The 57,157-nt window shown below is 37.8% G+C and overlaps 2 long non-coding RNA genes across 2 annotated transcripts; both read left to right on the top strand.

The window, feature by feature from the left end:
- Positions 1-2,462: 2,462 nt before the first annotated feature.
- LOC145796546 (uncharacterized) lies at positions 2,463-4,494 on the top strand. Its single transcript, XR_014337016.1, has 3 exons — positions 2,463-2,570; positions 2,725-2,812; positions 4,146-4,494. It is a non-coding gene; the product is annotated as an uncharacterized LOC145796546 (long non-coding RNA).
- A 9,581-nt stretch (positions 4,495-14,075) lies between these two features.
- Positions 14,076-15,870, top strand: LOC145796545 (uncharacterized). Its single transcript, XR_014337015.1, has 3 exons — positions 14,076-14,751; positions 14,866-15,311; positions 15,642-15,870. It is a non-coding gene; the product is annotated as an uncharacterized LOC145796545 (long non-coding RNA).
- Positions 15,871-57,157: the final 41,287 nt, after the last annotated feature.

Here is a 57,157-nt window from a genome sequence, read left to right as displayed (position 1 = left end):
AAAGGGACCACTGGGATCGCTATACATATTATGTTGTTCGTCATTCGCACGTACGCTATCGAACCTTCCATGCTGATCAAATCAACACACAAACGTGTTCCAACCCGAACGATCGGGCAAGAGTAACAAGGTTCTGCAAATCCACATCATCTTGTAACGTAAAACTGTTTAACCCTGGAATATTGTACGACAATCCCACATTATGGGGACCTATCCCGCTGAACTTGGAACACAGAAAATCGACTAATTCGGCAAACGTGCCGTGATCCTGCAGATTGTATGCTGCGTTAATGTTTCGATAAGAACACAGCAACATCAAACTCCCTTTCATACCTACGAGCACAGACACTGACATGGGTGAAACATATGTTATACATGTAAAAAAAAAAAACAAAAAATGTACCAAACAAAATCGATACACTAATGAACTAAATAAAACTGAAACCCCCCACCCCGCACAGATGGTGGGAGGAGGGGAAAAAACACAGGTAGATACATCACCCCATAAATAACACATGTTTATGGCCACACAACAACAAACACACAAACATAACCAACCTATTAAAACCATTCAAATTTGTATTCTGATTATCACATTGTACCAAAACAACATCCACATCAACCCCCCGCAGAACCCACGATGACAACATAAGTAGAACCCCCAATGAAGGATGTACAAACGTGATCATGGACACACGTCCTCTGAAGGGAAATGGCATCTTAACTATCCAAAACATATAAACGTATGACGTACCTGCAACGATAAGCAATGTTGATGACTGCAGCAACTCTTATCACCAGCAAGAGAACAATGAAACCCTACTTGGGTAACTCACAATAATCTTTCAGCCTGACCCACCAATTTGTCACATCCCAAAACATAGGATCCAACTTACCAAACGTGACAGAGCAATGTTTCCCACAAAATATTCACTCAATCCCACAATGCATGTACATGCCAATGACAAAAAAGGGCAAATCTGTCTACCCAAACCTCACATACTCCCTCCGTCCCAAAATAATGGTCCCTTTTGGGGAATCCAACTTTTTTTGGTAGTACAATTATTGTACTTTTAAAAAGTTGGTTTTCCAAAATTACCCTTTGATAGTACACGTTTTTGAGAATATCAATGTCATAATTGTACTTTTTATATTATTTATGAATTTAAAAGAAGGGCAAAATGGGAAATTTATATTATTTTTGTACTTGATTTTTGAAGAGGGACTAATATTTTGGGACAATGAAAAATGGAATAAGGGACTAATATTATGGGACGGAGGGAGTAATTTGAAACGAGACTTGGCTATCTACCAAATATGCAAAATAGGACTTGCCAATCCAAAAGATTCAATGTGGGACCATAAAGAGTAACAGTTTGGTACATAGGACTTTCTGATAATTTCCCCAAAATAGTTTGGGTAAAAGGATAAATTTATGCAAAAAGACCAAAATACCCTTTATATATATATGACATACATCTCTCTAATCTGAGACCCAAACCCTAATCGCTGTCGTTGGCTTCTTTTTCTCTTCTCTCTTGTATATCTCTCTCTCTCTCTCTCTCACACTTGAGCTATGGTTTGTCAATCGGCGATGGTTCTCTCTCATCGTCTTTACTGCCATCGTCTCTCTCCTCTCTCCTCTCCGATAGCACCACCACAATAGTTGTTCACCCAACATCGTCGCCTTATCTCACCAATGTCACCGTCAACTGACCACCACTCCTTTGCCGCCTCTCTCTCTCTCTCTCTCTCTCTCTCTCTCTCTCTCTTCTAAACACCCACTGCAACATCTATTGTCATCGCCATCGTCAACATCCATATGCTCACTCTTCGTCACTCTTCTTCTGTTGTTCTTCCTCGTGACATTTTTCGGTGGAATCGTCATCATCGTTGACTCTACGTCACCGCAGCCTCCATGATATCCACCTAATCTATATTGTTTCGATTTGAGAAATGAGTCGATCTCGACAAAGTGGAAGATCAAATCTACGACCGCCTTTACCACATCACCTCTACCACCATCGCCCTCGCAAAGTCCAAATTTACAACTGCCGCAGTTCTAGTGTTTCTTGTGACTCTTCAAGGGGTCACGATCTCAGCTCAATCGTTCACAACACCATAGACAGGTACATTGCATTGAATCGATCTTCATTTTTTCAATTTGTTTAAGTTTGCACTACAAGAAATTAGTCTTTTAAAGACTAATATTTAAGGAGTAGTTGAATTTGGTCGCTAAAAATAATCTTTTAGAGACAAATTTAAACATATAATAATTTACTTATAAGATTGTAAAAATGACTATTAATATTCTCACTTAATATTTACATAACCTTTTGAGACTAATAAATTTGGTTGCTAATACATTATTAACCATTTAAGGACTAAATATTTTTATCATTATCAATTAAAAACATTTTTCGACCAAATATTTTAATAATTTTAACCATTAAAAAGTCGGGAAAAGTTGCAACTCTCATTCGCTCTTCAACGGGTTTGCTCTGTCTCTAGAGCTCCAATACAGATTGGAAGCATCCATGGCAGATTTGCTCAATCTTCTTCAAATTTTGGTGCCTCTCTCTCTTTCTCTCTCTCTCTCTCTCTCTCTCTCTCTCTCTCTCACTCTCCGCCTATACACATATATATGATTTACAATATTGATCCGATCATCTCTTTTTCTTTTTCTTCATCATTTTCTACATCACAATCTTCAATCAATGGAAGATTTCATCATCGATTCATTGAAGAAGAATCTCAGTTGTCAATTTACTTCTCTTCCGAGTTCTCTCTCACCTGGTATCGAAAACCCTAGGTCAGTACTCTCTAAACTGTTAAAATTATTGATATGTATGAACTTTAAAACTCTAAAACTCTGATTTCTAAATATATAGGGACCAGGTAAACTCTGATTTCTAAACTCTGTATCAGAGTTTTATATATGAAGTTTCTGATCTTAATTTCTATAAATTTTTTATATCTTTTTGTTTTTTGTGATTGTTGTTCGAGTTTCTATATATGAATTTTTCTTTAATTTTTGACCTGATGGATTTGATGAATGATTTTTTATTTTTTTTTTAACTTCCCATTCATTGACTGATTGATATTAGAAACTTCATAATATTTATATCTATTACTTTCTTTTTTCTTGATGGATTTTTATCTTGTTGGTGTTTGATTGGACTACTACAATTTTATATTTTGCTCACCATGTGTTTGACAATATGCCTAATGATGATACTATGAAAATAATGAGTGTGTTCCATAGATATGAATCACATAGTTGCTTTAATTGTTGGTGTTACACTTATTATACTGTAGTGAGAGTTATAACTTGAGTTGCTCAAGTTGGCTTGCTTGAGGTGCACCTTTTTGTGTAACTTAAGCTTCAGATACTTCTTCCTTTCGTGTTTCCTTAAAGTTCCAAAGCCTAACATAGTTTTTAAATTTCCAAGAAATAATAAACATATTGTTCTTCATTAGATGTTTCTAAACATGAAAGGATGATGTTTCAAAATTTGCTATTTTATGGTGTCACTTCTTACACATTGTCTTCCATTAAAATGCTTCTTAATAAGAAATCATGCCCTTTCCTTTCATAGGTTAATTTAAAACCAAAGGTTCTAACCAAATCTGTATATGCAGAGCATCTTGAGTTGAGAAAAGAAATATTGACATTATTGAATCTTCAGAAACCGATACTACCTAAGGTTCATCTTGAATTTGCATCTTTTTTCATTGTTCAAATATTTATATAATTTAAGTTTGCAAATGTTCTGCTGTGCTTTGACTGATATTTCAAGGTTGTGAATTTTCTTTATTTTGCTTTGCCTTTTTCTAGTTTATAGAATCCTTAAAGTAACCTTAGGTCATGTTTCGATCTTAGATTTATTGAGGGAAAGCAATATGAAATAAAAAAAGATAGGAAACGAGACTAAAGTAAAAGGAGTTAATTTTTTTTTTTTTTAATGCTTTATCTGATAGAAACAACTTCTTGAATAAACTTGCAATCTTCACATGTCCCAGCAACTTATAGCAAATTAAACTAATAAATCTCTAAATTCCGAACTTCCACAAACTTAATATCCTATGAAGTTCTTTTGTTGCCTTTTGATTTAATATCCTGTGTTTCCTTCTCTTTGTTTCAGATTTTGATTGCGGTAGCACTTAGGTTTCAAAGTTTGTCTGTTTTATTTGTTTCTAATGGCAGTATGTTAGACAATGACACATCGAATGGAATGATGAGAAATCGGCTCCTTTCTTTCTTTCTTTTCCTTTTGTTTATGTTTTTACTTGGGTCATTGTTTAGATTGAGAATCTTTTTAAAGATGAAGCTACTAAAGAAAAGGGTGAGCGAGCCAATGTTTCTAGTCACTCTCAAGTTTGCAGTCAATGTTTCTAGTGACCTTCAACAATTCGTAATATAAATCCCCTTGTTTTTAGTGCAATCCATAATTTCCTCAATGTTTAGCACAAAAAGTGTTTGCTCCATTGATTTCAGTGAGGATCCATATCGCGACCCTGGTCTTTTCCCATTTAATTATTGTATCCGGACTGTTCCGTAGATTCTGTCATTGTATAATGGTTGTTGTTGTTATTCCTTATTTTCTCATTTGGAATTATAGGATGTGTTGGGCAGGTTTGTTTCAGGTTGGTTGGGTTTAGAAACCAAGAGTTGCTGTCCAGGTTTTTGGTTCTTCGCTCGAGCGAGGAGTTGTTCGCTCGAGCGAGAGGTAGTGTTTGATTTGGACCTGTAGCTGTGCATTCTTGGCTCGAGCGAGCTTTTCTTCGCTCGAGCGAGTTAGTTCATCCTTCGCTCGAGCTATAGTTCCTTCGCTCGAGCGTGTGTCTGGGTTCAGACCTGAGGGTTTGAGTTCTTCGCTCGACCGAGCTTTCTTTCGCTCGAGCGAGCATTTGAGTTGTTGGCTCGAGCAAGGATTCCTTGGCTCGAGCGTAGTTTCTCTGTGTCTGGTCGCTCGAGCGACCAAGTCTTCGCTCGAGCGAGCCTGTCCAGTTTATATACACAGCAGTGGGATTTGATCAGTCTTTTTCATTTTGTTTTGATTCCAAACCCTAGGTCCGACTTCTCTCTCTCCCTACTCACCTTCTTTCTTAGATTTGATCCACTTAGGGTGTGTTTCTACCCTAGATCCTTCATTAAAAAGATAGAGTGAGGCAAGGGCTACCATTTAATCTGAGCATTTGGCGATTTGGAGCACTTTGGTATTTGGGCACTCATCTCTTTCTTCACCTTTTGGGTTGTTTTCTTTGAGGTAGGGATTTCCTACTCCATTTTATAGGTTATGTTCTAAGTTTTGGTATTTTAATATGTTGGGAATACTTTGGTAAATTTTGGGAAAAACCTTAGTTGAATTATTGAATTGATTTGTATAAGTAATTCATGGAATTGGGAAAAGATGGTTAAATTCATGGAATTGGGGAATTCATTGATTAAATGGCATAATTGGATAATTTGAATCATTTGTCTATTGAATTGTGGACATAGTTATTTTCAGTTTAGAAATAACTGTTTTGGGCTATCGGTGGAGGATAGTCATGATTGTTGTAGACATTGCATGTGGATTAGGAATAACTGGAACTAATCACATTGGTTAAGTCATTAATTTTGACTGTGGCATTGATACAGAAAATACGTGTATTGATTGAGCATTGCATTTGCATACATTGTTTGTGTGTGGGAGGAGATAGGGGATGTACTCCACGGTTTAGGGGAAGATAGGGGATGGACCTCTAAACCGGATTTTGTTTGGGAGGAGATAGGGGATGGACTCCATTAGCATCACTTTTATGTGTGCTTATTTATATAGAAGTGTTTTATTGATACAGCACTAAAATGTGTATCAATCTGGAAGTATGAAGTGTTTGATTTGAGCTTGAGTCTCATTTGTTTGTTGATATTGAAAGGATGTGAATATGATATATGTGATTCACTGTTGTAAGTTTGGCCAGGTTCTGAGCCATGTTGATAAAATTGGAAAGTAAAACGTATCTTAGACAATAGTGTCATGAGACTGTAAAATAAAGTAATTGATTATCTTGGTTAACCATCTGTTGAATGCTATTGCTTTATTCATTGCTTATATGTGGTTTAGTATATTTCTACTGGGCTGTGGCTCACCCTTTATGGGAACATCATTTTCAGGTCCAGGCGATAAACTACCTCCAAGGAATTAGCTTGGGAGGGTTTGGCTTCTGGATTGAAGAAGACTACTTTTAGTTAACTGTCTTAAATTATTTGTACATGTAAACATTCAAGCCTAGGGCTTTTCTTGTATTGAGTTAGAACTCATATTTTTGTATCCAAGTGTTGGCTTGGGAAGATGTAAGCCTGTAGGGCATTTTATTCGATGATACATGTAATGCTTTATTTTGTAATACTCTGATGAATGAATTAATAGATTGTCATCTTTAAATAATGAATGTCAATGATATATATAATGGGTTAATTTTGAGGGCGTTACAACTTGGTATCAGAGCGTACCGGGTTTGAATACTTTGGGTACGTGGGAAGTGATTAGTATCACATTGGGTTCGTCTCATTTGATAGAGACTTAGTGTAATGTTATATGCTTATGTGATAACGTGTTTATGTGATTATGTGGGTATGGAATGTAGTTTCTAGGATGTTGATTGGACCCTTGAGTTTCTTGTAGTCTTGTTGGAAAGGCACTTGATCACTGCTGCTTCCAACCGGAACTATAGTAACGCATTGGGACTATCATTATCCGGGAATGAAATTCGTAGGTGCTTATGTGATTATGTGCTTACGTGGAATGAATTATTGTTGTCCATTGAATTAGGACGCGAGTGTTTAGCTTCGGCACATTTATTAATGTGCTAATGTCTTTGTTTCCTTTATTAGGATGTCAGGACGAGGACGAGGACGCGGCAGGCGTGGTAGGCCGGGTAGGCAGGAGGTGCCTGTGCCAGAGGAGATTCCGGCAGTTCAAGAGGGAATTGGCCAGGCCAATGTGGCCGAGCCAGTAGGCCAGCAGGCTATGGGCGCTCTAGCCCGAGAGATAGCAGGGGCATTCAGGGAGTCAGTGGGCATTCTTAAAGCTGAGAATCAAGCTCAGGCTGGTATTGCGGATGCAGGACCTTCCTTTCTGAAGAGGGAGTTCCTCCGGTCCAATCCGGATGAATTTGTGGGTGATCCTAAAGAGCCACTTAAGGCAGATGAATGGCTCGAACAGACAACGAAGACGTTTGAGATGCTTGGCATCGAAGACGAGGGGTTGAAAGTGACCTTGGCATCTTTCCAGTTGAAGGGGGATGCGGGTCAGTGGTGGAAGTTTACTAAGGGGCGTATAGGAGGTACGTGGGAGGCTTTTGTGAATGCATTCTAGGAGAAGTTTTTATCTCCGGCAGTCAGGGAGAAGCTGCGAGACCAGTTTTGTCAGCTTAAGCAGGCGAGTTCTTCAGTGGCCGAATTTGAGGCTGCATTTACTAGTTTGTCCAGGTTTGCACCTGAGTTGGTGGCGTCTGAGGAACGCCGTTGTATTGAGTTTGAGAAGAAGTTGAGGCGTGGCCTCAAGCTGAGAGTTGGGGGAACTATGATTCGGGATTATGGGCGTATGGTTGATGCTGCAGCCCATATGGAGATCATGATGCAGGAGGAGGAGGAAGGGCAGAAGGGCTCCAAGAGGAGTCAGGATAGTCAGAGTGATGGTAGGAGACAGAAGGGTTTTAATCCCCAGCAGTCTCAGGGTAGCTTTTCGAGATCGACTTTTCCTGTACCGAGTGCTAGTTCGGGGAAAGGCAGTCAGGGAGACATTACCTGTTTCAAGTGTGGCCAGCAGGGCCACAAGTCTCCAGTTTGTCCTCAAAGGGGAGGAGTTCAGAGAGCAGCATCTTCTTCGGCTCGATCTCAGAGCCAGAGTCAGGGTAGAGGTCAGCCACTCTCGTGTTATCAGTGTGGTCAGCCAGGGCACATGAAGAGGTATTGCCCACAGTTGGGTGGCACACCTGGTGCATCTGGTTTGAGGCCGATTCAGGGTCAGCAGCCAGCTCAGTCGGGTCAGGCCTCAAAGGCCAATCAGGGGGCTTCATCGTCTCAGTCGGTGCAGCAATCTTATGCTCCTAGGGTTGAGCAGGTTGATCAGAGGTCGTCTGGGCGCGTGTACGCTGTTACCGCGCAGGATCTAGTACCGACTCCATCAGTTGTGAGAGGTACCTTCTTGTTTTGCAACTCGGTTGCTAATGTTTTGATTGATACGGGTGCATCTCATTCCTTTGTGTCTGCTGCATTTGCATCTGTTTTGGAGTTGGAGTTAGCACAGTTAGCATCTCCTATATGTGTAGTATCACCTCTTGGGGGTGAATTGATTTTGAAACAAGGCGTTAGGGGTTGTGATATAGAGGTTGATTATCATAGAATCCCATTTTCCTTTGTAGTTATGCCTATGAGAGGTTTCGATGTTATTTTGGGTATGGACTGGTTATCGTCATACCGGGCAGTTATTGATTGCTACCGCCAGAGGGTCACTTGTTGTACTGTGAGCGGAGAGTATTTTCATTTTCTGGGGGACCGGGTTGGTGATGTGCTGCCACCGGGGTATGTTCCGCGAGGACGGAGTGAGCTTAGTGGTCTACTTGCTAACCTTTCGATTAATGAGGATGTTGAGACTCAGATTGACTTGCCAATGGTGGTTTGTGAGTACTCGGACGTCTTTCCCGAGGAACTTGTTGGTTTGCCACCGCATCGAGAGACTGAGTTCTCTATTGACCTGATGCCCGGCACGGCGCCGATTTCTATGGCACCTTATCGTTTTGCCCCAGCCGAGTTAGTTGAGTTGAAGATCCAACTCCAGGAGTTACTAGACAAGGGTTTTATACGCCCTAGTGTTTCGCCGTGGGGAGCACCGGCCCTCTTTGTTAAAAAGAAAGATGGTGCTTTGAGACTTTGTATAGATTATCGGAAATTGAATCGGGCTACGGTTAAGAATAAGTATCCTATGCCTCGTATAGATGATCTGTTTGACCAGTTGAAGGGTTCCCGTTGTTTCTCTAAGATAGACTTGAGATCGGGTTACCACCAGTTGAGGGTCAGGGTAGAGGATATTCCGAAGACGGCATTCCGTACGCGGTATGGCCATTATGAGTTTTTGGTGATGCCATTCGGGCTCACCAATGCACCGGCAGTTTTTATGGATTTGATGAACCGGATCTTCCGGGAATTCTTGGATCGGTTTGTAGTCGTTTTTGTAGACGACATCCTTATCTATTCGCCTTCTGAGGAGGAGCACGAGGCACACTTGAGGATGGTGCTTGAGTTACTTAGAGCCCATAGGTTGTATGCCAAGTTTGGGAAGTGTGAGTTCTGGCTGAGGGAAGTCAAATTGTTAGGCCATGTGGTATCCGGTGAAGGAGTGTCTGTTGATACATCCAAGGTAGAGGCAGTGCAGGATTGGGCACAGCCTAAGAGTGTATTTGAGATCCGCAGTTTTCTGGGATTAGCTGGGTATTACCGTCGGTTTGTGAAAGATTTCTCCAGGTTAGCATCACCGTTGACTAGACTGACTCGGAAGGGAGTCAAATTTGTATGGAGTGAGACTTGTGAAAAGTCGTTTCAGGAGTTGAAAGTCAGACTGACTACCGCTCCAGTATTGATTATTCCAGAGAGAGGGTTGGGTTATGCAGTCTATTGTGACGCCTCACGAGAGGGTCTGGGTTGTGTGTTAATGCAAGAAGGGAAAGTAGTTGCCTATGGCTCTCGTCAGTTGAAAATTCACGAGCAGAATTACCCTACACATGATCTAGAGTTAGCAGCTGTGATATTTGCCTTGAAGATTTGGAGGCATTATCTTTATGGTGAGAAATTCGAGGTGTTCTCGGATCATAAGAGTTTGAAGTATTTATTTACACAGAAAGACTTAAACTTGAGGCAGAGGAGGTGGATGGAGTTCATAGAGGATTATGACTTTGAGTTGCATTATCATCCGGGAAAGGCCAATGTGGTGGCCGATGCCCTTAGCAGGAAACCTGTTGGTGACATAGCTAGCATAGCCATCCGAGAGTGGGAGATGTTGGGTGCACTTGGAGAGTTTGATTTACTTATGGGCGAATCCGTTGAGGCTGCGGCCTTGTTTTCTGTTATTGCACAGCCTTCACTTGTGACTCGAGTGTTAGAGGCTCAGAGAGGTGACTTTGAGGTAGAATCTCTCCGTGAGAAGATTTCCGGTGGGAAGGTTGAGAAGGGTTTGATGGTATTTTCCGACCTGAGTGTGAGATACCGTGACCGTCTGTTTGTGGCGGAGTCTTTCCGAGAGGAGGTACTCCGAGAGTTTCATCATTCACACCTTGCGGTGCATCTGGGAGGCACTAAGATGTATCGGGATTTGAGTCGCCAGTTTTGGTGGCGGGGTATGAAGAGAGATGTAGCAGCTTTCGTATCTAAGTGCCTTACTTGCCAGCAAGTGAAGGCCGAGCATCAGAGGCCAGCGGGTTTATTGCAACCCTTGCCTATTGTTGAGTGGAAGTGGGAACACGTCACTATGGACTTCGTTGTGGGTCTTCCGAGGACTCAGCGGGGTAGTGATGCTATTTGGGTGGTTGTAGATCGGTTGACTAAGTCGGCGCACTTTATTTCTATGCGTGTGAGAGATTCGGTAGATCATCTTGCCGACTTGTATATTCGGGACATAGTGAGATTGCACGGAGTCCCAGTGATGATCATCTCAGATAGAGATCCTCGTTTTACTGCCAGGTTGTGGCAGAGTTTGCAGAGTGCCTTAGGCACTAAGTTGACCTTTAGCACGGCTTATCATCCTCAGACTGATGGACAGTCCGAGCGTACTATTCAGATACTTGAGGATATGCTTCGGGGTTGTGTTCTTGACTTTAGTGGGTCGTGGGAGAGGCACTTACCGTTGGTGGAGTTTGCCTACAACAACAGTTTTCAGTCTAGTATCGGTATGGCACCATTTGAGGCCTTGTATGGCCGACCGTGTAGATCTCCTGTGTGTTGGGCCGAGGTGGGTGATGCACCTCTGTTGGGTCCAGAGTTGGTGAGGGAAACGACGGAGAAAGTTGAGCTTATCCGTAAGAGGCTTGTTACAGCACAGAGTCGTCAGAAATCGTACGCAGACCGTAGGAGGAGACCTTTGGTGTTTGAGGTGGGTGATCATGTCTTTCTGAAGATATCACCTAGACGGGGTTTGATGAGGTTTGGGAAGAGTGGGAAGTTGTCCCCTCGATTCATTGGTCCGTTTGAGATCCTTGAGAGGATTGGCGAGGCTGCTTATCGTTTAGCTTTGCCGCCGCAGTTGTCCGGAGTACATGACGTGTTTCATGTGAGTATGCTTCGGAAGTATGAGCCGGATCCATCACATGTGTTGGATTGGACCGATTTAGTAGTTGATGAGGATGTTTCATATGAGGAGAGACCGATTCGAGTCTTGGATAGGCGGGATCAAGTTTTGCGAGGCAAGACCATCCCTTTGGTCAAAGTTTTGTGGAAACACCACGGAATGGAGGAAGCCACTTGGGAACGTGAATTGGAAGTCCGCGAGAAATATCCGGACATGTTTGTTGATTTGTAATCTTATAATTAGATTCTGTTATATTGTTGAACTTAAGAGCTTTACATATGTCTTAAGTTGTAAAACATTGAGTATGTTTTGGTAAATAGGTGTATCTTGAAACTTGTTTCATTATAGAAAGATTAGTGTAACATTGTATATGTTGATTACATTGTTGGATGTGGTATATATATCATGCAGTTGAATATGATATGGAAATTGTTAACATTGAAAGGAATAATGCATAACAGTGGTGCAGGTTGAAATATATGTTGTTTTATATATATTGTGGGATGCCTCTTGATAAAGAGATAAAGTGACCAGTATTGGGTCAAGTTGTTTATTATTGTTATATACTATCTTTGGGTATTGAAAAAAAAAAAACCTGTTTTCAAATTTGTGCCTAATTTCGGGGACGAAATTCTTTGAAGGGGGGGAGGTTATAGCGACCCCGGTCTTTTCCCATTTAATTATTGTATCCGGACTGTTCCGTAGATTCTGTCATTGTATAATGGTTGTTGTTGTTATTCCTTATTTTCTCATTTGGAATTATAGGATGTGCTGGGCAGGTTTGTTTCAGGTTGGTTGGGTTTAGAAACCAAGAGTTGCTGTCCAGGTTTTTGGTTCTTCGCTCGAGCGAGGAGTTGTTCGCTCGAGCGAGAGGTAGTGTTTGATTTGGACCTGTAGCTGTGCATTCTTGGCTCGAGCGAGCTTTTCTTCGCTCGAGCGAGTTAGTTCATCCTTCGCTCGAGCTCTAGTTCCTTCGCTCGTGCGTGTGTCTGGGTTCAGACCTGAGGGTTTGAGTTCTTCGCTCGACCGAGCTTTCTTTCGCTCGAGCGAGCATTTGAGTTGTTGGCTCGAGCAAGGCTTCCTTGGCTCGAGCGTAGTTTCTCTGTGTCTGGTCGCTCGAGTGACCAAGTCTTCGCTCGAGCGAGCCTGTCCAGTTTATATACACAGCAGTGGGATTTGATCAGTCTTTTTCATTTTGTTTTGATTCCAAACCCTAGGTCCGACTTCTCTCTCTCCCTACTCACCTTCTTTCTTAGATTTGATCCACTTAGGGTGTGTTTCTACCCTAGATCCTTCATTAAAAAGATAGAGTGAGGCAAGTGCTACCATTTAATCTGAGCATTTGGAGATTTGGAGCACTTTGGTATTTGGGCACTCATCTCTTTCTTCACCTTTTGGGTTGTTTTCTTTGAGGTAGGGATTTCCTACTCCATTTTATAGGTTATGTTCTAAGTTTTGGTATTTTAATATGTTGGGAATACTTTGGTAAATTTTGGGAAAAACCTTAGTTGAATTATTGAATTGATTTGTATAAGTAATTCATGGAATTGGGAAAAGATGGTTAAATTCATGGAATTGGGGAATTCATTGATTAAATGGCATAATTGGATAATTTGAATCATTTGTCTATTGAATTGTGGACATAGTTATTTTCAGTTTAGAAATAACTGTTTTGGGCTATCGGTGGAGGATAGTCATGATTGTTGTAGACATTGCATGTGGATTAGGAATAACTGGAACTAATCACATTGGTTAAGTCATTAATTTTGACTGTGGCATTGATACAGAAAATACGTGTATTGATTGAGCATTGCATTTGCATACATTGTTTGTGTGTGGGAGGAGATAGGGGATGTACTCCACGGTTTAGGGGAAGATAGGGGATGGACCTCTAAACCGGATTTTGTTTGGGAGGAGATAGGGGATGGACTCCATTAGCATCACTTTTATGTGTGCTTATTTATATAGAAGTGTTTTATTGATACAACACTAAAATGTGTATCAATCTGGAAGTATGAAGTGTTTGATTTGAGCTTGAGTCTCATTTGTTTGTTGATATTGGAAGGATGTGAATATGATATATGTGATTCACTGTTGTAAGTTTGGCCAGGTTCTGAGCCATGTTGATAAAATTGGAAAGTAAAACGTATCTTAGACAATAGTGTCATGAGACTGTAAAATAAAGTAATTGATTATCTTGGTTAACCATCTGTTGAATGCTATTGCTTTATTCATTGCTTATATGTGGTTTAGTATATTTCTACTGGGCTGTGGCTCACCCTTTATGGGAACATCATTTTCAGGTCCAGGCGATAAACTACCTCCAAGGAATTAGCTTGGGAGGGTTTGGCTTCTGGATTGAAGAAGACTACTTTTAGTTAACTGTCTTAAATTATTAGTACATGTAAACATTCAAGCCTAGGGCTTTTCTTGTATTGAGTTAGAACTCATATTTTTGTATCCAAGTGTTGGCTTGGGAAGATGTAAGCCTGTAGGGCATTTTATTCGATGATACATGTAATGCTTTATTTTGTAATACTCTGATGAATGAATTAATAGATTGTCATCTTTAAATAATGAATGTCAATGATATATATAATGGGTTAATTTTGAGGGCGTTACAATCCATTGAGGCTCACATTGTCTCGTTATTTGCCTCGTTTTCCTTGGTTTATGTCAAGTTCTTCTTTGGCCATCCTATAATTTTTTAATAATTTTAGAATTATACATATCATTCATATGGCTCTGTTAACATTTGTTGTTATGCATAAGGGGTTTTGTCTAGTTCTACTCTGTGATGTTTATTCCCATTTTTTTATTTGTTACCTTCCCCAAGTAAGTATGTGAGATTTAGTTAATTAACTCTAAAATCCTATTTGTTCAGAATGATGAATAAATTACGGCCTCGTTTTATCGAGTATAGACCTTAATCTTGTTTGAGAATTTTCATCAACGTTGGATATCACAACTTTCATCTTATTTATTAATTGACTTTATTGTATTTTTCTAGACGGATGATGATCATTATTCAAAATATGTTGTTTCTAGCATTTCAATATCTAATGATTATCTTAAGAAACTCTTGATAATGGGAGGGACTCAGTTTATTGGTGTGTTTTTGTCAAGGCTTCTTGTAAAAGAAGGCCACCGGGTATGAACCCTTCTCTTTACATTTTAACATTTAAATGTACTAATTTTCTTTTTCCAATTGTTTTAACTTTCTTAACCATCTTTTCCACCTTATGGTGTGCAATTAAAATTGGGTTGACAAATTCCTACACAGATTTATATTTGATGACGACTTTGACTTTTTAATAAACAAGATGTCATAATGCAGGTGACTCTGTGCACAAGAGGAAAAGCTTCCATCACCCAACAATTGCTTGGTTAATCAGAGAAGGATTATGCTGATTTTTCTTCCAAGGTTATTAATTATGACATACACTGAAAATTCTATTCACCTTTTTGATCAGTTTCATATTTTTCTTTGTTGAGGAATGAAATATTGTATTCTAAGTGTAGATCTTGCACTTGAAAGGAGACAGGGAGGACATTGAATTCGTGAAAGCCAATCTCTCAGCCGAAGGCTTTGATGTTGTTTATGAAATTAATGGTATGCATTGCAATAACTTTTTGCTCCTTATGCAATCCACACAATGTGTCATATCTGTGTGTTTATTTTAGACTTGTTAATTATGTTCTAGTTTTTGTTATAAAATTTGGAGTGTTTATATTGTTTCAGTGGTTCTCGTTAATTACTTTGATAGCCTTCTTAATATCATATATGGAGTTTGTGGTGTTACATTAATTGGGTATTGTCATTCCTGTCTTGTTCATCATCTATGGCCAGCATTTTACGTTTTAATATTAGTAAAGTAAATTACTAAAGTTAATATTTGTGTGTGATAATTCGTTCAGGATATGGCTTGCGGCACATTCTTGAAACAATTTCAGAAGTACAAGTGTAAATTTGTTATTGTACAGGTAACGTTATTTTAATCTTGTTGGTCAAATGTTAATTTTCCATATTGGATAATGCTACACTTATAATGCAGTTGCACACACTTGTGCTGAGGCTACAGCTCTTGTGTAGGCTGCTTGTACTTGGGCTGCTGATAATGCTACACTTGTAATAGAAGTCAAATAATTTTTTTTTTTTAAATTTCTTTGAATTTGCCCAAAAATCTGAGCTTTTATTTGCTTCAAATGCCTTAGTTAAGTTCTTCAAGGTTGATATCCATTTTTGGATTTTATCTATATCTCTTTTACATTTTTGAACTTTGTTTACACTTCTGATTATGATCATGTGTGCAGGATTTTCATCCTTTCTCTATGACTATAGACGGTGATAAGCTTTTGTGGTCGTGGAACAACTAATTGTTTAGGGCATGTTGCTCTTGTAACTGAACTTGTGAAGAGGTGGTGCGAGAGAGAGACAAAGTTGAAGTCGTCATAGAGTTCTAACTCGTACAATGTTGAACTATTTTGATCTTGTTTTGGGATTTAATTCATATAATGAACTATGTTGAAGTGAATTTGGATACTTTGAGCTTTGATTTTTGTAATTTGTTTTTTGTATATACAAGAATAGATTTGATCTTGTGTGCAAGATTTGATCTTGTTTTTTTCTATATACAGAGATAGATTTGGGCTGTGGATGTCAATTTGTATCTATGAAATTGAATGTTTACAAAATGTTATTTCAAACCTTTAGCGATCAAATATGTTTGTTGTTAAAAAGGTCACTATTTTTCTTTTTGCGACCAAATGGAGACATTTTGTGACAAAGTATTAGTGACGAAATATTTTAGTTTTGCAAAATTAAACATTTTGTGACAATATAAAATTGGTCGCTAATTGTCATTTTCAGGGACATTTTCAAAAATTCGTCGCTAAAAACTTTTCTAGACGCACTTTTAGTGACTTTTTTAGGAACGAATTTAATTTTGTCACAAAAACCATTTATAGACCAAAATAATGGTTTTAGGAACCAAAATAATTGGTCGCCAAAAGTCTTATATGTTGTAGTGTTGGTTTTGATCTTATTATGCTTTTGATTTTTTAGGGAAATTTTTGACGTAACAATGATAGAGATGATTGGAGGGGAGATTAGTGGGTTAAAGTTATCTCTCGGGAGCCAAGAGATTTAGTCTCGATCTTGGTCATCGTAGAGAGAGAGACAGAGAGAGAGAGAGTCAAAAAATGGATTATGGAGCTTTTTTTTTTGTTTAACAGATCTAGTTTTATGTATGTGTGTGTGTGTTTTCAACAGCTGCAACTCTGTCTATACTGAAGATCCTTGTCATCTCCAACCCCGATCTATGTTAGATCTTTTTTTTAAATTAGTTTTTTAGATTTGAAATCAGATCTGTTCAAAAAATTGAACAGGTAGTGGGTGTGAATTTGAACCGAGCAGAAGGAGGTTTTCCGGCGAGGAAAGACCGACCGGAGTTGTTGAATTGAACAAATAATAAAATTTGGACAGATAAAGGGAAAAATTGAACAAATAGTCAAAAACCTTGAATAGATAAATATAAATTTGAACAGATAGGAAAAATTTCAATAGATAAAAAATTGCAACAGAAAAAAAAAAATTTCAACAGATAGAAAATAATTTTAATAGATAACTTAAGGGGTAAGATTGGAAACAAAATGTCATTCAAAACTAACAAAATAACTTTTTCGGGAAATTCTATTTTCACACACCTAATTATCTTAGTACACACATTTAAGGAAATATTATTTTAATGGTAATTATATCCTAAACTAAAATGAACATAGCGGACATTCACCAGCACCCATAATATTATATGAAAATATTATCTATACACTTCTTTTAAAAATAAAAATAAAAATCTCAATGTAAACTTTTTGAATAAAAAAAAAAATTAAATCTTAATTTTTTTTATTGTTGTTACTTTATTTGTTACACACTCTATACTCTTCTATTGCTTCCAAAGCAATACTTTCATAACAACTCTCATATTACTTTAATCTCTAGATTTATTGTGACACTCTAATTATTTAATTAATAAAAATAAATAATTAATTAAATAAAAAAAAAATTGTATATAATTATGTTAAGACTTGGGTTAAATAATAAAATAATAATAATAATAATACAAATAATAAGAAGTAATAATAATAATAAGGATAAGAATACTAACAAGGCCAAGTTAAGCATCAACAATTAATGGGATAGATTTGCAAATTTTTGGAGCAGTGGTTATTGGGCCATTTGTGCCATCTAAGCTTAAGGGAGGTGAGTCATCAATCTTGATTCATCATCACGGGGGTAAGTCATCACCTAGGGGGCGTGTATAAAAAGGGTGAGGGGGCTGTGAAAGCCAGCGAAGGAGAGAAGAAAAACGAAAAAACGAGAGAGATCTCGAAAAGCCATAAAGAAAAAAATATATATAGGAGGGGAGTAGTAAGAATTAAAATAAAAGTGAGTTATATTATATCTTGAGTCATTATAATATATTTTACGTATGTTTTGGGTTACCATAAATTATTTTATGTAATTTATTTTTTATAAATTATATTAATATTTTGATTACGTTAATTATTTTCTGAACTCTATTTGCTTAAATTGAAACCCATGAATATATTTGTTTAACTTTTAGAAATTATTTGACAATAGTTTTATAAACAATTATGTTTTGTAAGTACCACCACGGGAGTCCCATGCCTTGAGGGACTTAAATAACCATTGATCTCTGTTTTGCCACTTTGTGGTCCTTTGTTTGTCATGAATCCATTGACCTCTATTCTGATTGTCACTCTTGTGGCCTCCTCTGTTCTGTTCTGTACCGTGGTTATGGTTATTTATTTACATAATTTTCGTATTTTAGTTTTTGTCACTTTGAATAATTTGTTTATAGGTGACAAGATGTAAGGAAGATCCGTAACCTCATGTAATGGAACCTGAACAAGAATTGATGCTGATCCGTTATTTTGTTTTTTCTTTTCCTTTTCTTCCTTTTATTTTTTTTACTGAGGGCAGATCACTGCATAATAAAAACAATAAATAAAAGCCCTATAGATGTACTTTCTTTTATCAAAATTGTCGAATGAAGTAAATTTTTTGTTTAATTATTTTCTTACTTCTATTTTGCCTCCACCTACGCCATTTAATTTAATAAGCTTAGAATTAATTAGTAAGTTGCGATTCCAACCTTAAGCCCTGGGGTTGAGTCGTGACATTTATACTCTATTAGTGATGAAAATATTAATTTTTTTGTGCAGAATTATTTTTTTTCCTTTCACGGTTTTTAGTCAGACAACTAGTGCCGAATTATTTCATTATATTTAGATATCAATTGCCAATTTGTTTCATTATATTCAGACATCAACTGTTGAATTTTTTTTTTTTTTGGGAACAAATTTGTCGAACTAATCACTTTTATTTGGAAGTTAAGTTTAGAATTAAATGTCTAATTTCGAAAAACTAGTGCCAAAATTCCTAAACCAAAAAACTTTTAAATTTTTTTTTTTTTTAAAAAACAAGGGTTTTATAGCAATGGAGTGCACAGAGATCTTGACATGGTAAATGTAATAACAAAATGATAAATGCAATAACAAAATAAAAAGATGCCTTATCTTCAACAATATTTTGAAGGGTTTTCAATGGAGTTTTTAATGGACGTTCAATGGAGTCTTCAATAGAGGACTTTGTCTTCACTTCTTCACACTGTGGTCTTGAATGGTTTTCACGTGGGTCTACAATGTGAATTCTATTTTCACACATCTACTTACTTCTATGCATATCATTTCTCAATACACACACTTATTATTAGTTATTATTCTCATTCCACATACCAAATATTCCAATCATACTCTTAACTCATATCCAATACACACACTACCTCAACCATTTTTCCATACACATGTTCAAAATTTCAAACCAACAATTGACCCCTATTTCGGTTCCACACAGCGAAGACCCATCACCTCAACCCTCCATCAAAGACAGCTTAATTTTAGAAGAATTTGATAAAGAAATTGGGGAGGAATCAGAGCGCCGATGATGAAATTAATTGTGGTGATGTGGTGGTGCCCAAACCATTGTGGAGGAACTACTCTCTCTGTCTCGACAACGAACCATTCACCAAGCTCATCGACCTCCATTGCCCTTTTCAAGCCTCATTCAAAGAACCGCTTCAGAGTCATTGGTAGCTTTCACAGCTTGATTTGTCTCTCTAACGATTGCTTCGGCTACACTTACACTATCATCCTCTAGAATCCAGCGATTCGCAACTCTCTGACCCTTCTAAACCCAAGTTATGTTTCGATCACTATGGTCCTTACATGTTCGCTCTTGGGTTTGGTGTCGATCCTCGGACTAATGACCCCAAGGTTGTGAGGGTTGTGTATTTGTCGAGGATTGGAGAGAGAATTACTTGGTTCCTCCTAAAGTAGAGGTTTATGCTCTCAGTACTAAGAAATGGAAGACTCTTAATGTTTCCAATGTTAGGCATAACATGGTTAAGTTTTTCTGATCTAAAGCTTTTGTCAATGGAGCTGTGCATTGGGTAGTGTATAGTCAAAGCAAAAACAGTATATCCTGCAATGTGGTGTTGTTGTTTGATATGGGTAGTGCTAGGTCCATTATAGTAATTTTGCTTTCAAGTATAATTGTTATTAAAATAATATTTCATTAACTGTGTGTATAGAGCTAAATAAATGTGTGAAAATAGAATTTTCCGTCTACAATGGGTCTATAAATCTGGAAGCAAGGTCACTCAACAAGTGTGTGGAAAGAAGAGTTGAGTAGTGCGTGTACAATGATTATGAGTAAATGATATAATTATAACTTTTAGGGTGTGAATTGAGAAAATTAATTAATAATCAAATTAATAAATGTGTTTACTGAGAGAAGATTTACACTGAGGTAATTAAGTGTGTGGAAATAGAATTTCTCAAACTTTTCACCAAATTATTTTACAAATGGTGGATTGGTCACCAATAAAAAATATCCACTGGACCTAATGCCTTAGACACCTCTAAGTTGGATTTATCACCAATTTTCTCTATTCATTATATTTAATATTTTAAATAAATTTTGTGTAATTCTATTTCTACATATTTTTATTTTTTTAAATAAATATAAAATAAAAATAAAAATAAATAATTAGATGGAAAATTTACCTATAAATCCCATTTTAAGAAATGGTGATCCATTTAGTCTTAAGGACTTTTTTATAAACCAATTAGTTTCATTGATTTTAGAAAGATAGATTTAATATATTATTTAAAAATTAAATTTAAGGTTATACCCTTATTTTTATTATGTTTCATTCTTTTTCCTTTTTTCTTTTTTCTTTTTCCTTTTTGTGCTAGAAATGTAAGATACACAATCTATGAGAATCAAATTTGAGATAAATTTTAATATGAGAATATTTTTTCTTTGGAAAACATTTCAAAAGGAATATAAAAATGACTTGAAATATGGGATTCTTCAAACATTCTAAAAGGATGTGAGATTCTTCAAATATTTCAAAAAGAATACAAAAACTGCTTAGTAAATTTTGAGTAAATGTATAATTTCAAATTGTAATACTCCAATGTAACACTCAAACGTAACACTAAAAAAACTTGCTAGTGTACTATTTCCAAACGTAGCATTTTCATATAATACTTTAAAAAAAAAAACTTCTTAATATAACATTTTAATATAACATATAAAAAAACTTATTAATGTATTTTTCTCAAACGTAATACTCCCAAAAAGAGATGTGAAATTCTTCAAACCATTCCAAAAGGAGTACGAAAAGTACTGAGTAAGTTTTGAACAAATGTATAATTTCAAACTATGAGTGTTACATTTGGAAAAAGTACACTAATGAATTTTTTAGTGTCTTTCTGTGTTACATTAGAATGTGTTATATTGGGGTGTTACGTTTGGGATTACATTGATTGGAGTGCTATGTTTTGGAAAAGCATACTAAGAATTTTTGTGTATTACGTTTGGAAAAAATATATTGAGAAGTTTTTTTTCAAGTTTTACGTTGTTACGTTTGGGAAAAATATACTAAGGGGTTTTTTAGTGTATTAAATTAGAGTGTTACGTTATTAGAGTGTTACATATTTGTTCGTAATGTGAGATTTGTTCTAGAATAGGAGAAAATTCAAAACCTCTATAGTGCGGATTGCTCAAATGTGTAATTTCACATTTGGAGAAACCCACTTTTATCTCTTAATAATTAAACCCAAACATGTAAGTTACTACTATTTTGTGTAATTTTCATTTTAATAGGACCTTTGGGTTCATAAAAAAAAATAGAGGACTAAACAGTTCATAAGATCACATTTTGAGATTTATTGGTGCTTCACCCTAATTAGAATCACTTTTAGTTTTATATTAATAATTCTCTTTCTAATTTAACTATTATTTTTAATATCGTATTTATTTTACTATCTTATAATTTAATATATATCATATAAAATCATTATATGATAATTACACTTTTATAGCACAATAGAACTAAAATATCAAAATAAACAAATAATTTAACTAAATTTATTATATATAAGTATTCAAGTAACACTTTTATAGAATGATAATGTTAAGATTATTAAAATAAATATTTTATATTTTATTTTAAATTAAAATTAAAGTTATTCTTTTGTAACACATATCATAATATAAATTATTATTACATTAATTAAAGTTAACTTAATTATGATTTTATGTCAGACATCATATTTCTAAAACTGATTTACATATACATATAATGTCTAATTTGATATTAATTGATTAAATATTTATTTATTTATTTATTTTAAGGTTTTGAAAGATAACCTAACAAATGTCAAATGATAAATATGAGTATTATTTTAAAAAATAATGATTCATTGAAAATGATTGTATATATTGAAGGCACCTCTTGATGTTTCTTGAATAATTTTTAAATAAAAATTTTAAATTTGTAGTATTATTGAGAATGCATCTTCATGAGCTCTGTTAGAAAAATATGCAAAAATAATTTGGCTGGAATAAAAATTTTGCTGTTATTATGATGTGTCACATAATTAATCACGACCCATTTGAGAACTGAAATTATTAAAGTTATAGAGACTTTGTGCCTAATTCCCTTTGAGGACACTATCTATAATTTGAATTTGTACTTTTTTAAGTATCAATGTGAATAACTCTTATGATCTTACTGATATAAATATAAATCTTACTTTTGAGTTAACCCACCTTAAGCACTTTTTCGTGTAATAAAATACTTGAATGTTTTCACATAAAAGTATTATAACAGATCATATTCAAACACTACTTGAAACAAAATTATAAAGACTCAATTTACCACTTTAGACATAACAAAAAAAATATAAGAAATTAGTAAAGACCTTTTTGATTAATAATCAAAATAATACAACATAAGTTATAATCAAGTCATAATTGTATATCATAAAAATTTTCGTTATTTTTATTTTTTTAAGAAAAAAATATTTTGATACAAGTGAAATTCATGATTTTTGGTAAATTTCATTAGGAAAAAATGTGGTAACTCGAATTGGAGGGGGTTCGAATGGCCCGAGTGAGTGTTGGTCGGACGTCCGCCAGGACGACCGAGTGAAAGATTGTTTACCGCGGTTGTCACCTTTGTCGACCGCGGCTGTCAGCCTCCTTGCCGGACGACCGGCCGGACATCAACCTAGCCGACCGGCAAGGTGAATTTCGAGTCATTCAAGCCAACCTCATATTTGAGCTACCAAGCATTATCGATTTGATTAACACAAATGAGGATTTGATTTCAGGTTGAGAATACACAATTTTTTTTACTTAAAAGAAATTGTTTTCATGAGCCTTTTACATAGGATCACACACACAACGATAAAAACTTTCATAAGCTATTAACAAATCTGTTTGTATTTGACTTTCACTTATTAAAATTTTCTTCAAAAAATATGAAGACTCACAATCAATTTTTTATTTTAAAAATAAATTCACATGTATCACACGGGTCACCTACTAGTTTATGTTATATAACTAACTAAAAAATTTATCCATGCAAAAAAGTAAATCGATCCAACATCGATTTTCATATTATTAGATCATTTTTATCTATACAACCTACATGTTCTTAAAAATATATCACCTAGTTGCTATAATATATATGTGATTTGATCATATAATTATTTGTCTGATCAACCTAATTTTTTGCCTGCATGTTCTTCTCATCTTGTCATATGAGATGAACGGCTCAAATGATTGACCTGACTACAAATTAGTCTCATAGTACGCCAACTTTATCTGTGAAGTTAAGATATTCAACATTAGCATATCTGAATTACGAGAATCAACCTCTCCCCTTAAAACTTGTACACTGTGTTTGGCAATATTGCCATCAGGTAGTATGTAAATTAATTGGAAACATGCTCCTATGTTGTATTCATTTTCTGTACTCAAATAAAAAATGAATGACAAAATGGCATATCTTTAGATGACCCTTTTTAAGTTTAAATAATCACAATTCCATTGTCACAAATGGTTGAACGTGTGTTTATTGACATTGAAATAAGTTCTTCCATCATCAGCAAAAATGGTGGTGGATGAGGATTCAAATCCTTTATATTTTATAGTGATGTTAAATGTTTCCCTTCTATTTTTGTGATGGGAAATGTTATACAAACTAACAAACATTTTTTCATGCAACAATCAAACTTTGGAAATGGAAACAAAACTTGCTTCAATGATACGATAGGCGCCACATTAGTAAGTAAAACAAGTCTGTAAGATTTATCAAATCATAAACGCCTAATACTATCATCCGATCTAGATCCACCAAGTAAATCAAGGTCTAAAGTTGTTCTGGTTCTTATGGTTGTAACAAAAACTCAAATCCTACCTTTTTACCATGGAACAAGTTTGAAAACAGAGACAAAGATATCATTTTAGCCAAGAAAAGAAAAATAGAACAACTATTACTAAATATCCAACAACCATATAAAAGACCTAATGAAAAAATTCACTTCTGAAGGACCCTCAGCTTAACCCTAAAGCTTTAGAAATAACCTTAGATGGGTCTCGGCATTGTGTCTTTATTAGTGCTGCCATTTCTGGTTCCTATTAGAAAGGTAAAAAATTGTTGTAAGTTATAGAAATACACAAATGTATATTGAAAAGATAAAGCAGAGTGACAAAAAGATATACACATTTAATGAGTTTTAGGTATACATGTGCACTTGCCACAGAAGATGTGGTAGGCCACCAGGGGAATGGTTATCCCATGTACAGCAGCTCTAAATACCATCAAATACAGCATGCTTTCATAATGTGTCAGAAAGTTCTGTGCCCCGAACAGAGAGTCTTCAACATCAATGAGACGACTACTAAATTGTGAATCCATGTGTACAAATCTATATTCATATTGTGGACTGCTCTCTGGATTTACATTTGTGACTGGAACTTGAATCGTCACCCAATCTCCAACAAAGTTAGTCTCAGCTCTAAACTGCATGATATCAGTATACAACTTGCTCTGCCTGCTCCTAAGCTCTTGGAGTGATTGGTTCAATCTCCTTATCTTGTTAAATGCCACAGTTATGGCAATACCAAGTCCAACAACAAACAATACCACTGACATGAGTGAAACGTTGATGCAAGTGGTACAAGCAAACGTTCCATGGAAAAGGACACTCCCGCTAATAAATCCCAACATCAGTTGTGCACTGATTCCAAGCGAGCTAATGACATCCTCTGCCATCTTTTCAAGATCAACTTCCTCTAAGTGCATTTGATTTCTCATAATCTCAAACGCTTCAATAGTATGTCTTTGTTCTGGTCTTACCCTATGTGCGTGGGATTTGGCATTATCTGCACATGAAACAAAAATACAGTTACCATTGTGTTTTCCACATGTAATATTCACAATAAGGATTAGGTATTATCTTACCCTATCCAATATGAAATATTATTCTCTTTATTTTGTCGCGTTTGTTTCAATGTAATAAGGATTAGGTAATATCTGGCCCTCTATTGATATAATTATATTATTCACTTTATCCTACATTATGTCATGTTTGTTTCAATGTGAGATAAAGATTAGATATTATCCAGCCCTATGTATATGTCTAATCATGCCAACACTCGTTTGGTTTTGGGAGCTTCTAATCACATCTCTTAAATTTTTCACTACACTCACCTATTACATTTAACAATATTTCATGAAGAATCTCACTATATGCAAAAATTCAAGGCCCCTAGTGGACAAAATAGGTTTGATATTACAATAATATAGAATTGCCTCTTAAATTTTTAGTACTTTCAAGATATTAATGTATAAGAGCAACTCTGGCAGAGGCCCCTCCCTTATTTTTTTAAAGATATTTGAGGAGTCCCGCCACCATACGTAAATCACATCTTACTTAAAATAGTTCCCCAAAATAGGAGCGGCTACAATTGCTCCCCAATTGTGGAGTAGTTGTGGCGAGCTACGATAGAACTCCAAAAATATATAATTATTTTCTGGCCAATGGATCTGTCATCTAGGGTTCTCTCTTTATTAAACCATCTCCAACCGTGAATGCCTACAAACATAGAGAGAATCCTAGATGATAGATCCATTTTCCAGAAAATAATATTATATTTTTTGAGGTTCTACAGTAACTCGCCACAATTGGGAAGCAACTCTACCAATCCTATTTTGAGGGACTGCTTTATGGATTCCATTGGAGTCGTTTACTTGGGTTAGGACTCCTCAAAATATCTAGAAAATAGGGATGATGGCTCTGCTAGAGTTGCTCCAAGTACTCTCCAACTACATTTTTACACTAGAACAAAGGTAAAGCTTTTCTAATAAAATAAGTTTTTTTAACAAACAAACGATTTCGAATAAATAAATTGGAAATTTACATTATTAATTACACAAAATCACCCTCCACGGCCAACAATACACTTAATGACAACAAGAGTTAATTCAATTTTATGTGTTTATTCTGGTCCCAAATCTTTTAATTATGTCAATTTAGTACCCAAAATACAAAATGTGTAGTTATTTGGTCCCAAACTTGATGCTGTTGAAAAATAGTGAATGAATCAAGGTTATTCTCAGCAAAATATTAAAAGTGCAAGCCAAATATTAAAAAAAAAAAAAAACATTTTTTGAGTATAACTACCAATCAAAATTTGCCACAAATTATTTAAGGTGAGATTTACCCACCTAACCACCATCTACAAAACATAGCCACCAACTGTAACACAGCCACTACAATAATGTTACTCACAGTGGGCTTTTAGAAATGGTTGATCGGTCTTTAGATCTTGACCTACAATCACAAACGTACATAGCACAAAACATGCCTACAATCAATAGATAGACATTCAAAAGCACATAACACATATTACAATTAAAATTTAACACCTAAATAATTAATTGTAATCATGATATGCATTTTGGGGTCGTTACAACCAACCACTTCTTACACACCCTTTGACATTCTAAAACAACAATTAGTTGGGAGTCTACTAAGGATTTCAATGATGTGGAATCCATATCAACCATTGAACAACCATGGTATCAAAAGAAGCAAAAATACCAATCAAGGTCACCACATAAAACATACTAATTTCATAGTAGCTAGATTGAAAGAATCAAAGTTAAAAGGCATCACAATAAGATTTATGAAACATTTACAAGTCACTTCAGTGAAATGACATAATGTAAGGTTCTTCAAATAGAACTTGGACATTATATTATATAATTGCTGAAATGAGCTATCTCCCTTTTATAGACCCATTCATCTTCTCAATGGACGGTTAAGATAAACGAGATCCAATGGATACAATTAGGCTTCTAGAATACTCAGGTAATATTTAAAGCACTTTTGTCTATTCAATTACTACCCTTAAATTTCTAGAATACTCCTGTAACACATTTAAAACATTTTTATCTTTGCAATGGCTATCATTAAGCTTCTACAATACTTATCTAATATCTTTCTACTATATTCTAAACATCTCTACTCTACTCTACCCAGGAAATTTTTCCATACTTCCCTAGGGACACCGGTTCTTTTCTATACTAACAAAATTTTATACATAACTCGATATAAAAATTATGTGGTAGGAATCATTCTAGAATAGAAAACAACTATTGGATGAATCCTACTAATTATCTTGTCACAAATACATAAGAGAAAAATTTGCAAACAACTATTGGAAGGTAATATCATGTCATTGGTGTCACTGTTATATTGATTTTTTTTTTCTTGTCGATCATTTGTTATCAGTCGTTTGCCACTTGCTGTATTTGACCGTCGCATCATTTTTGGTTGGGTTGTGAGTAGGGTAAGAAAGAAGCATATAACATAGAAAAAAGGAAAAAGTAGGACAAAAAAAATTTAAAAAAAAAAAGAGTCCAAAACAACATCGTTTTGGAAGCACTAGAGGGACCATTGTAGGAAAACACTACAGACGACCTGGACTCGGGTGTTTGGGTGTGTTTGGTAGGGGAGGGGGATTAAAAAAATAATTTATAGTGTGTTGGGATGGGTATATGAGATATTTCGGCGATAATAAAAATAACAAACAAAACAAATTACACTATTAGTTTATATAATTTCAATGAAATCTTACTTTACATTTTGAATTTTGAATTTGAATAATATAATTTTTACATTTTCAATTTTGTTGTAATGTAATCATTCTGTCACTTACCATTAGGATTTGGAACGAATAAAATCATGTGTAAAATTAGAGGGACCAAAGTAAAATTCAAAATAATTGTAGTCCTTCCGTCACTTATCATTAGAATTCAAAACAATTGCAGTTCTTCTATTTTGGTTCCTTTAGCTTTACACGTGATTTTTTTTTGGTTCAAAATGTTAACAACACATGATGGTGGAATCACATTGCAATAAAATTGAAGTGTAAAGATCAAATTATTCAAATTAAAACTACAAGAATCAACGTGAAATTTTGCTCCGATTAGAGAAACCAATGTAATAATTTACCTAGAAAAAATTTGATGAGGAGGCTAAAGGGGATTAGTGGTGGCGATGAGGAGTGAGGTATTAGCATAGGCGTGGATGAGTAAATATTGAATGAAATGAGTATCCTAGATGGGATCGTTGGTAGCAACTCGTGGATTGGATCGTAAAATCGGATGGACAATCATAAGATTATGCTTTCAATACAAAGTAAAATGAAAATTTATCAATAATACTAATATATTTTATATAATTTTAAAATCGTTAAGGAAAAATAATAAATTTGATATAATACATCTTCTATGTTAACATAAATTAAAAAAGTTTCTTTGAGAAAAATTGTAACGTCCCGAAAATAATACACTAAGTCAACAGTAAAGACTAATATAATAGACATAAGCAGAGTATTAGGTTTCTATTAATCATAGTCAATTTACAAAAGGGGCATATGCATTACACATTCATAAGCTCTAGCCTGAATCTATAGCATGTGGCACCAAATTAAATGATCGACGAAATAAATGCCTTACAGGCTTACATCGTCCCAAGATAGTTCTTGGTTACAAGAAAAGTGAACCTAGCTTAACACAATTTAAAGCCCTTGGCTATAAAAAATAAATATAACAAAATAGAAGCTCTTGCTCCCAATCTCTCCAAGCTACTGCCTTGGCGGAGGCATATCACCTGCAGTTCAAAATGGTTTTTCCCATTAGGGTAAGCCAAAACCCAGCAGAAACAATCTAACACAATATATAAACTTTAACAAGGTTATAAACATGATGCACATAGCCAATGCTCAAAGATAAAATCATTTACAACTCTTCTCCCCAAATTTGTGTTATGTCAAACATGATATCCTAATCCATTCTATATCACTTCATTTCATGTCATTTCATATCTTCTCAATTCATGAGTCATACCCATTGTTATCAAAACAACCCAACTGAGATTACAACTCAATGGTTTTCTTACGACACAACCACTACACGTAAACACTTCAAGTTGCCATTTTATGAAAATTTCGTCCGTGGGAATCGGCACTCATGTATACACAATGTTTTCGGGACTTTCACCCTAGACGCACATGCCAACTTAATTCAATGGAGTCCATCCCCTTTCTCCTCCCAAACATGGAGTATATCCTCTTTCTCCTCTCAAACATCATACATATACAATGTATTAAACATAGTTATATTCAATGACAATCAATAAGATATTAGTTTCAATTTACCTAATCCCCATGCAATTCTACAACAATCATGGCTATCCTCCACCGATAGCCCAAAACAGATATTTCTAAACAGATATACAATCCTTAAACAGATAAAGTTTTAAAATATCCATAGGTGAGAGATGATACACATCCAACTTCACCACTTATATCGACATTCATCTAATTTCATATTCCCATTTTCAATTTCATTATTTATGCAAAATAATTACTTGAACATTTTAGGGCAAAACCCCATTTCCTCCCAAATCTCAACCCAGCCACCAAATCATCTATTTTAACACAACACAAGTTCATATTCATTCTCATGATCATTTCCAAGTTAACTTTTTAAAAACCCCTCTTTTGAATTTGAATCCTCAAACCCTAGGTCTGTTAAAATCACCTCAAAACTCATTGTTTCTCATACATCAAGGAATAACCAAGTTAAAACTCATAGAGAATGTAGAGACTCTCTACCTTAAGCTTCGAAGACCAAAGGGTGAGATGGAGAACTTCAAAGATGCCGAAACCAAGCTTTAATCGGACCAAAAAAGAGCTCTTGAGATGCACTACCTTTTAACAAAGTCACGCGGGTAGAGAGATCACTAGATCTAAGTGAAAATACAGAGAGAATGTGAGTTTTAGAGAGAGAGTCCCGATCTAGGGTTTTGAGGGAAAAGAAATGAAAAAATGATATAAAAGAAGCTGCTGCGAACTGATAGATGCACAGTCCGCTCGAGCGCAAGAGTTGACACTTGAGCATTAGACACAATAAGTTGTTCCACTTCAGCGCAAGAAATGACCGCTCGAGCGCAGAATACATACATCCAGTAGTTTTACAGACAGAAGAACATCGCTCAAGCGCAAGAATGGCCGCTCAAGTGCACACTCGCTCAAGCGTAAAATATACTCTCCTAGTAGTTTTGCAAACCTGCAAAAGTACTGAGAGTTTGCAAAACCCGCTTGAGCGCAAGAAATGTCGGTCGAGCAGAAGAGCAAAATTCTGGGCAACAAGAGTTGGGAAAGTCAAACAACCAACCTGCTCCAAACACAACCACAACAATCCCAAAGCCAAGTTTAAGGGAGAAGAAGATAAGCAAGACATATTCAACAGTACAAAACCAAGAAACCCGTATCCAGATTACAACAAGGGTTGGAACAAAACCGAAATCACTATAAAAATTGATAATCAATTTTTATATAGAGATATACATATATACATAAATATATAAGATTTTTTGTACTTTATTTTGGTAGAATCGAGATAGTAGTAGAATTGGAATTGTAGTACGATTTTACATGATTTTATAGCTAAGATCATAGTCACATTAAGATCCTACACAATTTAAGATCTTAGTGCAATCCAGATCATTGACCCAACTGGAGTTGTAGCATCCTAAGATGCTACAGTTGGAATCGAAATTTTGATAAACATGCCGATGAACAATCTTAATTTGTGAGAAATGTTTGGTTAATGAGAGACAAATTTTGTCCACATAATCTCATTTGCAACTTTTATTCGTTGGTACTCAATATTATTTCGGCATGGAGGGGATTGAAGGTCGTGAGATGTAGATGAAAGGGGTTGGTAGGTGGCGACGAGGTTAGATCTAGGGCAGGCGGTGGCAATAGGATAAAAGAGGAGTAGTGTGAGTATGGGAGAAAGAGAGATGATGGGAGTGGCCAATGGTGGCACTAGCCGATGGAGATGGGTAAAGAAGGGGTTTTGTTGATTGAGAAATTAGAGTTTATAATTGTTGGAAATTGGGTTGGGTTTAGAACCCATACCCGATTGGGTTGTCCATAATGGCATGACCCATGATCCATTAAGAGACCCAGTTAGGAGAGATTCATTTAGAATCTACTTATCCTAGGGATAAAAGTGTATAACTCACTATCTTATCTTGTGGGTGGTTATAACTCTCCTACATAATATACGTGTTATATTTGAGAGAGTAAGATTTTAACTGTATGGGTAATCAGTATTTGTTTTCTCTCTTCTAGACTCTCTCTTCTTTCTCTCTCCATAGAAACACATAATAGTTTTTGTGCTGTGAAGAGTGTGGACAGTTTCTCTAGTAGTTCTATCCCACTGTAGGGAATTGTTCGAAGACATTAATGAAGACACGTGATTCATTCACATGATTTATGGATTCGGTTTGAGCATAAAAGATATGCCTGAATCCGTTTATTTCAGTTGTGTACTACTTCTTATTTTTTCTACAATAATTTTAACGTTTCAATATTGTTTGACAATTTAAATAGAGATAAATTTTTTTTGATAGAAATATCATTTTTCATACCGTTGGAATGTAAGTAGCAATTCCTAGCACTAAACCAACTAAAATAATTTTGGTTAATATAATCGGGTTTTGTGCTAGGAATTTCTCCAATAATTTTTTTTGTGAGCATTTAAATACAAATTTTAATTTATGAACTTATATTCCATTAAACCCTAACTAATTTTTTTTGGACCTTCAAGTCCCACTAAATTTTTAATAATCAGAATTGCCCTTCAAACAATAATTGTTCATCATTTATGATTATCTATAAAGGAACATGATTATGTGACATTTATTTTAATTTTTAAAACTTTTAAAACATTAACTTTCAAATTGAAAAAATTAAAATAAAAATTATGTGCAAAAAAAAAACCTTAATTTTTTTTTGAAAAAATTGAATTATTATTATCATTATTATTATTATTATTTTGCAAGACTAAAAATTTTGTCTATAAATGAGTATAATGATGGAACATTGATGTGCAAAAATGAAAAAAAAAACACTTTTAAAAATAAAAAACTGATAATGTTCTCAATTTTAAAACTGAAAAAAACTGATAATGTTTTTGACTTTATTGAATAGTTGAATCAAATCAATAAGCAGAAAGGCAAAAATGTTTAATGTCATGCTATTTTTTTTTTTTCCATCAGCTAGTGAAATAATTATTTGTAACATTATCATGTAAAATTGATAATGTTCTTAGTTTTAAAAATTAGAAAAATTGATAATATTCTCAGTTTTACTAAATAAGACTTATTGGTTCAAAAAATTTTAGATAGGACCTTAACTACCATAACATTTGTAAATAAGACTTTTAAGTTATTAACTTTTTTTTTTAATTCAAATTTTGGTTTAAAATTTGAATGATGGAACTTAAAAGAGAAACATTTAGAAGGGAAAAAAAAAAAAAGAATGCTCACTAATGGAAACTTTCCTAATTCATTAGTTAATAAGGTAACTAAATTCCATTTAATTTAAAAAGTCAAATAGTCAATTTAAAGTTACACAAATTTCATGTTAATTAATGCAAAATTTCCTAATTCATTTGTTTTATATGGTAACTAAATTAAATTTAATCTAAAAGGTCAAATATTCAATTTAACGCTATATAAAAATTTATCAGACAATATCATTTTTAATGATATTAAAAATTCATAAAATTAAAAATATATATATATATATATATATATGAATAGCGATGAATAGCGAGTTTCAAGCCCAAAAACATAATATTATATAGTACAGATGCCAACCAGTGACACACAACACTACTTTGCATTGATATTGCAATGAAATTTTAAAAGTAAGGGAAAATGAATAAAACAAATAATATGAAATTTTAAAAAGTTTTTGACCAAACTCCTCTCCATAAAAATTAAACTCAAGACCTCACACTATAAAAAGTGTTACACAATCACTAGGCTAACCACCGATGGGTCTTACTAAAAAAACCAAAAATAAGATAAATGAAAAATATGAAATATTAGAGAGAAAATATTAAGGAAATTTCATTGTACTTTTTTTTTTTTTTTGGGGGGGGGGCGTAATTAAGTCATAATTTCACTATACTTGCTGTTACTAAGAAAGTGGAATTTTTTTTTTTTTTTGGTCTTAGAAAAGATGAAATTTCACTGTTTCTAATTGTAAAAAAGTAGATACCTAATTAAAAAAATTATTTTAAAATTTTTTTTTGAACTCCCTTGATTTGCTAGGATATGAAATCACTCTGGTGCAGTAGGCACGATAGTGACTGTTATGCGTTTCGTGGGGTCTGTTTTGGGTTTTATTTTAATAATTTGAATAATTTATTTTTTAGAAAATATCAAATAAAACATACATATAAAAAATAAGTTGATCATATATCGATAATCCTTTCATTTAATTATATTTGTATTTAGTTTTATACTTATAATCATATTTAGAATTCAATTTTTTATTTACAAATATGATTTGATGAAGTTATTATTGATATTTGATCAGCGTAATTTTTGTAAGTATGCTTTACTTGATATTCTCTAAAAAATGAATGGTTCAGATTATCAAAATAAAACCCAAACGGCCCTACAAGGCGTACAAGTGTCACTAATGTGTCCATTGCACAATACTGACCCCATATCTGACTTGTTAGTATAAAAACTTTTAACCTACTTCATCAAAATTTAGAAAAAATAATACTATGATGACTATATTTTTCTATTATATTTTGTTCACCAGGTTAAGTATTAGGGCAAATTATACTAATGGTTCCTGTAATTTGGAACTTGAATAATTTTGATTCCTGACTTTTCAATTGTGATATATTTGACCTTAAATTTTGAATCTCACTCCAAATAAAGACAATTGAAGACACCGTTGCTCCATTTCAAAGGCAAAGTTGTCAATTTGATGCAAATGGTTTATTTCAAGAGTAAAGTCGTTATATAACTTATTTTGTATTGGTTAACTTCTATATTGATTAAAATGTAATGTTTTTTTTTTAATGAATAATGCTGAAACTTTCTTGGTTATAAAGTTCTGTTTTGTTTGGTTTTTAGAATATATTTTCAGAATTGTTTTTAAGAAATTAAAATTAAATTGGTAAAAAAATTAAAAACACATTATTTTTATATAATTTTATCTTTTGAGTGGATAGAAATAATTTTTTTATATATATTTTTTTCGTTAAATTAGTTTCATTTTTTTCAAAAGTCAAACATGGCAATAATTTTGATGTCATTATTCAACCAATCTATTAAATCAAAAAATTCAAAATTAAAAACATTTCATATATTAAACATATTGATTACACATTAAAAGTCTAATAACCATCCATTAGATGATAACCATAAAAAATATATACACATATAACCATCTATTACATTATAACAATCCAAAAATATCAACAAAAACAACCACTCATTATATGATCATCATCCATACACATACTAAAAATTAATTTAATACAAAAATAAAAATATAAAAATATAAAAATTTATCATTTTTATATAACTTTATCTTTGATGAGTAGAAAATAATTTTTAAGAATTCAAAAATAATTTTTTGACATTTATTTTTGTCACATTAGTTTATATTTTATCAAATTGATAATTTTGCCCTTGAAATGGAATAACGGTGTCTTCAATTGTCCTTATTGGAAATGAAATTCAAAATTTAAGGTAAAATATATCACAATTGAAAAGTCAAAAATTAAAGTGACATAAACTCTATAGCGATCCCGGCTTTACCCTTGTTGTACAGTGATCCGGACATGTGTCCGTGGATGTTGGTTGTTGTTTATTATCGTGCTTGCATCCTTTGTACCTTGTATATTGAGTTATGGGATGTGTTGGGCAGGTTTGTTACAGGTTGGTTGTGTTTGGGAGCCTAGTGTTGCTGCCCAGAATTTTGGACCTTCGCTCGAGCGAGGAGTTGGTCGCTCGAGCGAGAGTGGGGTTCGTGTTTGGTGGGTCGAGCCAGAGTGGCTCGCTCGAGCGAGCGGTTGCACCTGGTTCTGGACCTGAGAGCTGTCTTTCTTGGCTCGAGCGAGCTTCCTTCGCTCGAGCGGTCTGGGTTTTTCTTCGCTCGATCGAGAACTTCTTGGCTCGAGCGAGAGTTTTCTGTGTCTGGTCGCTCGAGCGACGAAGCCTTCGCTCGAGCGAGAGTGTTTTATATCAGCGCACAGCAGCGTCTAAAACATCACTTTTTCACTTTCTTTTTGATCCAAAACCCTTAATCCGACACTCTCTCTCCCTACACTTGCACTCTCTCTAAGATTTGATCTCCCTAGGGTGTGAATCTAGCCTAGGGCCTTTGTTAAAAAGATAGAGGACGTTGAGAGCTTCGATTTAATCTGAAAAAAAGTTTGGATTTGGAGCACGTTGATCTTCGAGTCTTCATCTCCTTTTTGGCTAAAACTTCAAGGTAGGCATAACCTACTCCTCTCTATGGGTTTTGTCTTTGAATTTTGGTATTTTGAGATGTTGGGCTTGGTTTGGTAATTTTGTGAAAGTTTGGGGCTTTTGTGTAATTTTACAAAAGTTGGGGTTTTATTCATAATAAACCTAGATGCATGTTTGGCATAGAAAAATGGAATGATTGTTGAATCATTGATGAAAATGGAACCCAAGGGTTGAAATGGTAATTATGGGAATTGACCTAATTACATTGTTTAATTAATTGGGATAATTAATTGAGAAGAATGAAGAAATGAAATGTTGATTGAATATCCATTGTGCATTTATTTTCTGTTTAGAAATAACTGCTTTGGGCTATCGGTGGAGGATAGTCGTGATTGTTGTAGACAATGCATGATGATCAGGCAAACTGAAACTAATCAATGAAATGTGTCATGGAACTTGACGATTGATAGAATACATTAACTGTATGTATTGGGTGATTGTATATAGAACCAATGTGTTTATATACGTTATGTGTAGAGGAGGAGATAGGGGATGTACTCCGCGGTTTAGGGGAAGATAGGGGATGTACCTCTAAACCGGTTAGTGTTGGGAGAAGATAGGGGATGAACTCCGTAGATACAGCTCATATGCTTGTCTAGAAGTGAAGATAGAGCTTATATGCTTATCTTTGTGATGTGTGGATATAGCTCATATGCTTATCTGTGGATATTGTGGTTATACATATCTGTTGTAGAATGTGGATATAGCTTATTTGCTTATCTGAGAATGTGGATATTGTTGTTATTCATATCTGTTGAGCATGTGGTTAGTGCTTATATGCCTATCCGTTGAAAAAGGGAAAATGAAAGGAAACTTGGACTTGTAAGTCGTTTGACATAAATATGTGATTTATGTGATTGTATCAGTGTTGGCCATCTATCAATTGCTAATATTTTAGGCATTGTTCATGGTTGGTTTAGTGTATTTCTACTGGGCTGTGGCTCACCCTATATGGGAATATCATTTTCAGGTGCAGGTAGCATGCCACCTCCAAGGACATAGCTGGGAGGGTAGTGGCGGGCATACTTTTGTTGCTTAACTGTTGATGTATTACATGTAACTTCAAGCCAAGGACTTTTTTGTGTAAACGAGTTAGTACTCTTTGTTTGTAACCAAGTGTTAACTTGGAAAGCTGTAAGCCTGTAAGGCATTTTGTTTTGATGTTAACATGTAATACTTATGTAATGGAACTCTAATGAATAAAAGAATGTGGTTAGTTTATATGTAAATGCATGTCTTATCTGATGGGTTTATTGTTATTATTTTGAGGGCGTTACAACTTGGTATCAGAGCGTACCGGGTTCGAATACTTTGGGTACGTGGGAAGTGATTAGTATCACAATGGGTTTGTCTCGCTTGATAGAGACTTAAATGTAGTATCATATGCTATGTGCTTAATTGATAACATGCTTATGTGACTATGTGGGTATGGGATTTAATTTCTGGGATGTTGATTGGACCCTTGAGTTTCTGGGAGTCTTGTTGGAAAAGCACTTGATCAATGCTGTTTCTAACCGGAACTCTAGTAACGCCTCGGGACTATCATTATCCGGAAATGAAATTCGTAAGTGCTTATGTGCTTATGTGGAGTGAATTACAGTTGTCCATGTATTAGGACGTGAGTGTTTAGTTTCGGCACATTTATGAATGTGCTAACGTTCTGTGTTGCCTTTATTAGGATGTCAGGACGAGGAAGAGGTGCTAGGCGTGGTAGACCTGCGAGGCAGGAAGTACCGTTACCGGGTGAGATTCCGGCAGTGCAGGAGGGAGTTGGGCAGGCCAATGTGGCCGAGCCAGTGGGTCAGCAGGCTATGGGTGCCTTGGCCAGAGAGATAGCAGGAGCTTTGGGTATTCTTAGAGCTGGGAATCAGGTAGCTGAGACAGGGCCTTCTTTCTTGAAGAGGGAGTTCTTCCGGTCTAATCCGGACGAGTTTATCGGGGATCCGAAGGAGCCATTGAAGGCTGATGAGTGGTTAGAACAGATGAGTAAGACGTTCGAGATGCTTGGCATTGAGGACGGAGCACTGAAAGTGACCTTGGCATCCTTCCAGCTGAAGGGAGATGCGGGTCAATGGTGGAAGTACGAGAAGGCTCGTGTGGGCGGTACTTGGGAGGCGTTTATAAATGCTTTTCAGGAGAGGTTTTTGTCAGCAGCAGCTAGGGAGAAGCTGAGGGATCAGTTTAGCCGGCTTAAACAGCAGGGCTTGTCAGTGGCCGAGTTTGAGGCTACTTTTACCAGTCTATCCAGGTTTGCACCGGAACTGGTGGCATCTGAGGAACGTCGTTGCTATGAGTTTGAGCGGAAGTTGAGGCGGGGCCTCAAGTTGAGAGTTGGTGGGTCTTACATCCGAGAGTATAGACACCTAGTTGATGCTGCTGCTCATATGGAGATTATGATGCAGGAGGAGGAGGAAGAACAGAGGGGCTCCAAGAGGAGCCAGGATAGTCAGAGTGATGGCAGGAGACAGAGGGGTTATAACCCTCAGCAGTCTCAGGGTGCAGTCTCTAGATCGACCTTTCCAGTGCCGAGTGGAGGCTCGGGGAGAGGCAGTCAGGGGGAATTTACTTGTTACAAGTGTGGCCAGCTGGGTCACAAGGTTTCAGTTTGCCCGCAGAAGGGTGGGGGTCAGAAAGCTGCTTCTTCTTCAGCTAGACCGCAGAGTTAGAGTTTGGGCAGGGGGCAGCCCTTGACTTGTTATCAGTGTGGACAGCCTGGGCACCTGAAGAGGTTTTGCCCACAGTTGAGTGCCACTTCGGGAGCGTCTGGTTCTAGGCAGACGTAGGGTTTTCAGCCAGCTCAGTCTGTGCAGGCCTCGAGGGCCAATCCGGGAGCTTCGTCATCCCAGTCTGTGCAGCAGTCTTTTGCTCCGAGAGGTGAGCAGGTAGACCAGGGGCCTACGGGGCGCGTGTATGCTGTTACCGCGCAGGATTTAGTACCGGCTCCATTAGTAGTGAGAGGTACTTTTCTGTTTTGCAACTTGGTTGCTAGTGTGTTGATAGACACGGGTGCATCTCATTCTTTTGTATCTGCTGCATTTGCATCGGTTTTGGAATTGGAGTTAGCACAGTTAGCATCTCCTATTTGTGTGGTATCGCCTTTGGGTGGTGAGTTGATCCTGAAACAGGGTGTTAGAGGATGTGATATAGAGGTCGCCGACTATAGGCTTCCTTTTCCGTTTGTTGTCATGCCCATGAAGGGTTTTGATGTTATTTTGGGTATGGACTGGTTATCGTCATACCGGGCTGTTATTGATTGCTACCGCCAGAGGGTCACGTTATGTACCTTGGACGGGGAGTGGTTCCATTTCTTGGGAGACCGGGTTGGTAGTGTTTTGCCACCGGGGTATGATTCGCGAGGGCGAAGTGAACTTAGTAGTCTACTTGCTAGCTTTGAGAGTGGTGAGAGTGGTGAGACCCAGCATGTATTGCCGAGGGTGGTTTGTGAGTATTCGGATGTCTTTCCCGAAGATCTTGTTAGTTTGCCACCTCACCGAGAGATAGAGTTCTCTATTGATTTAGTGCCTGGTACGACGCCGATTTCTATGGCACCTTACCGTTTTGCTCCAGCAGAGTTGGTTGAGTTGAAAGTTCAGCTCCAGGAATTGCTCGATAAGGGCTTTGTTCGCCCTAGTGTTTCGCCGTGGGGAGCACCGGCCCTCTTTGTTAAAAAGAAAGATGGTGCCTTGAGATTGTGTATAGACTACCGGAAGTTGAATCGGGCTACGGTTAAGAATAAGTACCCTATGCCCTGTATAGATGATTTGTTTGACCAGTTGAAGGGTTCCCGTTGTTTCTCTAAGATAGACTTGAGATCGGGTTACCATCAGTTGACGGTCAGGGAGGAAGATATTCCTAAGACGGCATTCCGTACGCGGTATGGCCATTATGAGTTTCTGGTGATGCCATTCGGGCTTACCAATGCACCGGCAGTCTTTATGGACTTGATGAACCGGATTTTCCGGGAGTTCTTAGACCGATTTGTGGTCGTCTTTGTGGACGACATCCTTATCTATTCGCCTTCAGAGGAGGAGCACGAGGAACACTTGAGAGTGGTGCTTGAGTTACTTAGAGCCCATAGGCTCTATGCCAAGTTTGGGAAGTGTGAGTTCTGGCTGAGGGAAGTCAAATTCTTAGGCCACGTGGTATCCGGGGAAGGGGTGTCTGTTGATACATCCAAGGTTGAGGCAGTGCAAGATTGGGCACAGCCTAAGAGTGTGTTTGAGATCCGCAGTGTTCTGGGATTAGCTGGGTATTATCGTCGGTTTGTGAAAGATTTCTCCAGGTTAGCGTCACCGTTGACTAGACTGACTCGGAAGGGAGTCAAGTTGTGTGGAGTGAGACTTGTGAAAAGTCGTTCCAAGAGTTGAAAGTTAGATTGACCACCGCTCCGGTGTTGATTATTCCGGAGAGAGGGTTGGGTTATGCAGTTTATTGTGATACCTCACGAGAGGGTTTGGGTTGTGTGTTAATGCAACAAGGGAAAGTGGTAGCTTATGGCTCACGTCAGTTGAAAATACACGAGAAGAATTACCCCACACACGACCTAGAGTTAGCAGCTGTGATCTTTGCCTTGAAAATCTGGAGGCACTACCTTTATGGTGAGAGGTTCGAGGTATTCTCGGATCATAAGAGTTTGAAGTATCTGTTTACACAGAGAGACTTGAATCTGAGGCAGAGGAGGTGGATGGAGTTCATCGAGGATTATGATTTTGAGTTGCACTATTATCCGGGAAAGGCCAATGTTGTGGCCGATGCACTTAGTAGGAAGACCGTGAGTGATGTAGCTTGTATAGCCATCCGGGAATGGGAGATGTTGGGAGCACTTGGCGAGTTTGATTTGCTACTGGGCGAATCTGTTGAGGCTGCGGTCTTGTTTTCTGTTGTTGCGCAACCTACACTTGTGATTAGAGTGTTAGAGGCACAGAGAGGTGACCTTGAGGTAGAATCCCTCCGAGAGAAGATCTCCAGTGGGAAAGTTGAGAAGGGTTTGACGGTGTATCCCGACCTGAGTGTGAGATACCGAGACCGTTTGTTTGTACCGGAGTCTTGCCGAGAGGAGGTACTCCGAGAGTTTCACCATTCGCGCCTTGCGGTGCATCCGGGAGGTACTAAGATGTATCAGGATTTGGGTCGCCAGTTTTGGTGGCGGGGTATGAAGAGAGATGTGGCTGTTTTCGTATCGAAATGCCTTACTTGCCAGCAAGTGAAGGCCGAGCATCAGAGGCCAGCGGGTTTGTTGCAACCCTTGCCTATTGCCGAGTGGAAGTGGGAGCATGTCACTATGGACTTCGTTGTAGGTCTTCCGAGGACTCAGCGGGGTAGTGATGCTATTTGGGTGGTTGTAGACCGGTTGACTAAGTCGGCGCACTTTATTCCTATGCGCGTGAGAGATTCGGTAGATCATCTTGCCGACCTGTATATTCGGGACGTAGTGAGATTGCACGGGGTCCCAGTGACGATCGTCTCAGATAGAGATCCTCGTTTTACTGCTAGGTTGTGGCAGAGTTTGCAGAGTGCCCTGGGCACTAAGTTGACCTTTAGTACGGCCTATCATCCTCAGACTGACGGGCAGTCCGAGCGTACTATTCAGATCCTCGAGGATATGCTTCGGGGTTGTGTCCTAGACTTTAGTGGGACGTGGGAGAGGCACTTGCCATTGGTAGAGTTTGCCTACAACAACAGTTTTCAGTCTAGCATCGGTATGGCACCGTTTGAGGCCTTGTATGGCCGACCGTGTAGGTCTCCAGTGTGTTGGGCCGAGGTGGGTGATGCACCTTTGTTGGGTCCGGAGTTGGTTAGGGAGACGACGGAGAAAGTTGAGCTTATCCGTAGGAGGCTTGTTACAGCCCAGAGTAGACAAAAGAGTTATGCCGACCGTAGGAGGAGGCCTTTGGCGTTTGAGGTAGGTGATCATGTCTTTCTGAAGATATCACCTAAGCGAGGCTTGATGAGATTTGGGAAGAGTGGGAAGTTATCCCCTCGGTTTATTGGTCCTTTTGAGATCCTTGAGAGGATTGGTGAGGTTGCTTATCGGTTAGCCTTACCACCGCAGTTGTCCGGAGTACATGACGTGTTTCATGTGAGTATGCTTCGGAAGTATGAGCCAGATCCATCACATGTATTGGATTGGACCGATTTAGAGGTAGATGAGGATGCCTCGTATGAGGAGAGACCGGTTCGGGTCTTGGATAGGCGGGATCAGGTCCTGCGTGGCAAGACCATTCCTTTGGTGAAATTCTTGTGGAAACATCACGGAGTGGAGGAAGCCACTTGGGAACGTGAGTTGGGAGTCCGTGAGAAATATCTGGACTTGTTTGTTGATGTGTGATCTTGTATTTAAATTTTACAATTTGTTGAACTTAAGAGCTTTTATATATGTCTTAAGTTGAGAAACATTGAAAATGTTTTGGTTATTTGAAGTATGTTTTGGAACTTGCCTCATATGGAAGTTGAATGTAACATTATATGTGTTAAATATATTGTTGACATTGGAAAGTTAGTGCATAATGTTGGTGCATGTTAATAATACATATGTTGTTTACATATTGTGATATGTCTCTTGTTAAAGGGATGGGATGACCGGTAATGGGTCGAATTGTTGAATGTTCAATTGTAACATTGTGTAAAATGGAGAAAAACTTGTTTTTGAAAACTTGTGCTTAATTTCGGGGGCGAAATTCTTTAAGGGGGGGAGGTTATAGCGATCCCGGGTTTACCCTTGTTGTACAGTGATCCGGACATGTGTCCGTGGATGTTGGTTGTTGTTTATTATCGTGTTTGCATCCTTTGTACCTTGTATATTGAGTTATGGGATGTGTTGGGCAGGTTTGTTACAGGTTGGTTGTGTTTGGGAGCCTAGTGTTGCTGCCCAGAATTTTGGACCTTCGCTCGAGCGAGGAGTTGGTCGCTCGAGCGAGAGTGGGGTTCGTGTTTGGTGGGTCGAGCCAGAGTGGCTCGCTCGAGCGAGCGGTTGCACCTGGTTCTGGACCTGAGAGCTGTCTTTCTTGGCTCGAGCGAGCTTCCTTCGCTCGAGCGGTCTGGGTTTTTCTTCGCTCGATCGAGAACTTCTTGGCTCGAGCGAGAGTTTTCTGTGTCTGGTCGCTCGAGCGACGAAGCCTTCGCTCGAGCGAGAGTGTTTTATATCAGCGCACAGCAGCGTCTAAAACATCACTTTTTCACTTTCTTTTTGATCCAAAACCCTTAATCCGACACTCTCTCTCCCTACACTTGCACTCTCTCTAAGATTTGATCTCCCTAGGGTGTGAATCTAGCCTAGGGCCTTTGTTAAAAAGATAGAGGGCGTTGAGAGCTTCGATTTAATCTGAAAAAAAGTTTGGATTTGGAGCACGTTGATCTTCGAGTCTTCATCTCCTTTTTGGCTAAAACTTCAAGGTAGGCATAACCTACTCCTCTCTATGGGTTTTGTCTTTGAATTTTGGTATTTTGAGATGTTGGGCTTGGTTTGGTAATTTTGTGAAAGTTTGGGACTTTTGTGTAATTTTACAAAAGTTGGGGTTTTATTCATAATAAACCTAGATGCATGTTTGGCATAGAGAAATGGAATGATTGTTGAATCATTGATGAAAATGGAACCCAAGGGTTGAAATGGTAATTATGGGAATTGACCTAATTACATTGTTTAATTAATTGGGATAATTAATTGAGAAGAATGAAGAAATGAAATGTTGATTGAATATCCATTGTGCATTTATTTTCTGTTTAGAAATAACTGCTTTGGGCTATCGGTGGAGGATAGTCGTGATTGTTGTAGACAATGCATGATGATTAGGCAAACTGAAACTAATCAATGAAATGTGTCATGGAACTTGACGATTGATAGAATACATTAACTGTATGTATTGGGTGATTGTATATAGAACCAATGTGTTTATATACGTTATGTGTAGAGGAGGAGATAGGGGATGTACTCCGCGGTTTAGGGGAAGATAGGGGATGTACCTCTAAACCGGTTAGTGTTGGGAGAAGATAGGGGATGAACTCCGTAGATACAACTCATATGCTTGTCTAGAAGTGAAGATAGAGCTTATATGCTTATCTTTGTGATGTGTGGATATAGCTCATATGCTTATCTGTGGATATTGTGGTTATACATATCTGTTGTAGAATGTGGATATAGCTTATTTGCTTATCTGAGAATGTGGATATTGTTGTTATTCATATCTGTTGAGCATGTGGTTAGTGCTTATATGCCTATCCGTTGAAAAAGGGAAAATGAAAGGAAACTTGGACTTGTAAGTCGTTTGACATAAATATGTGATTTATGTGATTGTATCAGTGTTGGCCATCTATCAATTGCTAATATTTTCGGCATTGTTCATGGTTGGTTTAGTGTATTTCTACTGGGCTGTGGCTCACCCTATATGGGAATATCATTTTCAGGTGCAGGTAGCATGCCACCTCCAAGGACATAGCTGGGAGGCTAGTGGCGGGCATACTTTTGTTGCTTAACTGTTGATGTATTACATGTAACTTCAAGCCAAGGGCTTTTTTGTGTAAACAAGTTAGTACTCTTTGTTTGTAACCAAGTGTTAACTTGGAAAGCTGTAAGCCTGTAAGGCATTTTGTTTTGATGTTAACATGTAATACTTATGTAATGGAACTCTAATGAATAAAAGAATGTGGTTAGTTTATATGTAAATACATGTCTTATCTGATGGGTTTATTGTTATTATTTTGAGGGCGTTACAAACTCCAAACTATAGATACCGTTAATATAATTTTTTTCTAAATATTAGCATTATATTTGTAGCAAAGATGAGCGAAAGAACTCATTAAACCAATATATATAGTGATAAAAAAAAATTGTGAGGTAATGCTATTGTGCACACTCTCAAAAGAGTGTGTACTATATATAAATTATGACATTTGTGGGATTGATTACCACAAATGTCATAGCTGAATTCTTTTAAGGTTATAACTATAAAAAAAACATAAATAAATAAAAATTGAGTCATAATCAAACACCATATCAGGTATAACCAAAGAACTTTTGATCATAATTAAAATAATGTAATAATCAACATTACAATGACTCATAATTAACAACATAATGTGTATAACTAAGTCATAATTAACACCACAATCAATCATAACTAAGGATCATCAATATCGTAATTGGGGCATATGGTATACACCTAAAAAGGAGTGTGTATGATATAATTTTTCCAAAAAGTAGAATAATATTATATGTATCAATTAGTGTACCAACTGCTGTACTAACAGATGATCTAACATAATTTTAGAAGTTTTAGCTATTTGTAATTTGTATAATTGGTAGAGTCAGTAATAATGTCATAACATTAGTTGGTATACTAATTGATACACTAATTAGTGCATGCATCACTACCGAAAAAAATATAATTATCCAATTATTATGAATTTTGAACACCCTTTAATGTAATAAGTCCACTCGACACCAAAAAAAAAAAAACTCGATTAAGGTGCTTTTGTTTATTTATTTATTTATTATTATTATTGACTTTTGATATACTGAAATGTGTTTAAAATATTTTTTGATTGAAGTTGTTAACATCATAAATCTGCAATTTTGTTATTATATAATTGCAGGACATGTGGCATCCTCTTATTCATTTGGAAGTTAAAAGAAGTTATAGAGATGATGGAGAATATGAAGGACAAAGTGGATGAGTGGAAGGACACATGGCAAGACAAGAATGAAGATGGAAGAAATGAGTAGTTACTAAGTAGTTATTACTGTATTTTTTCCTCTATAAATAGTCATTAATGACAACATTGTAATGCATCCAGAACTTAAATTAATGACAATTGATTTCAATATTTCTTGTCATTTTCTTTATCTTAGGAGTAGTTTAACATAGATTTATATTTCGAAGCATTTATTTTCAGCATTTCAATTTCGAAGCATTTTATGCACTTTCTTTTTGAAGCATAGGAGTAGATGTAAGTAATTATTACTTTGATTGTTCATTCAATCGTCTTTCTCCGTTCCCCATTCTTTTAATTTTTCTTTTCTTTACACTTGGCAATTTTGAAGTCCTCTTCGTTGAGGCAAAAGAACCGTCAACACAATCGCTTGATAATTGGCTTGAATTTAATCTGTAAGGATTTTTCAATCCTTGCTGGCACGCTCGCATTTATGATATTTTCCTTCGTAGGAAAAATAAGCCAACATTTTTTGGCACGCCCAGTGGGACGTCAAGTGTAATAAATGAAAAATGAATTGGATTTGTCCATTTCAAATAGCCTAGATGAAATTTATTGGCGTAAACAAGGAATCTTGGATCTTCAAGAAGAGATCCATTTTCTTGATGAAATAAATTTTCATCCCTTACAATATTATTTGGTGGAAGAAAAAAGACACCATTTAATTGGAGAAATTCATCAACTTGATATGGAAATTCGCCAATGGAATGATGAGTTATCAACTATCACTACCAAGTCTTTAACTGAGGCTTTAATGGCCGGAATTGGTGAATTTTTTCAGAATTTTTTCATGGTTAAAAATAGCAAAAGCAAAGAGTTGATTTCATCAATGGCTCGGGGGGTTCAAGAGTCCGTTTTAAAAGAGCCAAATTATGAAATTAACACAACGAAAGAGCATGTTCTTGAGCCAAATTTGGCTAAGAATGATGTTCCATGTATGACTCGGGGGGTCCAAAAATCAAATTTTAGAGAGTCAAGTCATGAAAATAACATATTTATGGGTGATTTTCATAAGCCATTAATGGCTAACATGGAAAAACAACCCACTTTGTCAAATAATTATGAAAACCTATTCGGCAAAAGTCATGTTTTTAAAACAAACATGGTCAAGAATAATGAACAAGCCACTGTTCGTGAATTCAAAATTTTGACATTTTTCAAAATGTCAAAAAGTATAAATTTTCATGGTCACACTATACCATGACTTTTGGTGTTCAAAATCCTTTTTGGATTTGTGGTTCACATCAAAATATAATTATGATGATGTGGCTAATAAAATTAACAAATTGTTCTTATGAGTTCGAAGCACTAAGAACAAGGGATGACCATTTAAAATGCATGAACTTGGCTAGAAAAAGCCTGTGCATTTTAAATAAATGGTTGAGAATGGCTTATCTTTTCAAATTGATGGCCAGTTGTTTGTATGTACACAATCAAAGCATTGAAGATACATTCGAAGCATCAAAAGTTGTTTCGAAGGTTGATTACTTCACCTTCGAAGCTGTATAAAGCTTTGAAGATACATTCGAAACATCAAAAGTTGTTTCGAAGGTTGATTACTTCACCTTCGAAACTGTATAAAGCTTTGAAAACTTTCGAAATGTGTACATCTCTTCAAATATATGTAAAATGACAATTAATTAGTTGTCGAATAATGCCTGTTTTTGGCATGATAAGTTGGCTCGAAGAACAACAGTTTTGGTGTCTTCGAAGAATTAATAATTGGTTCGAAGCACAAAATTAATATTTTCATTAATTATGTGTGAACCAGAACATATAAGTTTTGAATAACCACAATGTTGGCCAAAAACAACTTCGAAAGCCGTTTTGCCATAAGTTGCTTCGAAAGCCGTTTTGCCATAATTTTGTAAGCTTCGAAGAACTCTATCTTGCATCAACAACAGCTTCGAAGAAATAATAATGGTGGTTGTGAACCTTCGAAGCTTTGCCGAATATTTTTGAGGATGTAATTCGTCTTTTGTCGGCTCCATCGACCTTCGAAGAATGATTTTGGTCCTTTATACCACTTTCGAAGCTTGTTACTAGTCATAATTCGAGTCATCTAGTCATAATTTCATACTCATTCGAAGCACTTTATTGGTGTTGTTACATCATTCGAAGCACTTTGCTACTTAGGTTAGTCATGTGCTTGGTTCGGCCCTTAAAAAATTCAAGTAAACATCATTTTTAAGGGCCGCGGGGGGTAATGTTAACACCATAAATCTGTAATTTTATTATTATATAATTGCAGGACACGTGGCATCCTCTTATTCATTTGGAAGTTAAAAGAAGTTATAGAGATGATGGAGGACAAAGTGGATGAGTGGAAGGACACATGGCAAGACAAGAATGAAGATGGAAGAAATGAGTAGTTACTAAGTAGTTATTACTGTATTTTTTCCTCTATAAATAGTCATTAATGGCTACATTGTAATGTATCCAGAACTTAAATCAAAGACAATTGATTTCAATATTTCTTGCCATTTTCTTTATCTTAGGAGTAGTTTAACATAGATTTATATTTCGAAGCATTTATTTTCAGCATTTCAATTTCGAAGCATTTTATGCACTTTCTTTTCGAAGCATAGGAGTAGAGGTAAGTAATTATTACTTTGATTGTTCATTCACTTGTCTTTCTCCGTTCCCCATTCTTTTAATTTTTCTTTTCTTTACACTTGGCAATTTTGAAGTCCTCTTCGTTGAGGCAAAAGAACCGTCAACACAATCGCTTGATAATTGGCTTGAATTTAATCTGTAAGGATTTTTCAATCCTTGCTGGCACGCTCGCATTTATGATATTTTCCTTCGTAGGAAAAATAAGCCAACAGAAGTCATCTGTTTAAAATGTTTGTTGGTCTTTGTATTTTACTATTCAGACATTATTATAATTATTCGAACTATATGTGATTATTTGTATTGTGAGAACATGTGCTTTGAGTTTGATTACAATATCTGTGGGGAAGTGGTTTTTGGAAATACTCTTCTGATCCTGGGGGACGCTTGTGATCCACCGATAGGCACCTGAAAGGAAGTAAATACTCCGGTCGAGAGTGCCGGAATTAGCACTCCGACGGACAAGTCAGTCTCTCGTTCTAGATCACTTGTATTCTAAGTTAAACACCATAATTATCACATACCTTTCTCAGTCTGCTATTCCTTTATTTATACTCGTTCTCTGGGCCTCGGGGCCAGGTCTACTTTTCGCTCATTATGTTCATATTTACTCGGCTCCATAGCTCGGTACCTATTCGGCCCATCTACCTTTTATATTCGGCATTCTGATGATTCTGGACAAAGCCGGGCAATACCTGTCTGTTAAAGTATACCTCCTTTAAAATTCAGCTTCCACAATTGCCCCCAAACACCCTTCTAGCATCAGTTAGTTGGCGTGTTTGGTTCCTGATTTGGGAAAACAAAAATTCGGCGGTTAATCCTCTTCCCGATGCATGTAAGGACGCGTACATGCTTTTTGGTCACTGTAACGCTTTCCCGCCTCATTCGTGCTTCTCTCGCATTTATTATGATTTGAAGTTTAAGTCCCTTCGAACACATACTTTTTCGAATATTTGAACCTTCTGGACCGCCTATCGGTATTTCTTCTCTGACGTGTTTTCTACAACTCCTCTCCATCTTCTTCTCTAAATATAATCCTCCGTTTTTGCAGGCAATAAGTTGAAGAGGGTTCTTAGCTCGGCTGACGATGCAATACTTTCGGACATTAAGACTGCGCTAAAGTATTTTGGCCGTCCAAACATACAGAAACAAGGCAGGGCCGCCCATATTCTTCTGAGGTACGAGCTTACCTATACTACGTTCTCGGCCGCAGACAACATTCCGATCCCAACCGGTGAACAACACCATATGGCTCTTATCTTCCCCAGCTTCAAGTCCATGAGACAGATTGGTCTCGAGACTTCCGATTTGGAGCAAGATTTAGAGCCGGAGGTCGAGGTGGTCGTCGAATTAACCAGGGAGTTCATTACCAAGGCCGAAGAGGTCGACGAAGCTCTAAAACCAGCGTTTGAAACTGCCAGTCTTAACCAGCCTGACTCACCGTCCATTTCGGGTCGGATAGAGTTTTCTTTCGGAGACATTTTTACGGATTTGAGGGACCTGCCCGGCGATTTTTCTGAAGACATGGCTGGGGAAAATCTCATGCAAATGGAAAGAAAGAGAAATGCCGAGCGAATGGCCACTCGAAAGAAGGCAGAGGCCGCTCGTTCTGAGCTTGCCCCGGTTGAATCTTTACAACCCGTTACTGCAGAAGAAACGGCTCAAATTATTTTGGATGAGACAAAGAGGGAGGCCGAAGAGCAAGTCACGGAAGAACGACTGGTTCGTAAAGAACGGGGCGAAAAATGTAATGCCGAGGGAGACGCAGGCTCGGAGGATAGTTTTGTTGGCAAAAGGCCTCGTTTAGAGCAATCCGACGTGGTTGTTCCTTTTGTTGTTCAGCCAAAGATCAAAAACATGCCAATCTCTAATGACGTATCCGTCATAAAGGATCCGGCCGTAGGGTTAAGCTTGGCCGCCTCAGTTTCACTGCCGGCTGATAAGGCCACCTTTCAAGAAGAGCCAGACTTGGAGATTATAGCGTTCGCTGCCCAGTCTGCCCTTCTGGTATGTATACGATATTCTCTTTTCTGCTCGCTTGATTTGGTTTGCACACTATATTGCTTGATGTGATGATCCCGATTTTATTTACAGACGGCTGGAAGGATAGCTGAACTAGGCCGTCGGCTCCATGACGTTGTCGAAAGAATTAGCCGCTTAAAGTCTGAAGCTGAAGGTAAAAGGAGCAGGGCCGAGTTCGTGGCGATGAGGGCTGCTATGGAAAATATGCGAGCTGAAGCGGAAATGGAAAGGGCTCAGACTGCTGACCAACTCAGATCCGAAGTCGAGGATAGGGCGAACGTGAGCGAGGAATCACTCGAGTTAGCCAAGGAGGCGCTTGCCAAGGCAGAGGCAGAGTTAAAGGAGTTGAAGGCGGCCAAGGAAAAAGCCGAATCCGAAGTTTCTACAGCGCTTGAGGCTGGGAAGAGCGTCGTCTTCAAGGAATATGTAGACGAAGTCCCCAAATTCAAAAATCGGGAATTCAAGCATGGGTGGCTCAAAGCCATTGCTGCCGTTGGAGCTACATCGGCCGTGCCGATTCCATACGAGCAAGTGGACGTTGAGCCACTTGAGTCTGATCCCGAGGATTGATCTGGGAGACGTTCTAGTTTTAATAAGTATATTCAATGCACATTTTTTGGATTTTCATATGTAAAATGTCCGCTGCCTGCGCCCAGTTTATGAATGAAAATTTTATATGCTCTCAAGTTATTTTTCGTATTGTCTGTTATGTGAGCGTATAGTTAGGAGAGTCACCAGTTAGGGCAAAATGTCAAGCATGCGTGAGACGACAAACTTAACGGCTGATTAAAATTAGGGATCTGATTTAGTCAGAAACAAAATGAATTCAAGACTAGTGCTCAGATAAATCGATTCGTCGAACGGCTACGGCACTCGAGCCGTATAGATTGATGAATCTACCCTTGGCCCAGTTGGTTCACGAACGTAGAACGCCGAATAAAACGTAATAAGTTTTGCACGTAAGAATTGATTCGGGGAACGGCTGGGGCGCTCGAGCCGTATAAATTGATGAATCTGCCCATGCCCCAGCTGGTTCACAAACGTAGAACACCGAATAAAATGTAATAAGTTTTGCATGCAAGAATCGATTCGTTGAACGGCTGGGGCGCTCGAGCCGTATAGATTGATGAATCTGCTCTTGCCCCAGTTGGTTCACAAACGTAGAACGCCGAATAAAACATAATAAGTTTTGCACATAAGAATCGATTCGTGGAACGGCTGGTTCACGAATGTGGAACAGCTGGGGCACTCGAGCCGTATAGATTGATGAATCTGCCCTTGCCCCAGCTGGTTCACGAACGTAGAACGCCGAATAAAACGTAATAAGTTTTGCACGTAAGAATCGATTCGTGGAATAGCTGGGGCACTCGAGCCATATAGATTGATGAATCTGCTCTTGCCCCAGCTGGTTCACAAACGTGGAACGACTGGGGCACTCGAGCCGTATAGATTGATGAATCTTCCCATGCCCCAGCTGGTTCACGAACATAGAACGCTGAATAAAACGTAATAAGTTTTTCACGTAAGAATCGATTCGTGGAACGGCTGGGGCACTCGAGCCGTATAGATTGATGAATCTGCCCTTGCCCCAGCTGGTTCACGAACATGGAACGGCTGGGGCATTCGAGCCGTATAGGTTGATGAATCTGCCCGTGCCCCAGCTCACGAACGTAGAACGCCGAATAAAACATAATAAGTTTTACATGTAAGAATCGATTCGTGGAACGGCTGGGGCACTCGAACCGTATAGATTGATGAATCTGCCCTTGCCCCAGCTGGTTCACGAACGTGGAATGGCTGGGGCACTCGAGCCATATAGATTGGTGAATCTACCCATGCCCTCGCTGGTTCACGAACGTAGAACGCCGAATAAAACGTAATAAGTTTTGCAAGTAAGAATCGATTTGTGGAACGGCTGGGGCACTCGAGCCATTTAGACTGATGAATCTGCCCTTGCCCCAGCTGGTTCACGAACGTGGAACGGCTGGGGCACTCGAGTCGTATAGATTGATGAATCTGCCCGTGCCCCAGCTGGTTCATGAACGTAGAACGCCGAATAAAACGTAATAACTTTTGCACGTAAGAATCGATTCGTGGAACGGCTGGGGCACTCAAACCATATAGATTGATGAATCTGCCCTTGCCCCAGCTGGTTCACGAACGTAGAATGCCGAATAAAACGTAATAAATTTTGCACGTAAGAATCGATTCGTGGAATTGCTGAGGCACTCGAGCCGTATAGATTGATGAATCTGCCCATGCCCCAAATGGTTCAGGAACCGAGAACGCCGTATATCAACGGTTGATGGGGCGATTGGGGCTTGGTTCAGTCGGCGATCGCTGCGATAGGGACTGGTACAGTACGGTACAGGATGGGCTATTGACGCTTCATTATTAATGAGGTAGCCTGGGAGATGCTGCCCTTGTAGGGAATAAATGGGCGTGTACTTTGTGAACGAGGGTCCTATTTACGTGCTAAATGAGCATCTCAGTCCCGCTCTTTGAGGAAGGCAAAACAAGTGCTAATGTCAAATAAGCTTTTCTTTAACAGCAAAGGTCAAACGAAGACGCTAGCTGAGCTGGGAGGTGCCATGAATCGAAGCGGTGAACCGTCACGCACGGGAGGTAAGACGTCGAGGGGTCGGGAGAGACACCAATCTCCTCGACGTCGAAGTAGATTGCCAAGGAGGGATAGTCGGCCACAACATAAGTCTCTTCAATCTCATCCTGGAAGGGAATCCGACGTAACTCCCCGCGCATTGAGTTTTGCAGTCTTCGTGGGTAACAGACCGATGATGGAGGCGGATTCCATCATTCGAGACCCAAATGTGGCAGTCAAGTTTGCTCGAGAGATTTTTCTGCTCGAAGTTCAACAATCGATGGTAGGCCGTTCGGATTTCGAAGTGTTTCGTGAAGGCGTTCACGGGGTGGTGAGGGGACTTTACATGGCTTATGAGATCGGTATGCGTCTCCGCGCCGCTCGTCGGGACATAGAACAGAGAGACGAACGCATTCAGAAGTTAGAAGCTCGCGCCGAAAAGGCCGAGCGCGAGCTAAGGAGAAACAAGCCTGCGTCGCCCCAATCAGCCGTCCCCCCCAACCCGGTTGTCGCAGAGAGGGTTACTCAAAGGCTGATTAGTGATGCGATCGCCGATCGTAATACGGCGAGCATGTTTACGATCGAGACTGCGAGAAACGTGGCCTTTGAAAACGGCTTTCATGACGGCTGACTGGTCAGAATTCAGAAGACCAAAGAGAAGCTTGCCGAAGAAGTTTGTCGATGTGAGAATCATGGCTTTAAGTACGGTTGGATCAGGGCATCTCAAGCCACGGAAGCTCTCCGGACGTCGGGAATTAATTTGGCGCTGCCACTCTACCAACGTAATCATTTCCCGTTTTCTGCTTTTGAAGTTGAGAAGAGTGACGATGAGGACGACGCCGTATAAAAATACTATGTAATTGTGTAATTGTTGATCCTGATTGAATAAAACGTCCTATTTTAAATGTTTCCTTGTAATCTACATTCGGCATACACGTGTTTGCATATGTTTTCATTGTATAAACATTGTCTGGCTCTAGTCATTTAATTCCGAACGGTTACGTGCCGGCTTGTCATGATCGCTCCGCCGATTAGGCTCCGAATTCAGAGACTTGTATCGATTGGCATGATGCGTCGATGAGGCTCCGAATTCGGAGGCTTAATTGGCCCAAACGTGCCATGCTCCAGGGGCTTCGAATCCGGAAGCTGTCATCCCATCTTTAATTGCCATAATTAGTCCATTTTAAGTCAAAAAAGCCAAAAATTAGTACATGGAATGGTTATAGCCAACATCTATCGGCATACATCTTTTGGAGTTCAGTATTAATGACGTTGCTTCGGGGTCACCGCAAGGAGTAAAAATAGATTGCCTCGGACTTCTCGCCCTTGTAATTTCACTTACTGTGTTCAGACTTGCTTTAAAATAACTTTGTTGCATGAGGCAGACAAATGTGAATGTCAAATGGAATTTTCTTCAATAGCAGAAGAGGGGCTCGAACCTTGGCTGAGCTTGACACTGTAATGAATTGCAGCAAGGAACCCACCCGTGCGAGGGGTGGGGTGTTCAAAGAACGGGAAGAACGTCGACCTCCAAGTCGTCGAAGCAGATCACCCCGAAGGAAGGAAGAGGCCGACGTAGCGCTACAACCGTTGAATTTTACTGTTTTCGTGAGGAATCCCTTTCTTGTCCTAGATCTTGGCTTTGACATTGTCTATGGTGTCAAGGCTCTCGACCTTGAGGACGATTGTCGTGCCGGTATGAACATCATGGGTTCTAGCGCGGTCAGATTGAAGAATTTCGAGCTACGGACGCTCTCTGGGCAGCGGGCGTCGATCCGGCGCTGCCGCTGTACCTTCACGACCACTTCCCCTCTTTCACCTTCGAAATTTGAGAAGGGTGAGGATGAAGGTGACGCCGAATGAAAGTAGACTTTATAATGCTCGAACGCAAATTGCGTTTTTGTAATTATTGTTTAATCGAATAAAATGTTTTATTTTAAAAGTTTGTATTCCATTGTGAATTTTTGTTAAGCATCTTATTTCGAGTGTTGGCACGTTTTGTTTCGTGTATGCCGTTATGCCGGCTCGAGTTATATTTCCATGCTCTAATGTGAACTGAGGGCGCTCCGAATTCGGAATGTTATTCGGCTTTTGGAAGCGTTATTGACCCAACGGGGTTATGCACCGAGGGCGCTCCGAATCCGGAGACTTTATTGGCCCAACGACGTGACGCGCCGAGGGGGCCTATTATCAACTTGCAGTTGCTCATTTGTTCGATGTGGGCACTGATCGCTTGGTCGGCGAGAATCTCGTTTCTTATCTCATTTAGTCTGCTGGCATGGTTCAGGGCTCTGAGGAGGTACGAAACTTATTGGCTGGGCAATCTCAGGGGGGGACGTTTTGGTGGTACTGTGTCTGGCTTTAACCCGCAAAGCGTCATCTTCTACTTTGTAGTATTCTTCTACTTTCTTTATCAACCCCCAGACTGTTTTGGGGAGCCTTCTAGTTAAGGAACTGAGGAAGGCACTATCTGGGTGTAGTCCCATTTTAAAGGCGGTGATGGCCATGAAGTCATTGCAAGCATCATCTACAAGATTAAAGCATTCCCAATATCGTGCCGAATATGCTCTTAGCGTTTCTCCTGGCAAGATTTGCATTGCCCAGAGAGAGTCGGCTTGTTTCGGTTGGACCTCATTTGTGATGAATCTGGCCCTGAAAGACTTCTGTAATTGGTGGAAGGTTTTGATCGAAGCCGGCTCCAGTTTGTAATACCACCTGACAGCCAGTGGTCCCAAACTGCTGGGGAATATTCGGCACATAAGGGCTTCGTCATCTGCATGCAATGTCATGGCTTGCTTGTAGTGGCGAATATGATCAGTGGGGTCTGACTTGCCATCATAGAGAGTAAATGACGGAGCTTTAAACTTTTTGGGCAAGTTTGCCCTTGCGATCCGTCGCACAAAAGGATCATTCTGGTCCTCGTCATCCGAGCCGTTTCTTCTGCGCTTATGCCTTACGCGTGGGCTCTCTTCAGAGGAGCTGGAAGTTGTAGGTTGTCTTTTCTTTTTGGGCTCCGGAGATAGTGAGTCGGAGTCACTATCAGTGTCTTGTTGCCGGGCTCGAGGTCGTCGACCACCTGCTTTGAAAGGTCACTCCGGGTCTTGGCGCACGGCTTGTTTGGATTTTGCCACCTCCAGTGCCAAATCCTGACGGAGATGCTCGTTCTCAGCAATCATGTTCTCCAACCGCTGCTCGTTTTGCTTTGTCTGCTCCATGATCGCCTGCATTGCCTCATGTTCTGGAGTCGAAGGTGAACCGAAGTTCAAAGGGTGTCTTACTGGGTTAGGCTCCAGTCCGTGCGTGTTTGTTGGAGTGAAGTCATGTATCTGTGTGGTGTCATCAGTGACTATCGGAGGGTCCTCTGTCGCGTCCGCCATGGATGTGCTTGAGTATTCCCACAGACGGCGCCAATTGTGGGGAAGTGGTTTTTGGAAATACTCTTCTGATCCTGGGGAATGCTCGTGATCCACCGATAGGCACCTGAAATGAAGTAAATACTCCGGTCGGGGTGCCGGAATTAGCACTCTGACAGACAAGTCAGTCTCTCGTTCTAGATTACTTGTATTCTAAGTTAAACACCACAATTATCACATACCTTTCTCAGTCTGCTATTCCTTTATTTATACTCGTTCCCTGAGCCTCGGGGCCAGGTCCACTTTTCGCTCATTATGTTCATATTTACTCGGCTCCATAGCTCGGTACCTATTCGGCCCATCTACCCTTTATATTCGGCATCCTGATGATTCTGGATAGAGCCGGGCAATACTTGTCTGTTAAAGTATACCTCCTTTAAAATTCGGCTCCCGCAATATCTAATTTTTAGCTATAATTTTTTTTTAAGAAAATGTTTATTTACTGATTTAGTATCTATCAAATTGAGTTTATAATTTATTGGGATAACTACAAAAAAAAGAAAACAAAAAAAAACAAAAAAAACAAAGTCTTGTAATAAAATAAATCATAAGTTTTTTATTTTAGGCTTTAGGGTTTAAATTGACAAAATTAAATGTCAAGGTTTATTTTATTATATTGCAAACCTTAAGTTTTTTTTTCTTTTTTTGTAATTTTTCTTAATTTTTTATTTATTTATCATGCCATTATAGATGAAATTATGAAGAAAAAAAAAAAAAACTATTTTATAATATATCCTTTTGTTATTGTACTTTCTTTTATATGATTTGCAAAATTTTAAACTCTTAAATGTCTAGCCTTTGAAAAATTTCAATAGTCACTCCTCTTCTCCTCCCGCCTGGCCTCTGGTGGGTGCAAGTGATAACTGCGTGCATGGTATTGGTATGAGCATTGTCTGTGTAAAGTACAACTTATATCCGTTGCAGGTGAGATTCGTAATAAAGAGTTTAAATACACCAATACCGTTGAATTATTATTAAATAAAGTTAAAATCATTCAGGTCCTTACCGGATATCGGAACTTCTTGGCAAAAGAGCAATGATATATAAATAAAAAATTAATATAAAATTTGCATATATCATAATGTGGTTGAATGGTAATCTTT

The sequence above is a fragment of the Camellia sinensis genome, chromosome 8, assembly GCF_055761805.1.
Source record: "Camellia sinensis isolate YWXY chromosome 8, ASM5576180v1, whole genome shotgun sequence".
Taxonomy (NCBI): Eukaryota; Viridiplantae; Streptophyta; class Magnoliopsida; order Ericales; family Theaceae; genus Camellia; species Camellia sinensis.
The sequence above is the reverse complement of the archived record's forward strand: the minus strand, read 5'-3'. Positions and strand labels throughout refer to the sequence as shown.